The 72,089-nt window shown below is 34.4% G+C and overlaps 3 protein-coding genes across 4 annotated transcripts; all 3 read right to left on the reverse strand.

Moving 5' to 3' along the window:
• Positions 1–27,379: 27,379 nt before the first annotated feature.
• On the reverse strand, positions 27,380–32,664 carry LOC115966751 (G-type lectin S-receptor-like serine/threonine-protein kinase At1g11300). The gene is made up of 7 exons (XM_031085919.1): positions 31,383–32,664; positions 29,766–29,873; positions 29,473–29,681; positions 29,187–29,397; positions 28,704–28,917; positions 27,792–27,942; positions 27,380–27,688 (listed from the first exon to the last, which is right to left on the reverse strand). The coding sequence occupies exons 1-7, from the start codon at positions 32,662–32,664 to the stop codon at positions 27,380–27,382; spliced, it is 2,484 nt and encodes an 827-aa protein (XP_030941779.1).
• Positions 32,665–42,186: 9,522 nt separating this feature from the next.
• Positions 42,187–43,004, reverse strand: LOC115966752. Its single transcript, XM_031085920.1, has 2 exons — positions 42,792–43,004; positions 42,187–42,741 (listed from the first exon to the last, which is right to left on the reverse strand). Exons 1-2 carry the CDS (start codon positions 43,002–43,004, stop codon positions 42,187–42,189), a joined length of 768 nt encoding a protein of 255 aa, XP_030941780.1.
• A 10,425-nt stretch (positions 43,005–53,429) lies between these two features.
• On the reverse strand, positions 53,430–55,500 carry LOC115968234 (G-type lectin S-receptor-like serine/threonine-protein kinase SD1-13). Of its 2 annotated transcripts, XM_031087572.1 has the most exons (7): positions 55,416–55,500; positions 55,148–55,254; positions 54,905–55,068; positions 54,620–54,830; positions 54,193–54,430; positions 53,954–54,104; positions 53,430–53,843 (listed from the first exon to the last, which is right to left on the reverse strand). In XM_031087572.1, exons 2-7 carry the CDS (start codon positions 55,203–55,205, stop codon positions 53,535–53,537), a joined length of 1,131 nt encoding a protein of 376 aa, XP_030943432.1. In that variant the 5' UTR covers positions 55,206–55,254; positions 55,416–55,500; the 3' UTR covers positions 53,430–53,534. The 2 variants fall into 2 exon arrangements, with proteins under 2 accessions (XP_030943432.1, XP_030943433.1); XM_031087573.1 differs by having other exon boundaries at positions 55,148–55,480.
• Between the last annotated feature and the right edge of the window lie 16,589 nt (positions 55,501–72,089).

Genomic DNA, 72,089 nt, shown 5'->3' on the forward strand with positions numbered 1-72,089 from the left:
AGACGACAACAGGACCCAACACGAACCCTTCACTCGGGATGACGACCATCCGTCCCAGCCACCACGCAAGGCGATCGGGGAGATAAACACGATCGCGGGCGGACCATCCTCAGGAGGATCATTTAGATCACTCAGAAAAGCATGCCACAGACAAGTGAACAGTGTCCACGCCATACCTCCGCCCAAGCACCGACGAACATGCCAAGACATATCCTTTAATGAAGGGGACGCCAGGGGAGTAAAGCAGCCTCACAACGATCCCCTGGTCATAGTATTGAATATTGAAGGGTTCAATACCAGAAGAATCCTTATTGATAACGGGAGCTCCGCGGATATCATCTACCTCCCAGCCTTCCAGCAGTTGAGGTTAGATCCACAAAGGCTCCGTCCCTTTGACTCTCCGCTCGTCAGCTTCAGTGGAGACAGGGTCTACCCCAGGGGAATAGTGACTCTAACAGTGACGGCAGGGACCTACCCATTGCAGTTGACCAAACAAGTAGACTTCCTGGTGGTAGACTGCCCCTCGTCGTACAATGTCATCATTGGGAGGCCCACCCTAAACAAGTGGAAAGCGGCGACGTCAACCTACTGTTTGGAGGTGAAATTCCCAACGGACAGCGGCGTGGGTGAAGTGAAGGGCGACCAAGTCCTGGCAAGGGAATGCTATCAGGCTGTACTAGCAAAAAAGGAGAACCACACGTGGACGATTGAAGAAAAAGAAGAGAACAGGATGGAGGCCCTGGAAACGGTAGAGTTGGTAGAAGGAAATGCGGACAAGACGACCAAGATAGGGACGACGCTAAGCCCCGAGATGAGAACGAAGCTCATCAAATTCCTTAAGGGGCATCTAGATGTCTTTGCATGGAGTCACGAGGACATGCCGGGCATATCTCCAGAAGTCATCCAGCATAGGCTGAATGTGGACCCCAGCAGGAAGCCCGTTCAGCAACGACGAAGAACCTTCGCTCCAGAACGAGATCAGGCAGTAGCAGAGGAAGTAACCAAACTCTTGACGGCCGGATTCATCCGGGAGGTATATTATCCAGAATGGCTCGCTAACGTCGTCCTGGTAAAGAAAGCGAACGGAAAGTGGAGGATGTGTGTAGACTTCACTGACCTGAACAAAGCATGCCCAAAGGACAGCTTCCCTCTACCAAGGATAGACCAGCTCGTGGACTCCACCGCCGGACACAAGCTACTGACATTCATGGACGCCTTCTCAGGGTACAATCAGATAAAGATGGCTGAAGAAGACCAGGAGAAGACTGCCTTCGTCACAAGTCAAGGACTCTACTGCTACAAGGTGATGCCTTTTGGGTTGAAAAATGCTGGAGCTACGTACCAAAGATTGGTAAACAAAATGTTCAGCCAACAGATTGGCAGGAACATGGAAGTATACGTAGACGATATGCTCGTCAAGGGCAAGGAGGAGCTCGCTCACCTGGACGACCTGGAGGAGACTTTTGCAACCCTGAGAAAACACCAGATGAAGCTGAATCCAAGCAAATGTATTTTTGGAGTAGCCTCGGGAAAATTCCTGGGATTCATGGTTTCCCAGAGAGGAATTGAAGCAAATCCAGAGAAAGTACAAGCTATCATCGACATGGCTTCACCCAAGACCGTCAAAGACGTACAAAAACTTACAGGCAGGATAGCAGCCCTGAACAGGTTCGTCTCTAGAGCCACAGACAAATGCCTGCCCTTCTTCAAAACCCTCAAGCAGGCTTTTGCCTGGACCGACGAATGCGAAGCTGCGTTCCAAGAACTGAAGCGATACCTGAGCAGTCCACCTCTCTTGAGCCCGTCCAAAGGAGGGGAGAACTTATACTTATACCTGGCAGTGTCAGCCTCGGCGGTAAGCGCAGCCTTGATTAGAGAAGAAGGCAAGAAGCAACTCCCGGTGTACTACGTCAGCCAAGCCTTTCAAGGAGCTGAGTTCAGGTACCCAAGGATCGAAAAGATCGTGTTTGCTCTTATAGTAGCCTCGCGCAAGCTCAGACCGTATTTCCAGTCAAACCCTATCCTCGTGATGACGGATCAACCGATTAAGAAATCAATGAACAAGCCGGAAGCAGCAGGAAGAATGGTCCAATGGGCGGTCGAACTCAGCCAATTTGATATCGAGTACCATCCAAGAGCAGCTATCAAGGCGCAAGCTCTGGCTGACTTCATCGCTGAATTCACTCTGCCAGACGAAGATAGAATTACAGACGAAGTTGATAAATGGACGATACAAACGGATGGTTCGTCAGCCCAAAAGAAAGGGGGAGTAGGGGTTGTCATAACCACCCCAGACGGAGAAGTGATGAAGTATGGGGTTCAACTGAAGTTCCCAGCCACCAATAATGAAGCCGAGTATGAAGGAATATTGACGGGCTTGAGGCTTGGGAAAGCTCTTGGTGCCAAAAAATTGCTGATCCAGAGTGATTCAAGGCTGGTAATCGGACAGGTCAGTGGAGAATACGAGGCAAAGGAAGAAAGGATGCAGAAATACCTCAAATTGACTAGGCAACTAACTCAAGAGTTCGACACAGTGGAGTTCGTCCATATACCAAGAAGCCAGAATGTTGGAGCCGACGAAGTATCAAAACTAGCGTCATCAGAAGAAGGGGAGACGAGCACAGGCATGACAATAGAGATCCAGAAACACCCGAGTATTGAAGAGATGGCAGTGTTCTCCGTCCAAAGCACAGACACCTGGATGACGCCCATAATATCCTTCCTCCGGGACGGGCACCTGCCTCAGAATACTGACGAAGCCAGAAAGGTGAAGAAGCGAGCAGCCAGGTTTACGATCCTGAATGACGTCTTGTACAAAAGAGGCTTCTCAATGCCTTATCTAAAGTGCGTCGACGAGGACGAGGCCAAATACATCCTGGAAGAGGTACATGGAGGAATCTGTGGCGACCATGCCGGTTCCAGATCCCTAGTCAACAAGGTGATAAGAGCGGGGTATTTTTGGCCAACCATGCAGGGAGATGCTGCTGATATCGTCAGAAGGTGCGACAGATGCCAGCGGTATGGGAATGTGCAACGGCTTCCAGCAGAGAAAATGACAACCATAGCCTCCCCATGGCCGTTCGCACAATGGGGAATTGACATCGTCGGTCCTCTGCCCCAAGGTAAAGGTCAGGTAAAATTCCTTCTAGTTGCTATTGATTATTTCACGAAATGGGTTGAAGCAGAAGCCCTAGCAACCATCACTGAGGCTCGGATCCGGAGCTTCGTGTGGAAAAACATAATCTGCAGGTTCGGGATTCCCTTGACGATCATATCTGATAATGGAAGGCAGTTCGACAGCCAAGGCTTCAAAGACTTCTGTTCGGACCTCGGGATCAAGAATCAGTTCTCATCCCCAGGACATCCTCAGGCAAACGGACAGACAGAAGTAACGAACCGGACGTTGCTCAAGATAATCAAAACCAAGCTGGACGAAGCAAAGGGTGCCTGGCCAGAAGAGCTACCTAGTGTCCTGTGGGCATACAGGACTACAGCCAGAACCCCAACAGGAGAGACACCCTTCAGACTTACCTATGGCACAGAGACAGTAATCCTAGTGGAAGTTGGAGTAACAAGCACCAGACGAGGAACTTTCAGAGACGGACTCAATGACGAGGGACTACGGCTCAACCTGGATTGCCTAGATGAAATAAGAGATAGTGCGTCCGATAGAATGACGAAATACCAAAACAAGATGGCCGAGTACTACAACAAAAGGGTCAAACTCAGGCGTCTGGACATAGGGGACCTCGTCCTTCGCAAAGTCACTATAGCAACTAAAGACCCCACTCAAGGGAAGCTGGGCCCCACATGGGAAGGGCCCTATCGCGTAATCCACTACTCAAGGCAAGGGAGTTACCACCTGGAAACTATGGACGGACAAAAGCTCCCTCGTCCCTGGAACATCGAACACTTAAAGAAATACCATGAGTAAATGTAATACACGGGTGCGTTCGTTATTGAAGTTAATAAAAGTATTATTCTTCTGATGTTTTTGCGCAGGTAGCCTTGGTCAACCATAGGGCCAATAAAAAATTGAAGTAACAAGATTCCGCCTTGACGGATGTAAGTTACTAACGACCATAATATGATGGTCAAAAGACTAAGTAACAAGATTCCGCATTGACGGATGTAAGTTACTAACGATCATAATATGATGGTCAAGAAACTAAGTAACAAGATTCCGCGTTGACGGATGTAAGTTACTGACGACCATAAGATGGTCAAGAAACTAAGTAACAAGATTCCGCCTTGACGGATGTAAGTTACTGATAAAAAAAAAAAAAAGGGAATCCGCCTGGACGGACCCAATTTGCCACACAGCGCGCCCTTACAGTCTCAAGTGGCAGGGGTCAATTGACGGAGAAAAGAGTGCAATACGTCAAAACAAAACTGGATACAACAATGCACAAAATTATAGACGAATGTAATTCAGCCAAAGCATCTAGAAGAAAAGTAAGTGAATTTCATTCCAGCCCATAACCACTGGGCCACTACCATTGTTTCCAAAATAAGATTAACTGTTCCGAAATTAGATTTACAAAAAGAAAAGGCCCAAAACAAGATGGGCACCCACCATAAAAAAAAAAAATAATAATAAACAAAAAATTCTTTCTAAGTATCCGAATCAGGCATCGGCTGTGCCTTCACTGGCCGGTACGTCAGTGACGGGTTCAGGCACGTCATCACCCGGAGCAGAAGATGAAACCGCCTCGTCCAGGGCCATTTCCTTGTCAACTTCTTCCAGGTCCAAACTCTCCAAGTTGACTCCAGAAGGATGCTTGATCATGTACCTCCGAAGAAGCTCGAAACCTTTGAAATACCAGCTGAAGAGCACAGTGTTATACTCGTCAGTGGTCTGGAAAGCCTCCACGGACCGAGCAGCAATGGTCACGAGTTTATCCTTGGCTGCAAGAAGTTGCTCATCCTTCTCGTGAGTCAACCCGCGCTCGACTCTGAGGTCGTCCTCCAGCACTTTGACCCTCTCTTTCAAAGTTGTGGCTTCGTCCATGGAGGTGATCAGGTTCGTCCTCAAGTCAGAGTTCTCCTTCTCCAAGGCCTCCATCCGGGTCGTCAGAGACGCCACCTTAGCTCCTTGAGTGAGGTACTCGGCGGTAATATGGAGGCTCTCTCCCAACACCTGTAGGGAATTATGAAGCCGTCTGTAAATAAAAAAAAAAAAAAAAAAAAAAAAAAAAAAAAGGGGGTTTTGAAGAGGGAAGAACCCCATACCTGGACGAGCTTATGGACATGACGAGAGGCCACATCATTTAAGGACAAACTAGAGAGAGCCTTCAAATCTGCTGAAGTGACGACCTCGTGAGCTCTTTCTACAGCCAATGACTCGTCATCCCATATCGTGGATGAACGAGTGTCAGTTTTCTCCTTCCCTTTACCAGCCACACGCGGCCTCTTGGAGCCAGAAGTTGGAATCTCCTCTATTGAAGCGGTCGGGGAGGCAGTCCTCGTCGTTTCGGAAGCTACAGAAGGGACGATGTTAAGAGGAATGGCTGCAGGTCCCTTCCCAGTAACTCGCACAGTTTTCTTCCCCAGATTGGACAGAGGTTCATCCTTCTTTGATCGCATCTTCGCATACATGTCCTTGTTAAATTTTGTCGTCATCTTTGCAAGAAGAAAATGCCTGTCAAAAATTGCTTAAGTGTACAGGGGAGAATCAACGTTGACGAAGTTAAAACTTACTCCTTTTTCCTTCAATGCCGAGCTGACGAAGAACGAAAGGAGACGGGTCAGGACCAAGATTGTAGAAAGCAAGAGACCGGGGGTCAACCAGCTCGTCCCAGCTCTCAATCGTTTCAGCGTACCCGATCGCAGTCTCTATGCGTTCCTTATACCAGCTCTTCAGTCCCGGTCGTCTCTTAACTATACCAAACAAAGAAACAAAGAAATTAGCAAGACCAGAACCTCAAGATTGGCAAAATTGAAACGACGAAGAGAAATACTGACGCACCTAGGGTCGGGGTTCCCCACCGACGGAGCAACCTCGGGATATCACCCCAATCACTGCTGGATTGAGTCTCGAAGTCATCCCCGGACACAAAGAAAAAGCGCGACTTCCAATACCTGAATGACGAGGGCAATCCCCTGACGATCCTAGTCTTTCTTTCCCAGGGGATTAGTTCATAATACCCCCACTCCTTAGACTCTTTCAAACGATACAGGTAGGTGAGCTTACCTATCCTGATCATATCCCCGTTGGAGGCCAACCATATTTGCATACAGTTGATGACGATCCTCCACGAGTTAGGCATGAGCTGCCCGGGAGCTATACCAAAGTGATCTAAAAGTTCCATCAGGAACGGGTGGACGGGGAGCCTAACCCCGCAAGTAAAGGTTGACTCATAAAAGCATACCTCGCCTGGAAAAAAGTGGCAGGCCCTATCTTCTTCCCTAGGCAGACGAACGCGAACCTTAGACGGAAACTGAAACCTATCCTTAAATCTATTTACGGTCTCGGCATCCAGACCACAGACCTCATTAAGAGCATGAAAAGCCCTAACCTCTCGAGGGCCAGAGACGGCCGTATCTCCTTCAGCCGGGCCGCCACTGGATGATAGCCCAGTCTCGAGATCACTAGACCTAACCCCAGACATTAAATCTCTCCCTCCTAAACCCTCGAACCAATTGAGCGATTGACGGAGCAAGGGCAACAGTTCGCCCAAAACCACGCTCAAACTATTGCCCTCGTACACGAAATTCTCTAAAAATGGGTAATTACCCAAAGACCCCCCTAGACGCGCAAAAAGGAAGGAGATCGACGGACAGGCTATCCTAACCTCCAAGCTATCAACCATGGAAAACGCAGAAATTGAAGGGCAGAAAAATAAAGTACGAAACTAAAACCCCAAAAGGAAAAGCAAAGGCCAACAACAGAAGAGAAGGAAAAAGGAAACAGCGAATCAAAAATCACACTACGGTAAAAGAAAAAAAAAAAAGAAGAAAGAAAAAGGGAAAGAGAAACGTACCTCCAATGGCGGAACTGCAGAAGCGCAATGCAAGATAATTTGGAGGAGAGAGGAAGTCCCAAAGAAATACTCAGAGAATCACTAAAAAATGGGTCTGTTTTTGCTATCTGAGAAGTAGAAAAATGAAAGAGCAGAAGTTTTAAACATGGGCCAAAAACGATTGAAAAACCAGCGGGAAACCCAAGGATCAAGCCATTAATTCTACAGATCATCACATGCCACATGGCCACGATTGCCTGTAGCGCCGCCATTAAGCATTAAAAGCGGAACAGAACCCCAAGAGTCACAAGAGAAGCTTTTCATCTTCTGTGATCGTCATGACACGTCACCGACGATCTCAGAACCTGGGGGGCAATTGATGGGAATGACGATGATACATCCCTAGACGAAGGCAGCTACAGTGACGGAGGAAGTGTCCTTGACAAAGCCGTCGGGAAAGACGAGGAAAGCCATCATCACTGACGAAGACAAGAAGTCATTCAATGCAGCTAATCAATGACCAGAGCGGTTACGAAATCAACTCAGCAGGCCGTTGGGAACCTCTTAAAGAACTCATTATTGGACTAGGGGCGTTACTTGAGAAAGCATTAACCATCCCAACGGCTAGTCCACAAGGCCTCAGGTATAAAACTCTCATAGAACCAACAGAAGAGAGAGTTACAAAAAAATACTCAAGAACTACACTTTATTTTCTTACTGTATTTGATTACTATCCTAACTTTGGCATCGGAGACTGTGTGGCAGGCACCACACCGGTGGCCCTCATCAAGCAAGCCTTCACATTCTGCAGGGGACTCCATCTGCTCACTTCTACTGACGGATTTGCGCTCCATCATAGGCAATTAAAAATAGTTAAAATTTATTTCAAAATGAAATTACAAAGTATTTGGGCATTGCGTGGGACATCAGCTATTGATAATGAATGAGGGAATGAGGATAAGAATTTACAAAAGATAAAAAGCTAACATAGAATCTGGGTTCAAATCTCCCCTCCACTTATGTAAATATCAAATTATATTTTTAATTAAAAAAAACCTACTATAGAATTACATTTTAGTTAAATTTTGTAAAATTACTTTACTTATAAACAACATTTACACTCAAATGATTGCATTTTGTCAAAAATTAATATATACACACTTTATTCCCTTTAAAGAGGAGGCTTTTCAACGAAATTTATAATGCTATGTCAGCCTAGAAGTTTTAATAATAAAATGATATTAGAAACAAAGAAATATATACTAGCCTCGTCACACGCACTTCGCGCGTGCAATGAGGCTCTTTTTTTTTTTTTTTTGGATTTAGTATTATAATTTTTCTTTCATCACAATTTGAAAAAATAGATAGGATTTTTTTTTCTAAGAGAATAGGATTCATTTTTCAATTAGAAGCTTTTGCTTGTTTATCCAAATCCAATTGATGATGTAATAGTTATAAAAAAAAAATTGATAATGTAATAAATCCAAAAAAAAAAAATGATAATATAATAGTTTGAAAAAGAAACATGGGATAGTTTAGTCTGACACTTTTTTTTTTTTTTTTTAATCTAATGTGGGATAGTTTTTTCGTATTGTATTGAAGGGGTAGTTATTTTCTTTCAAACGTGAGTAGTGGGAAGTTCTTTTTTTGAGAAGAAAAGTGAGGAAGTTTTATGTTACACGTTGTTTCTTTTTTAAAATGTGGAGAAAATAAATACGTGAGGAGTTTTTTAGAAGTAGGAAGATATTTTAACGTAGAAGTAGGGATTTATTATTTTTGTCAGTTTACTATTTTAACCTCATTTTTAAGTTTTAGGTAGGGGTAGTTTTGACTATAAAAAAAGCAATAATTAACTTTTTGAATTCTCTTAATATATACAGTGTCAGTTTACTATTTTAACCTCATTTTTAAGTTTTAGGTAGGGGTAGTTTTGACTATAAAAAAAGCAATAACTAACTTTCTTTTGTCAATTTACTATTTTAACCCTATTTTAAAATTGTTGGTTAATTAAATTAAGGGTATTTTTGACAGTAAAAAAAAAATAATAACTAACTTTTTGAATCCTCTTAATATATACAGATATATATATATATATATATATATAATATTAATACTTTTATCCCTTTTCATCTGGTTTTTCCTCTTTCTTGTAATATTTGCTTCAATTTAGATTAAAAAAAAAAAAAAATCCTTCACCTCGCAAATTGACGCCACTCTCCCTCCTAAATCTTATTCTTTGAGCCGGTAAAACTCCCCGTTGAGTGGTCACGAAATTATACCGTGGCTCCCCCTAAAAAGTTTAAGGTATTCAATAAAAGTTTTTCCCCCTTTCTATCAATTTGTTTTCTTAAGAAAAGGTTGGTGGTTTTCCACACTAAGTCTAATATTAATGAGTTGTGTGCCTTAGTGGTCTTCAAACACCCAGACAAGTACAAGAGAAGCGGTTTGCAATAAGAGATTATATCGGTAAATTTCAAAGTTGTGACATTACTTACGCAACCACCCCTGCCAACACAACCTTACAAAAATCTTTGTTTGTTTGTTTGTTTTTTTTTTTTAACATTTTATTTATTTATTTTTTAAACACCAATGCTTTAATAGTGAAGGTCTAGCTACATGAATTTTTTTTAGTTCATGAAACCACTTGCCTTCCGCTAGAGTGAACATTTATGTGTAAATCAAATAAAGCGCATATATGGAAAAAAAAATTATTTCTTTTAATATGTACAACAATTTTATGTTTACGGTTATGTTAATGTTTTAATTTTTTTCAACAGATAATTAATAATGCATATTTAGTAAAATATGGTACATATATAATATATTATGCACTCTGATGAATACGATTTGACATATTTCAAGAAAAGTATGTTTCAAATTTTGGAAGAAAAATATGGAAATAGAGGAAGAACCGTAAGGATATAATATGAGTATCATTTATTTATGTTCTAAAAGTTTGCAACAAAAATAATGAAAAAAAATTTCCATTTACTTTTTAATGATAAGTACAATAATCTAACATGCTTGCAACATTGAATTTACTTTCCACCCAATTTTTTTTATATAATAAATAAAAGATAATAGGACCTTCATTATTTCGTAAATATAAAAATATTTTACTTCCATGTCATCCTAGTCCAAATGAGGATTTCATAGGATTGCATGTTGTGACTAGCAAATCTTTAAATGTTAAATATAGGTTAAGTTGAATTTCAGTCTCAAGAATTATATAATAGTTGGTGGTTTTCAATTTTAGGTATTATTGAACTCTAGGGCATGATTAGAGTAAAAGTTGAGATTGATTCCGATGTTCTACAAAAATTTCGATACTCAACTTTAGCTAACTTCTACCATTTTTTCTTGCAATTATTAAGTAGGATAACTTAAAATTAAACACCATTTGTCTCACTTGTTTTTTCATTTTATGATCCATATTGTTTTTCCATTTGAAAATTTATTTTTATATTTTCAATCTCTAATAGATTAGTTGGCATGTTGTGTTGATCTCTATAGCTTTGGCAATCATAGTCCAAGTCACACTTGTTATTTTGCAATATGAGATTATAACACACTTGAAAGTTGTGATATTGCTTGTGTGAGCACCCTTGCATATAAAACATTCTTTTTTAATCAAATTACACTAAAGCTTTATCTTGGAAGATTTAGTCTCATCATTTTGCTCAGTTTCTAAAACCACTTGCCTACCTCTTGAGTGAACATTTATGCATAAAATTAAAAAAATATGCACATATAGAATAAACAAAAAAAGTTATTGAATTGATTTCTAACGTATAACATAGGTTTATGTTTAAGTTAATGTTAATGTTTTTTTTTTTTTTTTTTCGAAAAATAATTATTAGAGCATATTTAGTAAAATATATCATGCGTATAACACAGTAAGTACATAGATGGATATGGTTCCCACAACTTGATCACTCGCCCTCAACGAGGAAGAAGCTTGTCAACACAAATAGAAAAGCTCGATCACTTGACCAAGATTAAAAAGATAAAATTCTTTTCATTTTATTTATTGGGATAAATGCCCTCACAATCCATGATCTTTAAATTATTGGCCTTGACACCCTTTAAACTTTTAATTTAGGCAATTTAGCACTTGAACTTCACCATGTGCTAATGTTTTAGTCACGTGGCACACGTGTGAACAAAAAAATTTCCAAAGCCAATTGCAAAGGATTGAGAGACAATTGAGAGTATAGAGAAAACTGGGTTGAATTTAGAGAGAGAAACCTAGGAGATTGAGGATTGGATTAGATGGCACCATTCATGGTCTTGTAGGAGCCGGAGGCCCGAAGTTCATTGTCCTGCTGACGATCAAGCTGTTCATGGTCTCGCTGGAAGACTAGAGCTAGAGTTGTGGGTTCAGTTTTATCTTTTTCGTACAAGAGAGAGAAACAATTTGATTTCTTGAAGCTTGTGTCTTCATGAGGTGTATGGAGCGGGGATGAACACGGATTTTCAAAAGGTGTTTGATCTTATTTTGCAAGTGGCGTGGATGGGAACTTGAAGGAGTATCAGATGATTAAGATTGTGTTTGTGTTTTGTGACATGGAGTTCAATCAAGTGTCAATGAATAGGTGGGAGAGTGATTACGAAGAGATATAGAGGAAGTTTAGGGAGAAAGGGTATGGGTTTGTGATATGAGAGATTGGGTTTTGGAACTTGAGTTGAGGATTGCGCTTTCTGCTTGGATTTTATCTTTATGAATTAGAAGAGCTGACCAAACATCTATGTAAAGCTTCCAAGTGATCTAGTCACATCCTTTCTTGATATCCATGAAGATCAATTTCCCCAGACCAGGTCAATCATATATTACTCTTTTATCAAACATATAAACAAAAAGGTTTATCCTAGAATAAACTATAAATAAATGAAATTTCTAACTTCTGGTCCTGTTTGGTACACCTACTTAGACACATGTTTTCAGTTTTTAAACAACATTACACGTACTTTTACACATTTTTTCACCTACATGTATTTTCATTCATGTTTTCAGTTTTTAAGTACATGTACCAAACACCTCACAAATTGCAGGACATGCTAATACCAGTAATGGGCTAAAACAAAAGTTTAAGGGAGTGTCAAGACCATTACCCCCAAGTTCAGGGGAGTGTAAGGGCATTTTTTTCCTATTTTATTCGAGCATTCCTAGCTGAAGTGTCCATGTTGATTTACGCCACCACCTTCAGGAGCTGCACCTATTTTATTTAAGCCTTCCTAAAATTATTGTAAAGATCCTAACCATTTAATTATAGTTATTAGCCTTTAAGAAAAATCTTCTCTTAAGGGGTGGGGAAAATTTCTATAAAAAAATGAAGGAAAAAAAAAGATCAAAAAAATTAAAGAGTTTTTACTGTTTCTAGGAAAAAAATATCATTTTTTAAAAGAGAATTAAAATATTTTATTTCAATTCGTTTTCCAAGGATAATAACTATTTTCTCATGTTTTCATCTTTTGTGCTTCATAGTTTTCAAACTAAGTCAAAATTATTACCAAAAAACTGAGTCGTACTGAATCTCAAAGTAGTCAAGTTGCTTCTATAATCGGACGTAGCTTAGTTAATGCAATGACCCTCAATGCACTAGGTAAAAGAAAAGTCCTCTTTGTTGAGGTAGAACGGATTCATAACCTTTGTAGAAATGAAGTCATATCACAACATCGAAAGCATAATGCAAGCAATCGATGTAGCCTGTGATCAAATTAAGACATAATACTAAAATAAGTACAACAATTTTCACTAGTAATCGAACAATTTATGTTCTTATCTGCATCAATGGTTTTTAAAATTCACTCAGTTTTAATAATATTGACAAATGTTTTGAGACTTTTCTTGCATACTACATATTACCAAAAAATGATTATTTAAAAGTACACATAAGCTAACTATAAGCTAGCGACCGTGATGTTACTTGCCTATATCTAACAAATTCTTGGATGGAGCTCTTTTTCCAACAGGATTTTACTTGCCTTTAGATTTCTATGAATAATTCTTAATCTAGAATCCCAATGAAGGTACAAGAGACCTTGACCAGTTCATTCAATAATGTTGAAGCCTTTTCTCCAATCTAGCCATTTTTCTTTGTGTGGATCTAATGAATTTAGAGAAAAGAAACAAAAGAAAGAAAGTGAGGATTAAAATTACAATGTGAATGAACATGAACTTTACAAAAGAAGTTCATTTAGTGGAAGTCATCAAAAAGCTTTGTTTGAATTGAAGTACCAAGACAAAGAAGATTGTTCCATTGTCTCCTAATACACTAATAATATCTCTATGAACAAAATAAAATAAAAAATGTAAAATAATTTTATTATAATTAAGAACTGGGAAGTCTTTTTACTCTAATACTTAGCCCATCTTAAAATTTTCTCTATAAACAAACATCCAATCATTGACTAGATAGATATTCAAATTATTAGACAAGAAACTCTAGAAGAGCAACCATGACTCTGTACACAGGACCAAATCCACCTTCCCCATGCTTGTTAAATTCATGGAAGTTGTTTGTTGCGCTTGCCAGCTTTTGACAATCGAATAGTGGTAGCTCCTAGACCTGGACTTCAACTTGGTTTAGATAGTCTCCAAGCTGGCGGATATACAAAATGGTGACAAGTGTCTCTTTATCAAAGCCCAAAACAATAAAATGTTTGAAAACATCTAATAATTTTCAGACTTAATTAAAAAAAAAAAAAAACGTGAAAATAAAAAGAACTGCCACACGTTTGAAGTAAAAAAAAAAATAGAGGTCAAGAATCTGAACATTAAAAAAAAAAAAAATGCCAAAATTAAACGACTATTTTTGGTTACAAACCTTAATTATATTAGGTTTCTCAAAAAAACCTTAATTATATTATTATTAATTTATTAATTTATTACTATATTATTAATTATTATGTTATAAATGAATATTACAATAGCAAGTCATAAAAAAGCACTTATAACTCACAAAATGATTACCATTTGTATGTTATTAAATTTCCTAACCATTCCCATTCCAATGAGTATTCAATAATTTTGTTAAAAAAGCATTAGTTGACTAATAATTAAAAAAAGGGTAAACTACGTTTTTGGTCCTTATCATATACACCATATTTCAATTTGATCTCTAACCTTTCAATTGTGTCAATTTGGTCTTTACCTTTTCAGTACCATGTCAATTTAGTCCTTGCCGTTATCTTTTGAATGAAAATTGATGACGTGTCTAATAGCTAAAATAAAAAAATGAGCTTCCATTGATGTGAGAATAAGCTAAAATTTTATTTTGGCTATTTGCCATGTCGGCAATTTTCATCTAAGATATAACGGCAGAGACTAAATTGACACGACACTAAAAGGTTAGGGATCAAATTGACACAATTGAAAGGTTATGGGTCAAATTGAAATATAGTGTAAAGGATATGAACCAAATATGTAGTTTACCCTTAAACAAATAATCAAAAGAAGTTTGAACTAATAATTTAAAAACATAAACCAAAAAAATTAGTGTCATTATAATACATAAGTGTTAATTTCCTTCAATAATGCCACTTGGTAATTATCATTAAAAGCATAATAACTAAAATTACAAAATAATAATAATAATACCAAAAACATTCCTTTGAGTCTTTGACAATAGAGTACCTATTAAATACCAAAAAAAAAAAAAAAAAAATCAAAAGGAGAGATGACTCATTACAAGAATAAAAGAAAAGAAAAAACCACAAAAACTATTTAGTCCACATTGGTCCATTTCGGTCTTCTTTGATATATTCAGTCCAATTTGGTCCAATTCAATCCATCTAAGAAAAAGCCCTCACAAAGTGGAGTACTCTTCCGCTCTCCAAAACCCTTTCCTTTCCTCCCTCTTCACTCTTCTCTCCAATTTATGGAAGGGAATGGAAGTGAAAACCTTGAGACAACAAAATGAGCTTTCTCCATTAAAAAACCAATCTCAATTATTACTACATTTCCTCAACACAGATAATGAGTGAGTGAACCATGTTCCCATATTTGTCCATGTGCGTGTTAACTTTTGTTGTTCTTAATTAGCCTTTATTAGTAATAGACTTCAATTTACTACTGATATATACGATTTTTGCTTTTTGTTGTTGTTGTTGTTTTTTTTTGTTTTGTTTTGTTTTGTTTTGTTTTGTTTTGTTTTTTTGTTTTTGGTTTAAAGACTTTTCTATCTAAATACACCTTTGGGATGTACTCGTATTTGGTTTGCAAGTTGTGGTGGGTTATATTTTTCTTAATACACCTTTCTATCTGAATGCTTTTCTATAGATTTTCATAAAAAAAAGAAAAAAGAAAAAAGTTCCACAAGTGCTCCATTAGACGGGTTAAGCCATACCATCGTCTCAAACTCACCCCAACCATCAATGATTCCAAAGATTGGGTGTATATTTAGACACATCTAAGTTTATTGGGGACATGGGTGAGAGAAATAACAGCAAGTAAAAACAAAATCCAATATGAAGGTTCAAAATACAAATTTCCAAATCTAAATAGTAAAAAATAACTCGATCTTAAAGGGTCAAAAGTGTAATTTAGTAATAAATTTAACTATACTTTAAGCACACACTCTCATCAATTTTCTTCTTCTTCTAAAGATCACTACTTTTTTTATTTATCCTAATTCAAGGTTGATGGGCTTTCTAATCACAAAAATACCTAAGGGTGTGATGAGTAGCACACACACAAAAAAAAAAAAAAAAAAAAAAAAAAATCATTGTTGGCTTTATGAGTTTGTTATATTGATTGTACTTATGTCAATGGAGAACAACATGAGTTTCAATTGTGGCTCAAAGTAGATACACAAAAATTAACTAGCCTATGAGCATGCATTCATGTGCATGCTGATAAGGCTCTTTTTTTTTTTTTTTTTGAAAAGGTTAATAGTTTTCCTTCATTATAATTCTAAGTTGCTACAATTTCCAATCACAAAAATATCTAAAGTGTGATCATGGTTTTAGAAACTGGATCGGGGCAAAAACCGATTTTGCCTCCAGTTCCCAGTTTAACTCAGTTTTTGACTGGTTTTGGGGATTTTTACTGGACTGGACTAGTGCTTAGTTCCTGGTTGAACCAATCGGTCCGATCTGATCCAGTTTTTAAACCAAAGGGTGTGATTATTGTTTATGTGAAAAATATATTTCACCCAAAAATGCATAAAACTTATCACACACCTTGGTATTTTTGTGATTGGAAAATATAGCAATTTTAAATTGTGATGAATCAAAACTATTAACCTTTAAAAAGAAAAAAAGAAAAAAGAAGAGCTTCTGAAAAGCTCGTGATAATTACATAATACTAGTCTCTGTGCATATGCTCAGAGGCTCTTCTATTTTTTTTTTGTAAATGTTAATAATTTACTTCCATTATAATTTGGGATTACTACATTTTCCAATCACAAAATGACCTAGGAGTGTGATGAGTGTTATGCGTTTGTGGATGAAATAATTTTTTCATCACAACCCAGGTATTTTTGTGATTGAAAAATGTAGTAATCCCAAATTATAATGGAAGTAAATTATTAACCTTTACCAAAAAAATAAAAGAACCTCTAAAGACGCACTCACGCACGTGCTCAAAGGGTAGTAATTCTTTTAAAGCATATGGATAGGATCTAGGCCAAGAACTGGTCTCAAAATTAGGCACTTTGTTTCCTTCATGAATCTAAATATTGAAGATTTTTTCTGTAATGGAAAAACAATGTAGTAGGCAATATATATTTTTGTAGATGGTTTCAGGTATCATAGGTCTATTCCCTCTATTCTCTCTCCCATGTAATCTGATTGCTGATTGTTAAGGCTATATTATTTATTACGTTCCTCTAGCTATGTAAGAGTAATTTATAGTTAGAGCCTTTCCAAGCTTTTAGGATCCTTTATTTGAATTTTATGAATTTTATCTTGATGCAATCACTTATATGTTTTAACTCCATTACTTTCAGATGAATGCGAGGTTGGTTAATGATCTTTCTCTAATTGTAATTTTTGCATAACTATATATGGTCACCATTATACCTTCAAACAAAATAAATACATGTGATTTTTATTTAACTATCTCGTGCATTGCACAGGTTATCAACTAGTGTATATATAACAATAAAGTCATTATTTCAAGAACACATGCAAGCTATCGACCTTGAACTGTTGTAATAGTAACATTGTTAGCAGAGCTTATACTTTGGCTGAGTTGAGAGGACTTCGTATGTAAGGCAATGTTCCTTTCAGTGAATGCTGATTTCTTTGGAGGGGGCAGATCAACAATCTCACTTTTAAGCATGGAAACAACAACATATATAGTTGGCCTATCTTTAGCAAATTCTTGAACACACAACAACCCGACCTGTATGCATCTCAAAATCTCCATTTCAAAGCAGGGTTCGTATATCATTGGGTCTATTAATGCTACAATGTTGTCTGCATTCCACAGTTTCCAGGCCTTGAAAAATTGAAACATGATTCAAATTGTTAGCATCAATACTAAAACTTATAAATGAAAGGTAATGGAGATTTCAAAATGAGGCAATGAGTGACTTACAATTCCTAAAAGGCTCAAGGACTGCTTATCATTATAAATGCTAGTGTTTCTTCTTCCACTAACTATTTCTAGTAACAACACTCCAAAATTGAAGACATCTGATTTTTCTGAAAATAGTCCTATTTTATCATCTCAAATATTAGTGGTATTGAGGTAAATCAACTGAGTTAGTAATAAATAGTTCATGCATGGCTAAAAGAAAAGTGTTTATATTCATTTATTCGGCAAATGAGTCAAGATCAAGCCTAAGTATAGGTTCGATGATTAAATGATACAAGCTTAAACATAATAATGTGTTCAAGAACAAACTTAGGAGCATAAGAATTGATTTTAGTAAAAAACTATACTAAGTATTGGATTGTACAAATTTGTAAATAAGTTCAAAAGATATCAAATTAATATTTTTAATTTATTGATAAATATAAATATTAAGTTTGTAGTAAAATTATATATAATTTTTTACAATACAACATATGTGAATCTAATTATTAAAAGTTCATAAACGAAAACTATTTTACCTAATTAACTCCAATAATATAATTTCAACTAATTAATTTGTATATGAATTATGTAAAGAGGTAAATTTTTTAGTAGTGGTGTATACTATAAATGAGAACATAATAAGTTAATCAAGTAGTCTGTGGATAAATTTGAGCTTGTTCAACCAAGAAATGAGCTAAGTTTGAACAAGTAATCGTTTGTTGATGAGCTCGAGCTTGGCTTGTGTTGGAATAAATTTGAATAAAACAATCTTGAACTTTTAATACTAAACTTGGCTTGGATTGGCTTGTTTACAACCATACTTCCAATTTAATTTCGCATACCAAGGGTACTTACTATGTTCCAACAACCCTTCTAGTATTCGCCTGGTCTTCATTACCTCGAAAAATCCGAGCCGTACCAAAATCTGATATTTTTGGATGCAGCTCTATGAATTATCCTTAATCTTGAATCCCTATGAAGGTAGAGCAGACCTCGACTAATTCCTTCAATAATGTTGAAGCATTTTCTCCAATCTAGCGATTTTTCTTTTTGTGGATCTAATGAATTTAAACAAAAGAAACAAGAGAAAGAAAGTGAAAGTTAAACTTATAAGGTGAATGAACATGAGGTTTGCAAATGAAGTTCATTCGGTAGAAGTCATTAGAAAACTATGTTCCCAGTGAATTACCACAACAAAGAATATTGTTCCATTGTCTATTAATATACTGGCACTATTTCTAGGCACAAATTTAAAAATTGAAAAATATTTTGGTAACAAGAAATTGTATCAAAATTAACTAACCAAAAAGAAATGCATCCATGCTTTTGTTTGACATGTATTCATAAATCAACATCCTCTCTTCTCCTTCAACACAGCAGCCATGGATCCTAACAAGATTCCGATGTTGGAGTTTAGAAATTACTACCACCTCATTCATAAATTCTTCCAACCCTTGTCCAGAGGTTTTGGAAAGTCTTTTTACTGCAATTTCTTGTTCATCTGACAATATTCCCTATAAGAAAACATCAAATCATTAATTAGATATTCAAATTACTACACAAAAAAGGTCTAGGAGAACAACCATTACCCTGTATATAGGACCAAATCCACCCTGCCCAAGCTTGTTAGATTGATGGAAGTTGTTTGTTGGTTCAGGTTGTCTCCAAGCATGTTTTAACTTTGAAATTTTTTATGTGCTTCCCCTATGTTCAACAATTAGATTCCCTTTCCTTTTTTTTTTCCTGGCTGATTTCAACTAAAATTGTCAGTAATCTCTAATATGTAGCAACACTTCCTAGTCCATTGTATTAATTTTAGTCAGAATATTACCTTTATGTTTAGCTATCTAACTCCACAATATGAAAGTACAGATTGAAATCGAAACTGTTCCTATTACCACTGTGATTGTAACAATTTTTTTTACATCTCCCTCTGTATCTGTAACTGAAAAAAAAAGTATCATACTTATTTTTTGGGCATTGTATATCGGAAAAAAGTCTTGCAATAAGGATTTATTAACTTATTTCTTGGACCAAGTTCTCAAGGCTTTATAAACTAGGCTGCCGGAATGTTTTCTATGTAACTAAGAAAACACACAATGGTCAGAGACAAGGGTTAATGAAGCAAGCATCTCAAAATTATTTGGGGTCAGAGACAAGGGTTAATTATAGCTCTCCACCTTTATAACAAAGAGATTAATTTATGATGTTTTTCCGGATTAATGGATAGCTATCCACCATAAACTATAAGAGTGTTGGTGGTGTACATACTAAACTACAAAAAAATTATAAGATTGACATTGATTTAAGATTAATTTGATCATGTATTATAATTTTAACACTAATTTGGAAGGTAGGTGGATATTGTAAAGAAAGAAAGCAAGTATTAGAGGATGATGTGGTGGAAGTTGGATTTGGGTTCAGGATGGAAATCTTAGGGGCCGAACCAAAGTGTGCACTTTGTGTAGAAGACTACTGTAACTTGTTGATCATTATAGTGGATTATTCAAAGCTCGACCTGTGGATGTACCATCAATGTGTTTAATGATTTGTCTCTTAAATTTTATATTACATATCTTTCTTACTTAATCTTGGTATTTGTTGGATTCAATCACCTTTCCCCACCTTATCCCCCAATAAAAAAAAAAAAGTTCCACTTGTTAGACCCCTATTAAGGTGCAGATAAGGTGACCCACACTTGAAGGGGTAGTGTTAGATTCAAGGATTAAACTTCAACACCATCACAGCACCACCACTACCACCATGACCCAAAATCAACCACAGCACAAACCGGCACGTACCCTTCGTCGTCCACCTCCAGCAAAAAACCCATGCCAAATCAAGTAGGCTCTAGCGTGGTCCCGCAAGATTGAACCTAAAACTGAAAACCCATGCCAAATCAAGTGATTATCATGGAAAAAAGAACTATCCAATACTGAAACAAATCAAGGAAAAATCAAACCTTATGGAGAAAGGTTGGTGAAACAACACAGGGAAAGAAAGAAGAAAAAGAGAGAAAAAAGTGAGTTGGTGAGAGAAAAAGAAATAGGAAAAGTGAGAATAGTCAAAGTACTAATAAAAAACGTTAAAAAAAAAAAAAAAGATTTGAGCTAGTAGACTATTATAAATGACAGTCTACTGTAGTTGAGATGCTAAATATTTTGAGTATAGCAGATTTGATGTGGTGTGATTTTTGTGGAACGAGATGCTAAAATTAGCTTTTAGCAATTCACATCTTTGATGTGAATGCTCTTAGGGTTTAATTTTAATTGTTTCAAAATGTGAAATATTTGGGATCATTGTTGTCACGTGACAACATCATTTTAAGCCTTGTGTTCTGTTTTTTTTTTTAACCATTGGGTCCATAGGCCTACTTTGAACACCCTTGAACCCAGCATGCTCAAGGCTCAACCCACTTCTCCCATCGTGACTTGAGACTACAAGCCTAACCGATAATTGTTCATATTACTATCATGGTATGGGCCTTAGACCCATCCAAATATGGACCCTATATATCCAGGCTCTCGAACAATCAAAACACCAAACTGATACAAAATGATGTTGCTAAGAAATTTAGTCCATTGTACTTGTTATTATTTAATCAATACATTGTCTTGTTAATTGTTATCAAAGTATGTTATGGGATGCTTAATTCCTTTACCATTAGTAAATGAACACTCAAACCTCCTTTAATATGAGTTCCAATTAGCTTAACTAATAAAGTCTCTTGTCATGGCATAAGAGATTTGGAGTTTGATATACGCTATCCCTATGAAGGTACAGTAGACCTTGACCAATTTGTTCAATAATATTGAAGTGTTTTTTCCCATCGAGGAGTTTTTGATTGAGTGGATCTAAATGAATAGTGAAAAAAATTAGTAAAGGAAGCATAATCTGTACGGAGAAAAAAAGAAATATGGAGGCCAATAGTTCAACATATTAAGGATATAGAAACTTTTTTTTTTTTTTGAGAAGGAAGTTTTTTTTTTTTTTTTTTTTTTTTTTTTTTGAGAAGAAAAAAAGGAAGGGAGTTTAAATGTACTAACCAAAAACAAATGTGTCCAAACTTTTGTTTGCCATGTATTCGTATAGATCAACATCTTTTCTTCTCCCTCAGAGAAGTAGCTAAGAAGTCTAACAAGATTTCGATGTTGGAGTTTAGAAATCACCATCACCTCATTCATAAATTCTTCAAGCTCTTGTCCAGATGATTTAGATAGTCTTTTCATTGCTATTTTCTGTCCATCTTCTAATTTGCCCTAGCCAATGAAACAAATGAATACAAGTACTTATATGTTTTTTTTTTTAATTATTTTTTTAGAATACTAAATATTTTTACACACACACAAGGAGAGCGGGGAAAAGATTTTAAAGAAACTTATAGTGGTGTATATCCAAAAGGGCCTAACTCTTGGATACACAACACTTATATGTTTGATTTGAAGAGGAACTAATCAAGTACACAAAAGGCAGCTATTACCTTATATAGACTGGACCAAACCCACCTCGCCCAAGCATATTATCTACATGAAGGTTTGTTGCAGTCGCCACTTCTTCCGAACTGAAAATGGGTAGCTCGTGGAGTTTAACATCGTCCAGGCAGTCAAACAGTAAGCTGTCCCTGCTTTTATTATTCCTTTCTGATGCAAATTCTAGTAGTCAAAAGTAAATTTGTTGAGATAACTGAAGCTTTGATAACTATTTGTTATGTGTGTTTCCAATAATAGTGGAACAAAATAGAAATAGAAATAGAAATAGAAATTCAGAAGAAACAATCATATAAGAAATATATAAAGATTTAAGTGGTTGGACTTAGGTTTACATTCATGAGCATTGCCTAAGAGAAAGTTTAACTTTTTTTTTGGAGAAGAAGGGAAAGTTTAAATATGAAAATAGGGAGACTACAAAAGTGGCACAAAAAAATTGTCACAAAATCCGAACCCCACTATCTTCTCAAAAATAAAAAAAATACGAATCCCACAAGGAAACCTTGGTGCAAATAATTCAAGTGGTTGTTCTTCAAGATAGGACAGTTTTGTTAGTGTGTACTCACAAACAGGGCTTCAAACTCGTCACAAGATGGCCAATGAAAATTTCATGATAGAAAATAAAGAAAGGAAATTATGGGAGTATTATGTTTTTCATCTTTTGGGATTGATCTTATATAGAAAAACCATTGGACATAGAAAAGAAAAGGCTAGGCTTACAATTTTGGCCAGCTTGATTCACGATAAACTTGCAAAAGTATTTGAACATTTCAATCTTCTCTATAATTTCAATCTTATTATAAAGGAAAATAAAGAAGAAGAGAGTTAAGAAGTGGTTGAGTGTTGTAAGAAAAGATTTGAAGGATTTTCCCATCCCAGATAGGTCGCTAATTGCCAAAGAGGCAATATGAAATCAAGAGTAAACGAGATTATGGGCTCGTCTCCACCTACGCGAGAAGAAGGAAGGTTATAGAATAAGGGCTTCGGCCTTTTTCCAATTTAAAGCTATTGGGCTTAAAGTTTAAAACATATCCAACATATAAATTGTAAAAATTGGCAACTTGATAGTCCAAATACCAATTCAATTGCGAGTGTTTCACTGAGTTTTAAAGGAATGTCAAGCCAACCTTAACTTAAATTGATTGAAACCTCATTAATAGTAATAATAATTAGGGGTGTCAATGTTCAACCCAACCCGCGAATACGACACGAACCCGACACGGGCTTTTGCGGGTTATGGTTAGGCCTTAGTGGGTTTGGGTCATAAACGGGTCAACCCGAAATGTGTCATAAGCAGGTCAACCCGCCATAGACACATTTGACACACTAATTTATTTCTATCAACCCGAAATGACCCATTTAACACAACCTGTTTAACTCATATAACAAATAAATATTCATTTTATTTTAGATTTGTCAAATACCTTTTATGTCCACCCTATTTTTTAAATTAAAAGAAAAGTAAGTAATTACAAAAATTTACAAGGGATATAATTGGTAATTGAAGCTTTACAAACCCTAGGGATATTGTATTTTTGTTGAACTATATTATTTTGAATTTGAGTTGAAATGTTTGCACTTCTTTTGGAGTGTAAAGAACTTATTTCTAGATAAATGTTATATTTTTGTTGAACTATATTATTTTATATGTGGGTTGAAGGCTTGAAGTGTATGTACTACTTTAGGGATTTAAAAAAAAAAAAAAAAAAAAATTCTAGATAGATGTTATATTTAATATTATGCAAGTTGAAATGGGTTGTATTACATTCATGTCAACTCAACACGACCCGTTTATTAAGCATGTCAAGTGGGTTGGGTTAGGTCAACCCGCCTTATTAACAGGTCGGGTTAGGGTTGAAGGATCGTGAAACGATTATTAAATGGGTTAGGTTCGGGTTGAGCAATTTAGTCGAATACCTCTACCTCGACACGACACGAACCCAACACGTTAACTCGAATTGACACACCTAATAATAATAAAAAAATTTTCCTTCACCTCTACCAAAGCCCCTAAGGGCATTTGGTCCACTTCATCAATTCGGTCCAATTCAGTCTACTTTAATCCACTTTGGTCAATTTTGGTCCAATTCGGTCTACTTTAATCCACTTTGGTCAATTTTGGTCCATTTCGGTCTACTTCAGTCCACCTAAATTCAATTAGGTCAATTCAGTCTATTTGGTCCAGTTAGGTCCATTCAATCCTATTCGGTCCATTTGGTCAATTCAGTCATGTTCGGTCCATTCGGTCCAAGTCGGTCCATACGGTCCATTCAGTCCACTTCGATCTATTCGGTCCAATTTGTAATTTTTTTTCTCTATTTTAATGATATAACAAATATACTTGTAGTTAATTCATAATTAAAATTATGGAAAATCGTGAGCATGATAATGAGTCAGTATCAAATTCTAAACAAACATTTATTGAGATAGATTTGCAAATCTTGCCCCCCTAAACTAAAATCCTAGCTTTGCCACTAATTACCTGATCCGTGCACCCCGCCAGAAAATGCATTTAAAGTCATAAAAATTCAAAGGATTTCATTCCCCCTGCCAGAAGTTGTTTATATCTCATTGACTAACTCATTGCCCCCAGTCAAGAATTAGTAGTAGACTAGTCTTGAAGTAGTAGTAGACTAGTAGTTGTTGTTCTTTTTTGGCTAGGTCTTGAAGTTGTTAATATCTCATTTGACCCCAGTCTAGAAGTTGCTCAATAGTCTCTTCTTTTGAAGAAAAAGATAGGTAAAATGTCAGATCATGGAGCAATGTTGAAACTAAGGAGGGAATAGGATACTTCAATTAATTTTCTTGAATTGTCCTTATTATAGGATACCTTCTTAGTTATATTCACACGATCTAAGTCTTAATTATAATCATATTTTTTTTTTAAACTTGATTTCCAGAAGTATCCTTACTTTGTAATTATATTCTTGAACATCATGGAGACTCAAACATATTATCTTAGCTCCCATTGAATATCTTAATACACCAATCGTCGAGCTATTTATTTTTCACTCAATTCTCACAACCCCCACCCTCATTTTTGTTGCTTTCCTTTTCTAATACTAACAATAACAACATGGGAGCGCAATATTTATTTATGCTTATTATGCTTTAATTTTTTCTATTGATCTTATAAAAGTTGTGGATACTGTTACTTTTTATAAATTTAATCCACCTATTTTTATTTTTATTAATTTCTAAAATAAAAATGACATCACCAATATCGATATTTGATCCCAGGCCAATGCTGAGTGAGTCTCAAGTTTGAAGGGATGAATGGAATCGCCACCAATAATAGGATTTTTCCAATGTGATTTGCTAACGTGTAATTCATCTTAATATCAGCCTAAGGCCTCATTTTATCCCAAATTGGGTAATAAAGATTTGAAGAATTATTGAAGTAGAGTTTTTTTCCCCTTTTTTTTAGAGATATTCATAGAGATCTAAAGGCAAGTAATATCTTGTTAGATGAAGAACTAAATCCGAAAATATCAGACTTTGGAATTGCTAAAATTTTCAGAGAACGGGAAAATCAAGCTAATACTAAAAGGGTTGTTAGGACATATTAAGTGCTTTTGTCGAAATATAATTTAAGCTATTCCCCCCCCCCCCCCCTTCAAAACAAAAAAACGGGGGAAAAAAACTATTTATGCTTAAAGTAGTCAAATGATAAGGATGTGTTTTAGTGATTCGTTTTGATAATTTGGATATTTAGTTTTTATTCCTCTAGTTTCTGTAGGCTAGATTTGCATGTGCTCTCTCTTTTTGAAAAATGCTTATAGGAATTGCAATTGGGTTATCAGCTTCACAACCACATTTTCATCTTTTATTTTTTTTTTTTTTTGATGACTATATGTTTTGCTGTCAAAGATTGATTTTTTTAAAATATTTTTTGATTTAATAATTTTTGGGTTGGCAGAGTTGAACATGAATTGTTTTTGCAGAGTTGGTATAGAATTACTGTTAAGGTGAGATTCAAAAATCTACATGTGGAGGCAGTGTGTGAGGTTGTTCATGGCAAGCCCCTACCAACACTATGGAATTCTCTTCTGTAGCTCTCTATAAGTACTTTTATTTTCTTAACAAGAAATGACTGGAACAACCTAAAGATAAATTTTTTAAATTTATTAGTGTAAAGCATGCTAGGTGTTTGTTTGACTGGATAAATCTTTTATTTCCTGTATTGCTTCAAATATCTAATATGGATGGGCTTGCTTGGTGTAAAAGATAGTAAGTCTTGATGAAACTTCTTTGTGGATGTTCCTACCATTGTCCTGACATTATGGAATTTGTGAAATACAAAATTGATCTCTTGGTCCAACAGAATCACTAATGGAAGTGCTTTGTCGGGACTTGGGCTTTTCTTGACCATTGGTCTGTTGCTTTTGCTTTTGTAATAAAAATAATTTCATTTTCTTGATGTTCTCTTTGTTTGGTTAATTGGTACTGTTTTTTCTTTATGAAATTCTGAAAATCTTGAGACCAGGATGTGCGGTAAATTTCAATTTCAATTGGAAGTTGAGTATAATATTAATGCAAAAAACGTATTCTTGCTTAATACCAGGGGACCTTGGAGCAGACCTTAATAATATTTTTCAATCTGTCATTTGCAGCCCCAAGGGCAATGGAGAAGTGTAAAACTGTAATTAGTGCAATGCTTCCACTGTGGATGGATATAATATTCTATTGACGCATATGAATGGGGTCTAAGCGGGTCTCAAAATGGGGCCCTATGTTTCCTTTTTATAGATATTGAAGATTCTGTAATGGAAAAACAATGTAGTAGGCCAGATATATAAATGTAGACGGTTCCAGGAATCTTAGGTCTATTCCCTTTATTTACTCTCTCCCATGTAGGTGGAGTTTGGAAAGCGTCTGCGTTGCGCGTTTGCATTGCTTTTCTGTGAGTTCCGTACACTGTTCACGGGACTCACAAGTACTTTTTTTTAGAAAAACAACTTTAAAACTGGGTCTCATGATGCTATTTACACATTTAAAAATTATTTTGCTATAGTTTTTTCAGTTTTCAATTTTCAGCAATAAGCGGTATCCAAACAGACCCGTAATCTGATTGCTGATTGTTAAGGCTATATTATTTATTACGTTCCTCGAGCTATGTAAGAGTAATTTATAGTTAGCCTTTCCAAGCTTTTAGGTTCCTTTATACATGTGTTATCTTTAAGTGCAATCACTTATTTGTTTTAACTCCATTACTTTCACATGAAGGTGAGGTTGGTTTATGATCTTTCTCTAATTGCAAATTTTGCATAACTATATATGGTCACCATTATACCTTCAAACAAAATAAATATATGTGATTTTTATTTACCTGTCCCATGCTTTGCATGGGTTAGCAACTAATGTATATATAATAACAAAGTCATTATTTCAAGAACACTTGCAAGCTATCGACCTTGAACCATTGTAATAGTAACATTGTTAGCAGAGCATTTACTTTGGCTGAGTTGAGAGGACTCTGTATCCAAGCCAATGTTCCTTTTAGTGAATGCTGATTTCTTTGGAGGGGGTAGATTGACAATCTCACTTTTAAGCATAGAAACAACAACGGATACAGTTGGCCTATCTTTAGCAAATTCTTGGACGCATAACATCCCAACTTGTATGCACCTCAAAATCTCCATTTCAAAGCAGGGTTCATATATCATCGGGTCTATTAATGTGACAATGTTGTCTGCATTCCACAATTTCCAGGCCTTGAAAAATGAAAACATGATTCAAATTGTTAGTATCAATACTGAAACTTATCAATGAAAGAAGAAAATAGAGATTTTCAAAATGAGGCAATGAGTGACTTACAAGTCCTAAAAGGCTCAAGGACTGCTCATCATTATAAAAGCTAGTGTTTTTTCTTCCACTAACTATCTCTAGTAACACCACTCCAAAACTGAAGACATCTGATTTTTCTGAAAATAGTCCTTCTATTGCATATTCAGGAGACATATAGCCACTGAATTTCAACAATAGAACACATTGTAGATTTTATCATCTCAAATATTAGTGTTATTGATATAAATCAACTGAGTTAGTAATAAATAGTTCATGCACGGCTAAAACAAAGTGTTTATATTCATTTATTTGGCAAATGAGTCAAGATCAAGCCTAAGTATAAGTTTGATGATTAAATGAGACAAGCTTAGGCATAATAATGTGTTCAAGAACAAACTTAGGAGCATAAGAATTGATTTAAGTAATAATATACTTGTTTATACTTAATATTGGATTGTGTAAATTTGTAAATAAGTTCATAAGATATCAATTAATATTTGTATTTTATTGATAAATATATATAATCAATTTTATAGTAGAAATTATATAAAAATTTTTAACAATACAACATATGTGAATCTAATTATTAAAAGTTAATAAATGAAAACCATTTTACCTAATTAACTCCAATAATATAATTTCAACTACATAATTTATGTATGAATTATTTGCATAGATTTGTAAAGAGGTAAAATTTTTAGTAGTGGGGTAAACTATAAATGAGAACATAATAAGTTATCAACTAGTTGTGAATCAATTTGAGCTTGTTCAACCAAAAAATGAGCTAAGTTTGACCAAGTAATCTAGTGTGTTGTTGAGCTTGAGCTCGACTTGTATTGGAACAAATTTTTATAAAACAATCTTGATCTTTTAATACTCAACTTGGCTTGGCTTGTTTACAACCATACTTTCAATTGAATTTGACAAACTAAGAGTACTTACTATGTTCCAACAACCCTTCTAGTATTCGCCTGGTCTTCATTACCTTGAAAAATCCGAGCCGTACCAAAATCTGATATTTTTGGATGTAGCTCTTTATCCAACAAGATGTTACTTGCCTTTAGATCTCTATGAATAATCCTTAATCTAGAATCCCTATGTAGGTAGAGCAGACCTCGACCAATTCCTTCAATAATGTTGAAACATTTTCTCCAATCTAGCGGATTTTCTTTTTGTGGATCTAATGAATTTAAACAAAAGAAACAAGAGAAAGAAAATGAGGGTTAAACTTATAAGGTGAATGAACATGAGGTTTGCAAAATAAGTTCATTTGGTGGAAGTCAATAGAAAACTATGTTCCAAGTGAATTACCACAACAAAGAATATTGTTCCATCGTCTCCTAATATACTGACACTATTTCTAGGCACAAATTTAAAAATTTAAAAATATTTTGGTAACAAGAAATTGTATCAAAATTAACTAACCGAAGAGAAATGCATCCAAACTTTTGTTTGGCATGTATTCATAAATCAACATCCTCTCTTCTCCTTCAACACAGCAGCCGTGGAGCCTAACAAGATTCCGATGTTGGAGTCTAGAAATTACTACCACCTCATTCATAAATTCTTCTAACCCTTGTCCAGAGGTTTTGGAAAGTCTTTTTACTGCAATTTCTTGCCCATTTGACAATATTCCCTATAAACAAACATCAAATCATTAACTAGATATTCAAATTACAACACAAAAAACCTCTAGTAGAACAACCATTACCCTGTATACAGGACCAAATCCACCCTGCCCAAGCTTGTTAGATTGATGGAAGTTGTTTGTTGCACTCGCCAGCTTCTCAAAATTGAATAGCGGCAGCTCCTGGACTTTAACTTGGTTCAGGTTTTCTCCAAGCATGTTTTCATTTGGAAATGTTTTATGTGCTTCCCCTCTCTTCAACAATAAGATTCCCTTTGCTTTCTTTTTCCTTGCTGATTTCCACTGAAGTTGTCAATAATCTCTAATATTTAGCAACACTACCTAGTCCACTGTATTAATTTTAGTCGGAATATTACCTTTATGTTTAGCTATCCACCTCCACAATACGAAAGTGCAGATTGAAATGAAAACTGTTCCTATTACCACTGTGATTGTGACAATTTTTTTCAAATCTCCCTCTGTATCTGTTAACAGAAAAAAAGTATTATACTAATTTTGTGGGCATTGTTTATCGGGAAAAAAAAATCTTACAATAGGGGCTTATTAACTTATTTCTTGGCCCAAATTCTCAAGGCTTTATAAACTAAGTTGCTGGAATGTTTTCTAAGTAACTAAGAAAATACATAAAGTTGAGAGACGGGTTATTGAAGCAAGCATCTCAAAATTATTTGGGGTTTCTTTCAAGAAGTTGTTTGGTAGATTTCATTGCCGGGAAGGCGAGTTTTGTAAAACTCTCGGAGGAAATCTTATAAGTTGCGTGATAAAACTATTAGGGTTAATTACAGCTCTCCACCCTTATAACCCAAGATATTAATTTATGATGTCCTTCAGAATTAATGGATAGCTATCCACAATAAACTATTGGAGTATAGGTAATGGACATACAAAACTACAAAAAAATTATAAGATTGATTAAGATTAATTTGATCATATATGGTACTTTCAACACTAATTTGTAAGGTAGGTGGATATTATAAAGAAGGAAAGAAAGAAAGCAAGTATAAGAGGATGATGTGGTGGAAGTTGGATTTGGGTTCACGATGGAAATCTTAGGGGCCAAACCAAAGAGTGCGCGTTGTGTAGAAGACCTTTGTAACTTGTTGATTACAGTGGATTATTTGAAGCTCGATCTATTGATGTACCTTCCATGTGTTTGATGGTTTGTCTCTTTAATATTATATATCTTGCTTGCTTAACCTTGGTATTTGTTGGGTTCAATCCCCCGTCTCCACCCTATCTCACAATTTAAAAAAAAAAAAAAAAAAAATTCACATGTTGGACCCCAATTAAAGGGCAGCTCAGGTAGCTCTCATGTGAAGAGAGTGTATGATTAAATGATTAAATTCATTATTTCTTAACAACTTAAGTTTTTGGGAGAATCAATAATTTATCAATCTCTATATTGGAAAATTTACACATGATTAAAGATATCTGTTGAGATTTTTCTCACACCATGAGGTGGTTTTTTTCCCAATATAATTTATACAAAATAGATTACTGATATGTTTTCTTTTCTTTTCTTTTCTTGGACAAATAAATTGGCTTTAACTAGGATTTCATTATCTAGGGGAACTAGGGGGTGGGTGGGTTGAAGTCGGAAGAAAAGGTAACCTAACAAACTGGACCAGCAGTGTATGATTTGAATCACCAAGGGTGGTGGTCTAGAAGTTAATGAGCATACTCCTAAGTGGTTTGGGAGGTCGAGGTTCCAAGTTTGAATCTTGTAATGGGAAGCGCTCATAATAAACCTCATGCCCCCTTTGTTGCCCACTAGTGCCCTTGTGGGGTTAGGATAGCATCATCTATTGCTCATTAAATCCCCTATTTGCAGGTTGAGATGGTCACGCCCAGCGGCCCAGGTAGGAATGCTACTTTGGTCACTCCTTCCTATCCTTTTTTCAATAATTAAAAAAAAGAAGCAGTGCATGATTTGAAGCTTAAGATAAATTTAGACAGAAAACTAAATAACTCACCAAGTTCTAAACAGGCAAGACGAATGTAAAGATCAACTCCGCTGCTGGACAATTGGTTTGTGTCAATTAAGTTTCTAGTCCATGACATACACCCTATGCCAATATCATATGCATAAGCTATACATGAACAATTCTGTAAACACTGCTGCCTGCAGTCATCTTCAAGAGCAGCTGACCATTCTGCAAAGTCTGGCACCTTCATCATCTTCAGTTTCAAAAACCCATCCATTTTGCCGGCTTCACTGCCAGTACTGTTCACCCTCCCACACTGCAACGGTGTCCTCCTCACACATCCACTAGTCCAATTTCCTCTATTCCATTCTTTTGTGTCATTTGGCTTAAACCCCCGTAAACAGCTGCAAATTGGTGAGTTCCGTGAATAACAGCTTCCAAATTCACCACACTTACCATAAAAATGGCACTCACTCTTCAAAGCTTTCCACAAGACCTTCCAATCTTCCTTCTCATTATCCCAATATCTTAGCTCCATATCTCCTTGCGTAGTCAGGACAATATGTGACAAATACATGTTCACATAAAAGAAACTTAAAACAAATGTTCCGTCTTGATCCTCTACGAAACTAAATCCATTTTGAAATACATGATACATTTCTTGCATTCCACTAAAGGTCCGACCACTCCATGGGCCACTGCGCCAAAATGGGCTCCCGTCTTTCCAAACCAATGCTTGAGGAGGATGTTGAGGTTGAGCACCACCCAAGAAGCTTCCGATGGATGGATCAGAAGGGCTTTTCCATGATGTACACTGAACTTTCTTACCTGTTCTTGCATTACTACTAATTTTCATATTGGGCAACATTGTATTAGTAGGAAATTGGAAACTCTCCCATATGATTGTCCCTGTAGTGTCTTGTAAGACAAGGTTCCCTGAATCTAAAAGCTGGGCTTTTGAATTGAAAACAGAGTTTGTGACTTCTGATGACCAAAGAATCTTTTTTTGTCCATCTAATACGACAAGATTTCCATCCTTAAATATAGTAAGAACCCCAGAAGCATCTTTGAGGGGTTTTTGTCTGTTAGCTACCCATACCCATTGGGCAGGGGAAACAGAATTTTTATTATACCATATTCCGACATAGCGATTGGTTGAATTTACTGGGCTGAAGAATCCCAGTTTGAACGTACTACCATTGGAGATTATGTAATCAGAGTCTTTGTCTTTGATGGATTGAGAAGATCTAATGGTGTCTATGGCAAGGACTAAGTTTAAACAAAGGCAACAAAGGACAAACAAGAAGTTTATCATACCAACAGGCCCCATAGCTTGTTCGAACAAACTTGGTGTGAGAATGCAGAACAGGGGGCCATGTTTATATAACAATTTATGGTTGGTTGGTCTCTAGGATAAATCTCCAGACTTTCGTGAGTCTAACAACCCATAAAATATATCAAGCAATAAAAATTCAACAAAGACCTAAAAGTCTCCATTTGCTCTTTTCAATAACATTGTGTCACTTACCAAGAGTTTGTAGCTCAACTGATGTTTTCTTATGTTTCTAATACAGATGTTCAAATTCTCCCTCCCCAATTGTAACTATTAAATTATCAAAAAAAATATGGATTAATATTCACAGGGACACTATAACACCCCATAATTTTATTACTAATTTCTTTTTTATACATAATTTAAAAAGGGGGCCCACAATTAAATGGATTCAATTGATTTGAACCTAAGATATTTAAATTAGATTATTATTATGGTATAAGAGGCCCAAGTGAGATGGCATAAGTGTGTGTATATATATATATATATATATAGGCCTTGATAAGCTTTAAAAACCCTAACCTTTTTCCTCTTAAGCTACATGTGTATATATATAGGAGGATTCCTTTTGTTTCAACCGCAACACACTGTTAAGCTTTTCTTTTCTTCTATGCGATACGGGTTTGTGCATGAATTTATTTTAGTACCTATAAGCGTCGCTCCATGAACCTAATCTATCATTATATTAATGGTAAAAGAAATCCTATGATTGTTACCACACTTAGACTAGGCAAGTACATATAGGCATGTGTCATGGAATGGAGCTAGGAGGCGTTGGTCTCATGATTCTCCACCTATCCTTATATTAATGGAAAAGATGTCCTATAATTGTTATTATATTATATTAAGAATGATGTATATAGCTTTTTGTTTTTCCCCTATTTTCATCCTCAAATATAAACATGACCCTTTCAGCAACTAGCAGGTTGAGATGACTTCTTAAAACTAGAAATTTTCAACAAAGAAAAATATCTAGATATTTCTTATACCCTTTCAGCAACTAGCAGGTTGAGATGACTTCTTAAAACTAGAAATTTTCAACAAAGAAAAATATCTAGATATTTCTTATACCCTTTCCCATGACATCAAAATAATGCCTTCATTGTTTTTCTATATTAGCAAAGAAAATGTCCACTAACTAGGGATGAAATTGGGCAGTAGAGAGGAAAAGAAATTTGAGCAGAACTAGGCCCTACATATAGTTTGAACTTATAAGGCAACCTTCAGTGACTGCAATCAGAGTGGCGCAGTGGAAGTGTATCTCAAAGAATCTAACATCTCTGTAGGCTTTAGTATTGATAGATAAAACTATTTAAGTGTGAAAATAGATTTTTAAGTGAGAAATTCGTGTATTGATGGACCTATTTTTGGTGTTGCTAGGTTCTAATTCTACTGATTATTATGACTCAAGGGTGAATGATTTCATTTTTGCAAATAAGAGATATGTGGTGTTTACTAATTTTGGGGGATTTTCCCAAAACAATTTTGATTATGAAACTATCCTTATATCAAAGAAATATGTTGATATTCTATTAATATATTGATATCCTATAAATGTTTGATGTGCACATTGTATGGAGACGTTGACTATTTGTTATATGAAAAACTTGTGGGACAATGTAAACTTATTTAAATTTGTATGTGTGTAGAAATCTTTGTATTTTTGAGTATTATGACAGGATTATTTGTTGTGAGCATCTTGAATTTGTTTTGAATCCTATGACAAGTCATGATTAAAAGCTCAGTGTTGTATTAGTCCTTAGTAAGGGACAATCATACTATAGCTAGTCCTTAACAAGGGACGGTCCTAGAAAATGGGACAATGCACATTTGGTAGCTCCTTTAGTAAGAGAGTATACCATTTAGGATCCGAAAAGGGAGCTCCTTAGCAAGGGAGTGCACCTTCAGGTTCCAAGGGCGCCACCCTAAAGTAAAGGGATGAAAAAGGGGTTCCAATCCCAAAAAGGAGACAGCATAATCCTGTCAACGAGGCGTAAACATTAACCACAAGAAAAGTCGAGGAAATTTTTTATATGATGGTGTTGTTATATTACGATGACTCACAATATAATTATATTTTTTTTATATGAAATATTTGATGTTAAAAATATAGATGATTTGAAAGTTATAAATTTGTTGTATGGATTATTCATTTAAAAGGTTTGTTCCAAAACCCCAATGTTAGTGAATTCCACTTATTGAGTTATCTCACCCCCCCCCCCCCCCCTTTTTTTTTCCCCTTACAGATACATTAGAGGGATCATTGGAGTAGAGATTCTTGAAACACAACAGTTACAAATTATATTGTAGAACTAAGGATTTTATTATTATTGTTTATGATTTGGGGGCATTACACACACTCTCACTAAGGATATATAAGATATATCTTTTGTTAATCTCCTTTTGTTCCACAGCAATAGCATTTCTTGAATCTTCTTCTTCCCATCATTTCTCACCTTACCATTATTCTTCTTCCAAGCCTTCCTCCACATTATTCCTCACATATCCGTTACTCTTCCTACAACTCTTCATTTTCCTTTTTTGACTCATTTTCTTCTTATCTTATTTCATATAAACTAGTAAGTTGCCCATGTGATACACAGATAATGTTGTAATATTTTATGTAAAATGGTTTTGAAAAATGTTGTACATATATTATAGCATAATTGTTATAGAATTTTGTTAGTAATGAGTTCATCATAAAAGAGGATACAATTATAATTGCTCATACATATCCATTATAATTATTTAGTTCAAGTAATGAGAAAAAAAAAAAAAAAAAAAAACTTTGGAGGAACACTGTAGAATAAAAGTTGATATAAAATGCGTTTTTCTATTTCTCCTTAATTCCTAAATATATATATATATATATGCATCCCAAACACCCACAATCAATCACATCATTTACAAAACCCACAAATCTACAACGTTTCACCTTAACATTTGAATGCTCGAAAATGTGTTAAAAACACAAGAGCTGTTTAGACCCCCAAATTAAAAATTACGACTCGATTGATTTTACTCTAACTTATACTAAGTGCAGAATAGAGTAAATGCGAGCGGATAAACAATATAACTACTCTACACCATATTCATTAAAACACAGCAGTAAAATGAAAGCTAAAAGAGTAGGGAAGAAGAATGCAAACACAAGATAACACGCCGATGTGTTATCGAAGAGGAAACCGAAGAACTTGGCGAAAAACCTCTCCACCGCCCTCTAAGCGGTAATCGATCCACTAGACAATCAGTTGGGATACACGAATAGCAAGAGACCCTCCAAGCCTAATCTACCTAATGCACCTAAGCCCCCCAAGCTCCTACTCCAATAAGGCTTCTCAGAACTGTGTCTTGTCTAGCTCTCCGGATCCCGTAATACGCCCGATTGCATCCGCCAAAGCTTGGCTTCTTCCAATGCTTCTCAGCAGCACCGAAACATCACTTGACACTCTAAAAGGATGTGATAAGTTTTTGGGTTATCAACCTCTCAAGGGTATGGAAATAGAGAGGTAGAAGTTGAGGAAAATCCACAATGAATTGTGTAGAGAATCGTGGGTATAATTGTAATGCCCCCAAAATCATAAGCAATAAAAGTCTATTTAATCTGAATAATCCATAAAAATATTAAATGAAAGAAACCAGCAACGTTAAATCTCATCACAAATGTCAGAGCTCTAATTCACCAAAGACAAAACATCCTCAAAATAATTCTCCAATACAATGTTTAATGCCATAAAAATAATAATAACATCCTTAGTTCCACAAAATAGTTCGTAACTGCTGTCTCCCAAGAATCTCTACTCCAATAATCCCTCTAATGTATCTGTAATGGGAAATAGAGGGGGGGTGAGATAACTCAATAAGTGCAATTCACTAACATTGGGGTGTGGGAACAAACCATTTAAATGAATATTCCATACAACAAAGTTATAAGTTGCAAAATTATCTATACTTTAACATCAAATATTTCATATAAAAATATCATTATATTATGAGCCATCATAATGTACCAATGCCATCATATAAACAATTTTCTAGGCTTTTCTCGTGATCAACGTTTACACCCCATTGATAGGGTTGTGTTGTCCCCTTTTTGGGACTGGAACCTCCTTTTCGTCCCCTTTCTTAAGGATGACTCCTTTCAAATCTAAAGGTGCACTTCCTTGCTAAGCAGCTTCCTTTTCGGATCCTCAATAGTATACTCCCTTGCTAAGGAGCTATCAAATGTGCACTGTCCCTTTTTCTGGGATCGTCCCTTGCTAAGGACTAGTTGCAGTATGATGGTCCCTTGCTAAGGACTAAATACAATACTGAGCTTTTAATCACGACTTGTCATAGGTTTTCAAAACACATTTCAAGATGCTCACAAAAATAATCCATTCATAGTTCTTAAAAATATAAGGATATATTCACACATACAAGTTTAAATAAATTTAGGTTGTCCCACAAGTTTTCATAAAACGAATAGTCAATTTACACATCAAACATTTATAAAATATCAATTTATATATAGAATATCAACATATTTATTTGATATAGAATAATTTAATAATCAACACTGTTTTGGGAAAACCCCCAAAATTAGTAAACACCACTTACCTCTTAGTTTCAAAAATAAAGGAAATCAACCTCCCTTGAATCACAACAATTCAGTAAAATTAGAACCTAGCAACACCAAAAATAGGTTCATCAATACACAGTTTCTCACTTAAAAAAAAAAAAAAAAAAAAAATCTATTTTCACACTTAAACGATTTTATCAAGACAATACTGATATATCCAAATTCTCTATTTATTCACTTAACTATCTAATTCACCCTAATATTATATATATATTCAATCTAAGTCCTATTCCCACAAATGCTCTGGCAAAGCAATTCATCAAGTTGAGGCAACTTGGGAAATTCTCCATCACACAATTTACAATTGTATGGGTGTAATAGAAGATCATAACACCAACTTCATTGTTAGATTCCCAGATTGGGATCCATCAAATACCAGCCCTTCTTTTAAAAGCTTTAGATCTTCATAGTAAAAAATTATTATATATATTCAATCAAATATAGGAAGCCACGTACTAGACTTACTATCAATCTTGTTCCCTATTGTCCCTTTAATACTGCTGGACTAGTTTTAGACAATAATAAAAGGTGATGGTTAATCGGTCAACAATTGAGGCTATGTGTGAATATTAACCACAAGCACTCTTTTCCCTTTAACATGGTGACAAAGTCCAAGCCTATTACTCGATTTGGTTCAATTTCAAAGTCTGTGGCCCTTTCCTGACATATTGACCATTCCTTATCTAACATAATACAATTATAGGAGCCCTTTTCTATTAGTATAATGATAGTCTAGGTTCGTAACAATTGCTGGGTATTGACTATTCAAACTTCTTAAATCTAGAGCATGAGAAAATCATACCTTTAGACTCCAACTCAATGTCACAGTGAAGAAAGGCAAAGTTCAATAGTCGGCTGAAGCAAAAGGAAGCCCCTTCAGTAAAATACATGTGTGACAAAAGAGGAAGAAGGCTAGGGTTTTATTTTTATTTTTTTAAAGCTTATCAAGGCCTATATATTTACTTATGCCACCTCACTTGGGCTTTATATCCCATAGTATTTATCTTATTTTTAATATCTTAGGCCCAAGTCAATTTAATCCATTTAATTGTAGGCCTCCTTTATAATTTACGCATAATAATTAAATTGATATCAAAATTATGGGGTGTTACATCCTTCCCCCCTAAAAAAAAAAAATTCGTCTTCGAAATTGTACATACCTTCGTTAACTAATAACTTTGGATACTTTAATTTCATCTCATCTTCTCACTCCCAAGATGCCTCCTCCACTGTGTGATTCTTCCAAAGGACCTTAACCAATGATATGGTCTTGGTGCATAGCACTTGATCCTTGCGGTCAAGAATTTGGATTGGAACTTCCTTATAAGTCAAGTTGTCTTTGATCTTAAGTGGCTTATAGTTCAAGACATGTGAAGGATTCGGGATGTACGTCCGTAGCATGTTTCACATTATGTAATCCTGCAAGTGTAGGTGGTAAGGCTAACTCGTAGGCAACTTTACCAATGCGTTTTAGGATCTCAAATGGATCAACAAATCTAGGACTCAACTTCCCCTTCTTCCGAAATCTCATCACACCCTTCATTAGGGCGACTTTCAAAAATACCATATCTCCAACTTCAAATTCTACTTTCCTTCTCAAGTTGTCATAATAACTCTTCTGTCGACTTTGTGCTGTTTGCAATCTTTTACGAATCAGATTAATCTTCTCAGATGTCATTTGAATGATTTCTGGCCCCAACAATTTCCTCTCACCAACCTCTTCCCAACACAATGGGGACCTGCATTTTCTACCATACAAAGCCTCATAGGGAGCCATCTCAATACTAGAGTGGTAGCTATTATTATAGGCAAATTCCACTAAAGACAAGTATTTTTCCCAACTTCCTTTGAAATCCAATATACAAGCCCTTAACATATCCTCTAAAGTATGAATAGTCCTTTCTGATAGACCATTTTTTTGCGGGTGGAAGGCTATACTAAAACTAAGATTAGTAGCCAAAGCTTTATGTAGGCTTTCCCAAAACTTTGAGGTGAATTTTGGGTCTCAATCTGACACAATTGATGCTGGAACTCCATGAAGACTCACAATCTCATCAATATATATATCTGTGCTAGCTGATCAAGTGAGTAATTCATCTTAACTGAAATAAAATGTGTTGTTTTCATCATCCTATCCACAATTACCCAAATGGCCTCATGTCCCTTAGGAGATCTTGGCAAACGAGTCACAAAATCCATACATATATGCTCCCACTTCCACTCAGGAATGGGAAGTGTCAATCCTGAAGGTTTCTGGTGTAGTGCCTTAATTTTTTGACAAGTCAAGTATTGCTCCACAAACTAAGCTATCTCTCTCTTCATGTTATTCCACCAATAAGTTTCTCGAATGTCACAATACATTTTAGTGCTACCAGGGTACACTGAGTATGGGGTACGATGGGCTTCTTCCATAATCTCTTCTTTAATGCAACATCATTTGGCACGCAAATTATTTTTCCAAACCTTAAGACACCATCATTAGACACATTAAATCCTGGTCTCTTCCCTTCTTGTACTTCTTCTATGATCTTTATAGTTTATGCATCATCAACCTGTGTACTCTAAATCTTCTTAATCAAACTGGGTTGTATTGTCAAACTGGCCATAAAGACTTGGGAATCACCCATGACAATTTCAATTCCCATCCTCTCCAAGTCCTTAATAATCTCCTTTTGAGTAGTTAACAAGGCAGCTGAGAAACCGGAAGACTTCCAACTAAGTGCATCAACTACCACATTAGCCTTGCCTGGATGGTAATTGATTGAGAAATCATAATCTTTAATCAACTCAAGCCACCTTTGTTGTCTCATATTCAATTCTTTCTGAGTAAAGAAGTACTTCAAGCTCTTATGATCTGTATAAATCTCACACCTTTCACCATACAGATAATGTCTCCAAATCTTCAATGCAAACACCATTGCAACTAACTACAAGTCATGAGTGGGATAATTTTGTTCATAACTCTTTAATTGTCGGGAAGCATATGCTATGACTTTACCATGCTGCATCAACACACAACCCAGACCTTTTCTTGAAGCATCATTATAAATGACAAAGCCTCCCAAGTTGCTAGGGAAGCCTCCCAAGTTGCTAGGGATGGTTAGTACTGGTGCAGTGACCAACCTTTGCTTAAGTTCTTGAAAACTCTTCTCACATTCTTCTATCCACACAAACTTGGCATTCTTACGAGTTAGTTGAGTCAATGGGGCAGCAATACGGGAAAATCCCTCCACAAACCTCCTATAATAGCCAGCAAGGCCCAAAAAGCTTCTAATCTCACTCACACTCGTCAGTCTTGCCCAATCAACCACAGCTTCAACCTTACTAGGGTCTACAGAAATCCCTGCCTCAAATATCACATGCCCTAGGAACACCACTTGATCAAGCCAAAATTCACACTTTTTAAACTTTGCATGTAGCTTCTTCTCCCTCAAAATTTGAAAAACAATTCTCAAGTGCTCTTCATGTTCTTCCATGCTTTTAGAGAAGATTAGAATGTCATCAATAAAGACAAGAACAAAGCGGTCTAGGTACTCATGAAATACCCTATTCATCAAGTCCATAAATGCAGCAGGAGCATTGGTCAATCCAAAAGGCATTACCAAGAATTCATAGTGCCCATACCTAGTCCTGAAAGTTGTCTTAGATATGTCTTCACCCTTGATTTTCAACTGGTGATACCCAAAACGAAGGTCAATCTTAGAGAAGACTTGTGCCCCTTGCAATTGATCAAACATGTCACTAATACGAGGGAGAGGGTATTTGTTTCCCACAGTAATCCGGCTTAACTCACAGTAGTCAATACACAACCTCATAATCCCATCCTTCTTTTTCACAAATAAAACTGGTGCACCCCAAGGAGATGCACTTGGTCTGATGATCCCTTTGTCAAGGAGTTCTTGTAACTACTCCTTGAGTTCCTTAAGTTCATTTGGTGTCATTCGATATGGTGCTTTCGATATAGGAGAAGTTCTAGGGAGCAAATCAATGGAGAATTCAATCTCCCTATCTATAGGTATCCCTGGTAGGTCTTCAGGGAAGACATCAGGAAACTCCTTCACAACAGGGATATCATCCAACTTCAATATCTCCTTCCTAGTGTCCACCACATGAGCTAGGTAACCTTGGCATCCTTTCCATAATAGATTCTTAGCTCGAAGGGCTGATATCACCCTAGGTAAAGCATGCATCCTAGAGCCCTTAAACCAAAATTCAGGTTCTCGTAGAGGCCGAAACACCACTTCTTTTCTAAAACAATCTACACTAGCATGATAAGCCGCCATCCAGCCCATTCACAAAATTACATCATAGTCATACATGTCCATCAAAATCAAGTCTGCTAACATTTCCCTATCCTCAATTTGGATGACACAAGACTTAAGCATAGAATTACACACCAAAGAATCACCCATAGGTATGGCCACAGACAAGTCATAATCCATAAGTCTCGGTTTCTTATCACATAACTTAGCATATCGAGAGGAGATAAAAGAGTGTGTAGATCCAGAATCAAATAGAATTTTAGCAAAGTTTGAGAATAATGGGAGGATACCTGTAACCACAGTATCTGAAGCTTGAACGTCTTGTGGTGTAAGTGCAAACACTCTCCCTTGTGCCTTCCTCCTCTGATCATCCTTTCTAGGTTGTGCCATTGAGTTTTGTTGAGGAGATGTACAGCTTCTAGCTAGGTGTCCTGTCTTCCCACAATTATAGCAAGCCTTTCCTTCAAAGAAACATGGCTTATCTCCATGAAACCTTCCACACGTAGGGCAAGCATTCGAACTTCTACCTTGAGCATTCTGGGGTGGATTCTTATTTTCCGGCTTATTTGATGATGAATTACTCCCAGGCCTCCCAACAGATCCTTTCTTGTTCCAATGACTTTGAGCATTGCCTTGTCAAAAGCCTATCTGTCCAGTGTTTCTAGGTGGGTTCTCATTCTTAACATTGTTCTTGAAATCTTCCTCCAGTCTCATAGCTCTCTTAACTGACTCTCCATAATTATCAATCCCTGATGCAATCAGATGGTGTCGAAGTCTCTCATTCAAGCCCTTTTGAAATCTGCTTGCTTTCTTCGCCTCAGTAAAGATTAAGTGTGGTCCAAAGTGAGATAACTCGATGAATTTAGTTGCATATTGCTCAACAGTCATACTTCCTTGCACTAAATCAGCAAATTCCCTCTCTTTTCGTTCTCGAACCACCTCAGCAAAGTAGTTATCATAGAAAACCCCTTTAAATTTCTCCCAAGTGATGGGGTTTCTCTCAATGTCCATTCCCTCCAAAATGGCCATAGTGGATCTCCACCAACGCTCAGCTTCCCCAATTAACTTGAAAGTTGCAAACCACAACTTCTGAGAGTCAGTGCAATCTAAAGCTTCTAACAACTTCTCCATCTGCAAGAACCAGTTCTTAGCTTCCGTGGGATTTGGCTTCCCATCAAAAGAAAGGGGATTCTACTTCATAAAAGTTTCAAAAGAGCAACCAACCCTTGCCTTTACTCTACCTGCGCCTCTACTAGCAACATGGGCCAACCTGTCCAAAATCGGGCAACAGCTTCATACAAAGGATCAGTGCATGTCACCCTAGGACGTTCATTATTTCTCATGTCTTGAGTGACTTCAGCCTCAGTATCAACCCTTGCTTTGGTTGGCCTACGCAAATTAACAATAGGTTCCTCGCTATTGGAATTAGCTACTCTCTTCTTTTTGGGTGGCATGGTACCTAGTTAACAAAGAAATCAAGAAATATAGATGGTGCAACAATTATTACTACTAAACATAAGAAGTAATATTGCCAAAATTATTTAAAATGTCTCATCAAACATAACCTAAATACCAAATGCCCTGACAAGAAAATCAAGATCATAACCCAGTTTTCATGTGTCTACAAAATCATAACCTAGTTTTCAAGTGTCTACAGAATCATAACCTGGCTCTGATACCACAACTGTAATGCCCCAAAATCATAAGCAATAAAAGTCTATTTAATCTGAATAATCCATAAAAATATTAAATAAAAGAAACCAGTAACCTTAAATCTCATCACAAATGTTAGAGTTCTAATTCACCAAAGACAAAACATCTTCAAAATAATTCTCCAATACAATGTTTAATGCCATAAAAATAATAATAAAATCCTTAGTTCCACAAAATAGTTCGTAACTGCTGTCTCCCAAGAATCTCTACTCCAATAATCCCTCTAATGTATCTGTGAAATAAATGGGTGGGGGGGGGCTAATAAGTGGAATTCACTAACATTGGGGTGTGGGAACAAACCCTTTAAATGAATATTCCATACAACAAAGTTATAAGTTGCAAAATTATTTGTGCTTTAACATCAAATATTTCATATAAAAATATCATTATATTGTGAGCCATCATAATGTACCAATGCCATCATATAAACAATTTCCTAGGCTTTTCTCGTGGTCAACGTTTACACTCCGTTGACAGGGTTGTGTTATCCCCTTTTTGGGACTGGAACCTCCTTTTCATCGCCTTTCTTAAGGATGGCTCCTTTCGAATCTAAAGGTGCACTCCCTTGCTAAGGAGCTTCCTTTTTGGATCCTTAATAATATACTCCCATGCTAAGGAGCTATCAAATGTGCACCGCCCCTTTTTCTGGGACCGTCCCTTGCTAAGGACTAGCTGCAGTATGATGGTCCCTTGCTAAGAACAAAATACAATACTGAACTTTTAATCACGACCTGCCATAGGTTTTCAAAACACATTTCAAGATGCTCACAAAAATAATCCATTCATAATTCTTAAAAATATAAGGATATATTCACACATACAAGTTTAAATAAATTTAGGTTGTCCCACAAGTTTTTCATAAAACGAATAGTCAATGTGCACATCAAACATTTATAAAATATCAATTTAAATATAGAATATCAACATATTTCTTTGATATAGAATAGTTTAATAATCAACACTGTTTTGGGAAAACCCCCAAAATTAGTAAACACCACTTACCTCTTTGTTGCAAAAATAAAGGAGATCAACCTCTCTTGAATCACAACAATTCAGTAGAATTAGAACCTAGCAACACCAAAAATAGGTTCATCAACATACAATTTCTCACTTAAAAAAAAAAAAATCTATTTTCACACTTAAACGGTTTTATCCTAGACAATACTGATATATCCAAATTCTCTATTTATTCACTTAACTATCTAATTCACCCTAATATTATATATATTCAATCCAAGTCCTATTCCCACAAATGCTATGGCAAAGCAATTCATCAAGTTGAGGCAGCTTGGGAAATTCTCCATCACACAATTTACAATTGTATGGGTGTAATAGAAGATCATAACACCAACTTCATCGTTAGACTCCCAGGTTGGGATCCATCAAATACCAGCCCTCCTTTTAAAAGCTTTAGATCTTCATAATAAAAAATTATTATATATATTTAATCAAATATAGGAAGCCACGTACTAGCTTTACTATCAATCTAGTTGCCTATTCTCCCTTTAATGCCGCTGGACTAGTTTTAGTCAATAATAAAAGGTGATGGTTATTCGGTCAACAATTGAGGCTATGTGTGAATGCATATTAACCACAAACACTCTTTTCCCTTTAGCGTGGTGACAAAGTCCAAGCCTATTACTCGATTTGGTTCAATTTATTGACCATTCCTTATCTAATATAATACCATTATAGGAGCCCTTTTCTATTAGTATAATGATAGTCTAGGTTCATTACAATTGCTAGGTATTGACTATTCAAACTTCTTAAATCTAGAGCATGAGAAAATCATACCTATAGACTCCAACTCAATGCCACTGTGAAGAAAGGCAAAATTTAATAGTCGGCTAAAGGAAAAGGAAGCCCCCATCAGTAAAATACACGTGTGACTAAAGACGAAGAAGGCTAGGGTTTTTTTTTCTTTATTTATTTTTTTAAAACTTATCAAGGCCCATATATTTACTTATGCCACCTCACTTAGGCTTCATATCCCATAGTATTTATCTTATTTTTAATATCTTAAGCCCAAGTCAATTTAATCCATTTAATTGTTAGCCTCCTTTATAATTTACGCATAATAATTAAATTGATATCAAAATTGTGGGGTGTTACAATAACAATCTCTAACTCTCAAGGTTTGTGGCTAGGGTTTTCTCTTAGAAGCACTCCTCAACATTTGTGGGTAATGGGGGTATATATAGTGTGGGTACAGATAGTGTGTATTAGATATGACAGTTCAGCAAAACGGAATGTTTCGCAGGTATCTCACGGGAAGGCCTTACCCGCGAGACACTCGTGAAAACCAGCTGTCTCCATCCTGTCCTGACTATTCGCATTCCAGTAATGTGCAGGGCACATGCTTCACTTCGTGGGAAGCCTACTTGCGAGCTACCCACGAAAATAGCTTTAGTCTTCAATTGCCTTGAGTCTTCACACACTCTCTCTCTCTCACAACCCTTACAAATAAATCTCACATGAAATACAGGGTACATAAGATTAAACAAAATTACAATCAAATTTGGCACAGAATTAAAGCCAACATAAACTAGTTGTAAATTACAACTTTACAACATTAAAATTACAATTGCCACTGTCACTCAATATAAATTGCATGCCTCCCTTCTTTAGTTGTAGCCAACGCATATGAGTTAGGATTAGATGAGACAACAATGTTAGAGCTAGGTAGGTGTCATCGAAAAATTGAAGGTAAATGAAATCATTTTTGATCCATTGTATTTAACATGGGATGGCATGAAGGGTTAAGGGTAGGTATATATATAAATGAGTAGAAGTGCAAGAGGTGAAAATTGTGAATTGAAATGTAAAGAATTTTGTCTGTATGTGTGAGGGAGAAAAAGTCTTGAAACATTGAACAAAAAGATACAAAGAATATTTACTTTTTAATTAGAAATATCTAAAAACATTGAACCAAATGAAACAAATTTTAATATTTAATTTGTTCTTATCTCTAATATGGCACTTAAGAATATATCATTTTTTTTCCCCAAGATTGTGCCACTTGGTAAAACCTTATGTTTTCCCACATGAGGTCTTTGCTTTTATATATATACTAGTACGTTGCCTATGCGATGCACGGATAGTGTTGTCATGTTTTATGTAATTTTTTTTTGGGAGAATGTTGTACATATATTATAGTATTTGTTATAAATCTTTGTTGCCCGTGCGATGCACGGATAATGTTATAATGTTTTATGTAAATGTTTTTTGGAGAATGTTGTACATATATTATAGCATATTTGTTATAAAACTTTATTAGTAATGAGTTCATCATAAGAAGGAACAGTTATAAATTGCACACACATATCCATTATAATTATTCAGTTATAGTAATGAGCAATTAAAAAAAAAAAAAAACTTTGGAGTAATTTTGTATAATAAAAGTTGATAAAATCATATTAATTCATTCCATATTATTTATTTTTATTATGTGATGTAATAAAGAACTTCATTATGAAATCTTTTCTTTTATTTTTTCTTCAATGCTTTGTTATTGTAGTATGGCAACGCTTGTAAAGATTGTTGAGGGGTATGTTATCATCATATGTTTCTTCATCTTCAACATTTGAAGTTCGGTCCACCCATATTTGTTCATTTTTAACTTTCATCACTTTTCATTTTGTTGCATCATTTGTGTTAATCATTAAAGAATTTTTTGAATTATGCTTTAACTAATATTTATATATCAAAGGATTTGATTGCATTTTCTATAAAATTATTATTTTATAGAACTATCTGTTAATTATGAATTTTGAAAAACGTATATAAAAAGTTTAGGTAAGTTTTAGAATATGTTTTAGCTAAATGATGATTATATCAATAAATCACTAGCAACAGACAAAAAAAAAAAAAAAATACAAAATTCCCATGTGGTTTCTTTGTAAAACATGTAACTCCCTAAAATTTTGAATGTAACACTTAGCCTCTTTATGGCAATCTTATATATACAAACCATTAATTGTATAAGAGTTAATCACTTTTGGCTTTTAAATGTAATACAAATTGGACAAAGTTTGGTTACAAACTTGGTTGTAGCCAATTACTACAACTTCCACTTAAAAAATTAACATGGGTACATATTTTGAAAATCTAATCATTTGATTATATATATATATATATATATATATATATATATATATATATATGTCCTTAACACATGTAAAATTTTGTGTCAATCGGATGTTATTTACTATTCGATCTATAAACTTCCTTATTATGCATAATGTCAGACTTCAAAATTTTGAAATTTAAACATTTAATTGATGACATAGTTATTGATCTTTGATTTTCTAGAAACTTTTTTATCATGAAGGATATAAGGAGAAAATGTAATCTAATGGCAGATTTATCAATGTTCACATTCAATAACAATATATTTGTTAGGTTCTAAATATTTGGATATAAATGTTTAGATTTTAGATACTTTATGTGTTGACAAACCGAGTACATAAAATTGTCTAGGAATAGATCTTATTGTCTATGAAGTGTTTTAGACACTGCTAAAAGTGCTACAAGTTAGAATTCAAGAATACACAAGCAGCAGAAAGAAGTGTTGAAAATCTGAAGAGCTCAATCGATCGAGAGAAAGGCTCGACTAATCACGCAAAATGTTTAGGGTTACAATCCAAAACTACATGGTATATAAGGAAAACTCTAAAGCACGTTTTTTAAGTCTTGGAGAGATACTCTTTTGAGATCTAAGCGGTTATTGTACTTTCTACTCTTTCAAGCATCTACTAGAGATCTCACTCATATTGCTAGAATTGGAGGAATAAAGTTGCAGCAAAGCTTCAACTATCAAGTGCACAAAAGATCAAAGATGTCAACTAGAGGTTCATATTGGAGCAAATCTACATCAAAGAAGTCTGAGGGGTTCAGAGCTAGACTTGATAATCTTAGTTAAGTTTACTACGAATGGTATATTTTTAACTGTAAACTTCTATTTGATATAGTGGATTGTTCTTTTGGGATTGTTTCCCCCATGTTTTTTACCTTGAAACTGGTTTGTTTCATTGGTTTTCCTGGGTCATCATATCTTGTGTTATTTGTATTTTCTGCTGCATAATATGTGTGATCAATGTTTAACCTAGATCTACATAATTGACCTAAGTAACAACTTGACTATTAAATTAGGTTAAACACCGTGTTTTCAAGGGTCTAAAAACTAACAATATTGAATGGAGTTGTAGCCATTGACTACAACTAAGTTTGTAGTCAAACTGTGTCCATACAAAATCCTTATAGTAGATTAAATATTACATTCAAAACTTTATGTTGGGTTTTGTCATTTCAAGGAGAAACTACACTGGGGGGTTTTTGTATACTTCTCCCGAAAATTAATTTTTTTGATTTGATATTATCCAGAATTTGATATCCCACTGTCTCTCATATTGACAAAAAGACCTTTGAATAATGAATGTTAGATCAAGGACTAATAGGGATGTCATTGGAAACGTGCTGTTTTAGGTTTGACTGTGAGAGATCATGGCTCATTCATCATGACTGTGTTCGTGCAATGTCCATGTCCAGGCCCGGCGGCCTGGCCGAGCTCCACACATTCATTCTTCATGACTGTGAGAGATCGTGACTCATGAGAGATCTGGTCATTGCAATTTATAGCTGGAACTCATGTCAAATATATTAGGTTTGAGGACAGTTGAATGAAAGGAATGTAATATACATTTATTGAACCTTATGGCATATTTTCTCCATGAAGTTGATATGAGGATTCAATCCTCATCTTACTCATTAAGTCATAACCAAAAAAAAAAAAAAAGAACATTTATTTTCAATTCAAATGTTCACTTTCATTGACGAATGATTAGTCAGGGACAAAATGTCAAAAACTCTATTTGTTGTTATTATTATTATAATTTGATTTTTTTTTTTTCCCTTTAAAATTTCAAATATTTGTCCCTTTCGTTTAAAGTCTCCATTCTCCTTTCCTTCGAAGGCCAGCATTGGTTGCGTGTGTGTGTGTTTTTTTTGGGGATAAATCACTAAGCTTTCATGGATAAGAAACCAACAATACAAAACAAAGGCCAATACAGGCCCAGAAAACAAAACCAGGGGAAAAGAGAGACTCCAAAGAATACAAACAGAGTCATTGAAGGCCCAAACCACTGATGTAGCCTATACCTATGAATTATGGCCACTCTCATTGATGATTCATTCTGAAACTTTCTTAAGAGCTACAACGACTTTTTAAGTCCTTTTCAATGGAGTTGAAGAGCTCCATTGGCCTCAACTTTGTACATTTTTTTTTTTTCATTGCCTTACAATTTTTATAATAGTTCGATATATACGTTTAGTTTACTAAATCATTCAAATTCCACCAATGGTGTTTATATATAAAAATCCTTTTAATTGATATACATGAAATTTTGTAATTGATACTAACGTAAAATCATGAAAGAGTGATAAATAAGGGAACTTTTGGCCTCAACTTTTTTTCCCCACCAAATATCACATTTCTAAATTGACCTTTGTTGTGTGTACGTGTTATAATATTCATGGGACAAAGTTTAACTACAAAATTGGTTAATAAATATTACTACATATTTTGAAAATTTAACCGTTAAATTACATGTTTTTTATGCTTTTAATACACATGTCAAATTTTGTGTTGTTCGGATATTTTTTTTAAAAAAAATATGAACTATAAGCTTATGTTTTATGTATAATTTTAAATTATAAAAACATGTAATTTAAACAATTTATTGATAACATAACTATTGATCTTTAATTTTCTAGAAATTTTGCAACCATGGAGGATATATGAAAAAGATACAACTAGTTTTGTAGCTTAAGGCTACAACTAGTTTTGTAACATATGATGAATACAATATTGGAATTAGTTTGGAGTTTGGTGTTGATTACTTAGGCAAATGCATATGATGAATGCAATACTGGAATTAGTTTGGCGTTTGGACAAAACGAAAAAGGTAATGCTATATTTTTTATAAAATAAAAAATACTACTTTTTTAAGGCTAAATTATAAGTTGCACTCTTTAAGTTTGACTGACATTCATTTCAGTCCTTTAACTTTAATTCAATTGAGTTTTTTAAGTTTCAAATTTGTTCAACTAATGCATTTTTTCCTAATCGTTTAAAAAAATTACCATCAAGTATGCAATTAACTAATGAAAAAATTTATTTTGAAAAAAAATTCTCATATAAATAATCTATAAAATATTATTATTAATTTTATATTTTTTTTAATATGAAAATAATATATTTTTTTTAATATGAAAATAATATATTTTTTTTAATGGCAAATTTTTAACAAAATTAGATAGAAGGCTTAAATTGAATAAATTTGAAACTTAGAGGACTCAGTTGAATAAAAGTAAAGTTAGATGACTAAAATAATTTTTAGACAAACTTAGAGAGTGTGATTTGCATTTTAGCCAATAGATGTTTATTCATATATAGAAGATTTGGTAATTGAAGTCTCAAAAAATAAGAAATTGTAGAAATTATCATCAAATATAGAATTTTTAACGTAAAAACATCATACAAGGAATTCAAATTTTACCTCAATTTAAGGCAATCTTTATGTTGATTTATTGATATAGATAGACACCTCATTTTGTACTTTGTACAACTTAATTCCTAGCCCTGAATAAGGAAGAATACCTAATATGAAAAACCTCGATCATTTAACCAAGAATTTAAAAAAAAAAAAAAAAAAAAAAAAACAATTTTATTTCATTTAAAGGTTCCCAACTGAAGTGTCCATGTTGGTGTATACCACATCTTGAAAGGAAGTTTTAATTTCCTAAAATTATTTTGAAGATCTTAGTCATTATTTAATTTGAGTCTTAAAAAAATTTATTTCTATGCGAAAATTTTTTTTCCTTAAAAAAAAAAAAAAGAAATTTCTTAAACAAAAACTATCCCTGAGAATAAAATCATTTTATTTCAATCATTTTTTCAAGGATGATGATAAAATTTGATTAATATCACAATGTGAATAAGAGTTCATTAGTCCATATTCTTTCTCTATCAATAGATTTAATATAAAACCATATCTATCTAACACATAGGCATCTGTGCTGGAAGTCTTTGAGGCTATCCAAATACCCATAACTTTCAAAAGTCTTCCTTCATATAATTTAAGAGGAAAAAAACAAAAGACCTTTCAAAAGTCTTACTTGTAGGAAAATTAGTAATCAAAGGGGTACAGTATTAAACAAGGTTTATCTGTCATTGTCTCAAGTGTATTAATCAAAGGGGTAAATATGAATTTTTAAAGCCATATGGTTACCACTATAATTCTATTTAAATAAAATTGTACATGTTTAAGGCTAGGTGACTCAATATTGTATCTATGAAAGAAATCTGAATTGACGCAAGACTGAATGGGGTCCCGTTCCATGTGTTGGGTCACCACCATCAACCATCACCATATTCACCCTTGATTGGCATCAGCAAGCAGCCAAGCACCAAAGGTCAATTTGTTTTTGCAGATATGAAATTGTTTGTTGAAATAATATTTGCAGACACGTGCCATGTTAGATTTATCAAGTTAATATCAATTCTCCAATCTTATACTAATTCTTGATGCGTTTTTTTATTTTTATTTTTATTTTATTTTTTATTGTACAATGAGTAAATTGATCTTAACACAAGAAAAATTTTCAAGGAATATAGAAATAACACTATAGGTTGCCGGTTCATGTACTCCATAATTAACCCAAATAAAGAACAATTACCATGTGATATCACCATGACCGATCTTGGATTATTGCATCCATGGCGTTCCCTTTCTTCTTCAATGCAAGCTTCAAATCCTCGATTGTTGTGATTCAACGATGTCATATCTTCACACACAAATAGAAAGAAAGAAGGAAAACAACTATTTTCTTGTCAAAATGAGTATTAGCTTTCAAAATAATTTTAGTTATAGCCATATGCTTGTCAACATCTAGAGAAAGAGAGTACTAGAGGAAGTGCCATCCAGCAAATTGAGGATAGCGATACGAATAGTGATTCCTAACATTGATCACAACCCACAAGGTTCAATATAGTTTTAACTTTGCCTTCTTCACATTAATGCTTTTGCATTTGTATTCTAGTTCTAGTACTTATATAAGAAGATTAGGAATAGGAGAAGTTAGGCAATGCAAGAGTTACGTGTGAAGGTGGAGACAAAAAGCCCAAATCTGATATCAAGGCGTGGTAAATAAAAAGCATTCTAATTCCTTTTAAGACAAGGATATTCACCCTTTTAAATATGAGAGAGAGAGAGAGAGAGAGAGAGAGAGAGATGACCACATGGTAGTCATTAAAAATTTAGGTAATTAAGGTGGAATGTCAAACAGAAAAATATTCTAAGGCAGCTGTTTGGGTATGCTAAAAGACATGAAGAGAAGAGAGATATGGAGGGAGTAAACTCTTCAAAGAGAGCACCACATGACAGAACCTCATACTCTCCCGCATGAGGTCTCTGCTTTTATATATATATATATATATATTTATTTATTGATCCGCATGAGGTCTCTGCTTTTATATATATATATATATATTTATTTATTGATTGCATCCACCATAAATTGGCATGACAACTCAAAAACATCCACCACAAATGCTTCCCAAGAACTCAAAAACAACTCACAACACTTAGAATGGGTGAGTTTTGTGTTTGGGTTAAGAACCTCTCAAAGGATATGGAATTAGAGAGGGAAGCGTACGAGGAAAACTAAGAGAAATGTGTAGAGGATTGTAGGTAAGCAATCTCTAACTCTCAAATGAATTTCTAGGGTTTTCTCTCTAAAACTCTCCTTACAATTTTGTGGATAATGTGGGCTTTTATAGTATACGTAAAGAAATGAGGAAAGGCACACAAAACAGCTGGCAGTGCATCTTGCGAGTCAAGTCGCAAGTTGGCCAAGTCCCGAGCCACTCGCGAGATGCCATCCATCACTTAAACCTTTAGACTTCCAGCATTTGCTCATCACGTGACCTTTCATGAGTTGCACCACTCGCGAGCTAGTTGTGAGCCAAATTGCGAGATGCTCAGTCTTCACAGTTCTTCACCAATTTCACACATTGAACCCATTACATTGAATCCCAAAAAAATATAGGGAAATGATTGAAGAATTACAATCAAATTTGACACGAAATTAATGCCAATAAACGTAACTAAAAATCACAACTTTAGAAATACAAACAAAAGTTTAAGATTCTTTAAAAAGTGTTCAAAATGAATAAATAACTACAACATGATCATGTGAATAATACATGCCAACTATCGACCTTGAACCATTGTAACAGTAACATTGTTAACAGAGCATTTTGTTTGGGGGCATTTAGAGGGATTTGTATCTAATGCAATCAACTTTTCAGTGAATGCTGGTTTCGTTGGAGGAGGCAAATTACCAATCTCACTTTTAAGCATGGAAACAACAACAGATACAGTTGGCCTATCTTGAGCAAATTCTTGCACACACAACAACCCAACTTGTATGCATCTCAAAATCTCTATTTCAAAGCAGGGCTCATATATCATTGGGTTTATTAATGCTATAGCATTGTCTGCACTCCACAATTTCCATGCCTGAAAAAGTGAAAACATGATTGAAATTATCACCACCAATACTAAAAATTATTAAAGAACAAAAAGCAATGGACATTTTAAAAAAACAATGAGGCAATGAAATGACTTACAAGTCCTAAAAGGCTTTGGGACTGCTCATCATTATAAAAGCTAGTGTTTCTTCTTCCATTAACTATCTCTAGTAACAACACTCCAAAGCTGAAGACATCCGATTTCTCTGAAAATCGGCCTTCCATTGCATATTCAGGAGACATATAGCCACTATATTTTAACAAAAAATACATCCAAAACTTGTCATCAACAATATTAGTAGTATGTAATTGAAATGGTCAAACCAAAAGTTACTTACTAAGTTCCAACGACCTTATTAGTATTGGCCTGGTCTTCATTACTTCCAAAAATCCTGGCCATACCAAAATCTGATATTTTTGGATTTAGCTCTTTATCCAACAGGATGTTACTTGCCTTTAGATCTCTATGAATAATCCGTAATCTAGAATCCCTATGAAGGTAGAGTAGACCTCGACCAATTCCCTCAATAACGTTAAAGCGTTTTTTCCAATCTAGTAGTCTTTCTTTGTGTGGATCTAATGAATTTAAACAAAAGACAAAAGAGAAAGAAAGTGCTGATTAAATCTACAAGGTGAATGAACATGAACTTTACAAAATTTCTTTTGGTGGAAGTCATCAGAAAACTTTTTCAAGTGAAGTACGTCCACAAAATTAAAAGAGGTAAAATATTTTTGTAATAAAAAATGGTATCAAAATTAACTAACCGAAGAGAAATGCATCAAGACTTTTGTTTGGCATGTATTCATATAACAACATCCTTTCTTCTCCTTCAACACAGCAGCCAAGAAGCCTAACAAGATTCCGATGTTGGAGTTTAGAAATTACCACCACCTCATTCATAAATTCTTTTAACCCTTGGGCAGAGGTTCTGGAAAGTCTTTTCACTGCAATTTCTTGTCCATCTGACAGTTTTCCCTGTTAAAAAACCCAAATCATAAACTATATATTCATAGTATTTGAAAATAAAACTTTAGAACAGCAACCATTACCTTGTATACAGGACCAAATCCACCTTGACCAAGCTTGTTAGATAGATGGAAGTCGTTTGTTGCGCTCACCAGCATCTCAAAATTGAATAGTGGGAGCTCCTGGACTTGGTTCAGGTTGTCACTAGGGAAAGGTGTATATTCCTCATTTCCTTTTAATCTCCTTGCTGAATTCGACTACAGTTGTGATCAATCTGTAATATATACAAAAATTTCCTAGCGGTGTTATTTTAGTTGAAATATTACCTCTTTGTTTAGCCAGGATCCACTTCCACAATCTCTTAACGCAGATTGAAATGGTCATTCCTATGATCAGTGATTGTGACCAATTTTTTTCACTTCTCACTTTGTATCTGTAAATCAGAAAAATACTATTACATTAATTCAAATAAAACAGCTAACTATATATGTTTTCTTGGGGTCAAATATATTGCATTTTACAAGGATTTCATCAGCTTGGGAAGCTGAGGAATTTTGTGGGATTGGGTTAAAGATGGAAGAAAAAACAACACACCAAGTTCTAGTAGGCAGCACGAATGTAAAGATCAACTCTGCCGCTAGATAATGTCTATGGGTCAATTAAGCTTCCTGGGTGGAAAAATAATGCAGTTGATATACAACCTGTCCCAGTATCAAATGCATAAGCTATAAAAGAACTGTTACGTGTGGCTTTAACTTGTGGAAAAATAATGCAGTTGACTAGAATTAATAACCTTTCATTACGTATGTGATAGACCAAACTCTTTCAGACCAAACTCTTTCAACTCTCTCTGTCTTTTTTAATTTAATTAATTTTTAGATTTATTATAATTTAATTCTTCATATCTCTGTTTTAAGCCTATTTGTCTAACTCTGTGACAAACACTGCAGTTGGCATAAGAGAATCTCTTAATAATTGGACTAAAATCAAGGACCATCACTATGGGCTAAATGTCGTATGGATGATACACTAATAGAGAAATAGGTTTGAATAATTTGATATCTTGGTTTGGTAAATTTGTTAAAAGTATTTTTGGGATTGCTTAAAATTATTCAATTGATTATGTTTATCTTAATTCATGTAAAGCAGATTGTAACCCAACAGATTAGAGCTTGGACTATTACGAAGTTGTAACCCAACAACTTTCAAGTGCATTTTTTTCAAATTACATAAGAAACTAAGAAACAAGAAAATAATAATAATAATAATAATAATAATAATAATATTAAACTTATAAATAATCCATCAAATACAAAGCATGGTAATATAAATATACAAATTGTTGGTCTATTTTTAGTGTAGTTGTAGGGAGTCAAATTGTGGTCACCCTGACAATCCCTCGCTCACAATGATGCTCATGTGACTTAAACCCATGACTTGGCTCTGATATCATTTGTCAAACCGTGTGCCACTCCACCTTAAAATATATTAGTGATGTGGAAGACACTCAAGCCTTTTATGGCATTCAACAATGCGTCCTACAGGCCTTTTTTAGAGTAGTTGTAGGGAATTAAATTGTGATCTCTCAACACAAATAGTTTCCAAATTTCACATTGTAACACCACAAAGATAAGAATTCTTCAATAAATAAAATATACACTCATAATCTATAAACATTAATTTTTATCTTGTTGAGTATATAAATTCATAATGAATGACATAATAAAAAACTATAAGTTGGTTATAATTGAAAAAATATGTGCGTTAATTTGTTATTGGTTATTCGTAGGTGCCATATTAATACGAAAATTTTGGAATTAACCTTAAACCCCTAATATACCAAAAATTTTGTGTTTTTCTTAATATCATTTATTTATGAGACCTAAAATTTTGTGTTAAAGAGAGGTAAATCATCCTCAAGTGTCCCAAGAAGGGTATGGTTTAACGGTTTACTTCTTGGATTAGACAAATATGGTGGACTTTAAAGAAAGAATAGAGGGATTTTTTTTTTTCGTTGAATAGAGAGGAATTAGTATTAATATCATATATAATGTGAGAGTATAATCATATTTCAGTTAAATTATGTAAACATATAAAATTACCTAAATTCTTTAGTTTCACCTCTGATCACCAAAAAAAAAAAAAAAAAGTTAAAAAGATGCTACTAATACCTTGGCATGTATTTAGAACCTGTGAACCATTTTACCGGCTTAATCACTTTTAATCTAAAACTACCAATTAGTCCAATGTACGTGATGAACCAAGTTCCATATAGCAAGCATGATCAATTAATAGCTAAAGCAAATAAATAAGTAATATAGAAATGCGGAAATAAAAACAAACCAAAGCTAAAAACAAGAAAGTATTTAGGAAGAGGAAAACCTGAGCCTCCGAGGGAAAAAACCTCTCCCCCACCACATCATTGGAAAATTTCCACAAGATGAATAGTTGCAATACAAGAAAAACAATGGACCCTCCAAGCCCATATCCTCCAATATACTTAAACCCTCTAAGCTCTTGCTAGCAATTGACTTCCCTGAGTCCTTTCTTCAACTAGCTTGTTGGAGACACCACCATTAAGCCACCAACGAAAAGCCACCAAAAGTATTGTATTTCAGAGGACATCGTAAGTTTCCAAACTTTCACTCATATCGGACAAAGTTAGCTATACGTGAATGAGATGAAGGGAATACAAGTTCAATCAAGAGCAGGACAATGGTGAAAGAAATAGAGAAGAGAGATTGAGAGTATTTAAATCTCAAAGGCAAAGAATCTCTCTCTACAAGGTGGGAAGATGAAAATGAGCTCCAGCAATAGGCTTATTCTTAGATCCCACTCTCTAGGAACGTCCAGCTTGCACATGGTGTGTGTTGGACTATATGGAAAAAGCATATCAGGATGAAATAGGACAATCTATCTGCATGCTGTTCGTGATATAGTCGCAACCTAGCTAGGTCGTAAAGACGTCGTAACATGCCTTGTCACAAGCCATCTTGATCTTCTGCAACGTGTCACTTGCAAGCTATGAAGATCGCATGAAGGCCATGAGGTCTCAGGTACTTTTTACCCCAAATACAATTAAGCCTAGGAAAAAAAAGAAAAAGAAAAAGGTACATAAAACGTTGTCACTGAATAAAGCCAATAAAAACATAAACTTAACAGTAGTGTCTATTATTTGTACCAATGGTTTTGAAATATTCATTCAATTCGATATAGCAAAAATTTTAAGATTCTTCTAAAAGTATTCAAAATGACTACACAACAAGAACATGATTATGTCAACAAGACATGCTAGCTATCAACCTTGAACCATTGTAACAGTAACATTGTTAACAAAGCATTTTGTTTGGCTGCGTTGAGAGGAATCTGTAATCTGCCTTTCGGTGAATGCTAGTTTCTTTGGATGAGGCATATCAACAATCTCACTTTTAAGCATGGATACAACAATGGATACAGTCGGCCTATCTTGGGCAAATTCTTGCACACACAACAGCCCGACCTGTATGCATCTCAAAATCTCCATTTGAAAGCTGGGTTCAAATATCATTGAGTCTATTAATGTTAAAGTGTTGTCTGCCTTACACATTTTCCATGCCGTGAAAAATGAAAATAAGAATGAAATTATTATTATCAATACCAAAACTTATTAAAGAACTAAAGGCAGTTGAGGTTTTAAAAAATGAGGCATGCTTGTGCGTTAATTTGTTGATATCCCCATATGCTATCATTTTGACAAAAAAGTCCGTTTAATCATGAATGTTAGATCATACTTGTGCGTTAATTTTTTGGATCATCCATGATCAATTGTTAAACTTAGATGGCGAAATGATGTTGTGTTTGAGCAATGTCCATGTCCAGGCCTGGCGGCCTGGCCAAGCTCCATATATCCATTCTTCATGACCATGGGAGATATTGATTCATGAGAGAACAGGTCATTGCAATTTATAGCTGGGACTTATGTCCTAGAAACCACAGGTGCGGCTCCAGCGCCGCCGCACTCGCACCTGATGTGCACTGATGCGACGTGTGGTGCGTGACGCCGCTGACCGTGTGTCCGTGCCGTGTTAGTTTTTTTTGTGTTTTTTTCTTCACTGATTCCAGTCAAAACAGGTGTCGAAACAGCCAATACGGCCCTATTCCGACCGAAACGGGCGCTGAAACCGCTAAAACGACCCAATTCTGCTCAAAACGGGTGTCGATATGGTTGAAACGGATGCTAAAACGAGCTGCCACCACGTCGCTGGCCTCCATTTTTCTGCTTCATGTGGCCTTGTGAGAGAAGAAGAAAAAAAAAAAGAGAAGGAAGAAGAGAAAGGTCGATTGATGTGCATTGGTATAAGAGAGAAGGATAGATTTTTGAATATGTGTATTGCTATAAGAGATAAGGACTTGAAAAGTCAAAAAGATAGAAAAGGTTGGAACTTGTGAAAACAGTAAAAATATTCTTTGATTTTATTACCTTTAGAGCATTCACATCAGCTCATCTAAAAGATTCCGTCTATTTTACACCAAAAACCTACTTTTTCTATTTTACACTATCACTTTTACAAAACACCCATATCAGTTCATCAATTCTATCATCTCTCTTATTTAAATAATATATTTTCTTAATTATTTTATTATTTCTCTCACCTAAACCGTTTTTATACGCGCTCTCTCTCTCCCTCTTTCATATTTTCTGATTTCTTTCTCTCTCTCTTCTATCTCTCCATACCCAGTCTCTCCCTCTCGGTCTATCTCTCTATCTCATCTCTCTCCCTCTCGGTCACAAACCAATCCACATCATCACAGCTCCGATCACTGATCCACAGCTCCGATCACCAATCCACAGCTCTGATCACAGCTCCGATCACAAGCATCAATCCACAACTCCGATCACCGATCCACAGCTCTGATCACAGCTTCGATCGCAAGCATTGATCCACAGCTCCGATCACCGATCCACAGCTCTGATCATAGCTCCGATCACAAGCATCGATCCACAACAGCACCGATCCACAGCTCCAATCCACAGTTGCACTGATCCATAGCTTCGATCACAAGCACCGATCCACAGCTCAGTTCTCCCTAGCTCCGATCAACAAGCACCGATCTCCCTAACTCCGATTAGGCAAGGCCCATACCCACGAGCTCCGATCAAGCGAGACCCACAAGCTCCGATCGTTCCGATAAGCACCGATCTATCTCTTTTTTGTTTTTCCGTTTGGGTTTGTTTGTGTGTGGGTGTGTTTGTGTATCTCTTTTTTTTTTTTTTTTTTTTTTTTTTTTAGCAAGTATATCTATGTTGATTTTTTTTGTGAGGATGTGTTTGTGTGCATCTGAGGAAAAGATTTTTTTTTTAGCAAGTATATCTCTGTGTTGATTTTTCTGTGAGGATGCATTTGTGTGCATCTAAGGAAAAGAACATGAGGAGTTGAGGTCGTTGTGCACGGAGAAGAGAGAGAAAAATTGGTGCGAATGGAAATTAATAAAAAACTAAATACACATGCTACAGTGCCCGTGTAAATTTACATGGGTACTGTAACTCGTTGAAAATTTTAGATGATTATGCATGATTTTAAATGGACTGATGTGGTGTGATTTTTGCTTCAAAATGTGTCAAAATGGTCAAAATGTGTATTTTACACATTTATACACAATTATCCAAGAGCTGATGTGAATGCTCTTACACATCAATTTTGTTATTCTTTAATACTTTGATTTTTTCACCTCAATAATTTAATATTATAAATATGTTATATATTGGCCTAAAATTGGAGTTGTGTAAACACTATTATAATATATAAAAGTATGCTTTTAAATTTATTAATATATGTTTACCATTACTCTTAAATTGGTATATGTTTACCATATATAAAAAAACATGCATAGTAATATATAGAAAAAAAAATATATATATATATATATATATATAATAATTTTTTAATTGCTGCACACCGTTGCATCCGCACCCTACTTTTTAAAAAATTGTCGAGTCCCGCATCCGCATCTATATCCGCACTTGAATCTGAATCCGCACTCATCCTTCATAGCTTATATCAAATATATTAGGTTCCAGGACAGTTGAAGGAAAGGAATGTAACATACATTCATTGGACCTAATGGCATATTTTCTCCATGCAGTTGATACGAGAATTCAATCCTCATCTTACTCATAAGTCATAACAAAAAAGAAGAGTACATTTATTTCCAATTCAAATGTTCACTTTCATTGACGAATTATTAGTCAGAATTACTTGTATACCTTGAAGAAGTAAGAAAAAGAAAAAGAAAAAAAAATTGGCGTTTTTAAAAACAGTATATTAAAGCTAAAGAAACAAAAAAGAAAAAAAAGTAACTTATAATGTAGTCCCAAATCTCTATTTGTTGTTATTATTATTATTTTTTCCCTTTAGACTTGCAAATATTTGTCCCTTTCGTTTACAGTTGACATTCTCCTTTGCCTTTGAAGGCCAGCCATTTGGTTGTTTTTTTTGTTTTTTGTTTTTTTTTTTTTTGTTTTTTGTTTTTTTTTTTGTTTTGTGGATAAATCACTAAACTTTTTTTTTTTTTTTTTTTTTTTGAGAATAAATCACTAAACTTTTATTGATAAAAAACCAACAATACGAAACAAAGGCAAATACAGGCCCAGACAACAAAACCAGGGGAAAACAGAGACTCCAAGGAATACAAACAGTCATTGAAGGTCCAAACCACAGATGTAGCCTATACTATATATTATGGCCACTCTCATTGATGATTCATTCTGAAACTTTCTTAAGAGCTACAACGATTTATGTGCCACCATGGAAGCCCTTTTCAACAGTGTTGAACAGCTCTACATTGGTATCGACTTCGTACTTTTTTTTTTCATAGCCTTGCAATTTTTATAAGGCAATAGTTTGGTATATATTTTTAGTTTACTAAATCATTCAAATTCCACCAATGATGTTTATATATAAACATCCTTGTAATTGATGTACATGAACTTTTGTAATTGATAAAATCATGAAAGACTGATAAAGCTAACCAGAGGAGAGTTGTGTATACGTGTTATAATATGCTGAAGGTAATTTGGTGTTAATTACTTGGGCATATGCACATGATGAATGCGATAATGGAATTAGTTTGGAGTTTGGACAATATGAAAAGGGTATTGCAATTTTTTTTATTAAAAAAAAAACTACTACTTTTTTTAGGCTAAATTGATCCTATCTAGAGGTCAAACTCAACAAAAATTTCCAAAGTTAAGGTCTAGGCTTCAGATGATGTTAGGTGCCTGGTGCCCCACATGATCAAATGGATTGTGTTGGGCTTCCTATTTTAATAAAATATTTATTGTGTTAAAGGGGATACCCACAAGGAAACCTTTTTTTTTTTTTTGGTTAACAACAAGGAAACCTTTTCAACAGTTAAGAAAATACATGTTGAATTAAATTCAAAACTAGATAGACAATCTTCTCCCAAAAAAAAAAAAAAAAGGATAAACAAATCAAATCAACATTTAAAAAGGAATAAGACCAAAACAACAAGAAAGTGCGTGTGCATCCATGAAGGGTGCGTATGCAGCCTAAAAGGCTATAAACGCAAAGCCTTGAGGTTGAGGACAACGAGGAGGCTTATGCATGCTTGGATAGAAACTCACAACAAAGACGCAAACTTGTGAAAATTACAATTTAGAGGTCAATGTTGATGCATACTTAATCTAGATGACTTAGGCAGCATGTGAGGGTGTCACGCATGGCTAAGGAATAAGATTTCTTGACAGAATAGGCACCAAGATAGATTAAACAAGTAACTTTATTAAGAACATCAGAAGAACCTTGAAAACATAGTTTTCCTAATTAAACACTTAAAATTTAAGCACATATATCATGAATCCCGATTCACATGATTGTCACAAAAGCTATAAGAATCAGAATGCCACTAAGTTAAAATTTAAGATCAAATAAGATATCACATAATATAATGAAGTATATCATAAGAGATCAAACATTTAAGAAAGCTCGAGTTTTGGCCATAACAGAGATGTTCACCATGGCACTCATGATATTACCTCAATTTAAGGCAATCTTCATGTTGATTTATCGATATAGTTAGACACCTCATTTTGTAATTTCTACAACTTGATTCCTAGCCCTGAATGAGGAAGAGCACCTAAAATGAAAAAGCTCGATCATTTGACCAACAATTAAAAAAAATATACAAATTTTATTTCATTTAAAGTTTCCCAACTGAAGTGTCCATGTTGGTGTATACCACATCCTGAAAGGAAGTTTTAATTTCCTAAAACTATTTTGAAGATCTTAGTCCTTATTTAATTTGAGTCTCAAAAAAAATTTATTTCTATGCAAAAATATTTTTTTTCATAAAAAAGAAAAAGAGATTTCTTAAACAAAAACTATCCCTGAGAATAAAATCGTTTTATTTTATTATATATATATATATATATATTTTAAATATTAAGTATTTTTAACACAAGCACACAAGGAGAGGGGAAAAAGTCTTAAAGAAACTGATAGTGGTGTATATTCAAAAGGGTCTTAAAATCATTTTATTTCAATCATTTTTCTAAGGATAATGATAGAATCTGATTAATATCACAATGTGAATATGAGTTCATTAGTCCATATTCTTTCTCTATCAATAGATTTAATATAAAACCATATCTATCTAACACATAGGCATCTGTGCTGGAAGTCTTTAAGGCTATCCAAGTACCCATAACTTTCAAAAGTCTTACTTCATATAATTTAAGAGGAAAAAAAAAATGACCTTTCAAAAGTCTTACCGGTAGGAAAATTAGTAATCAAAGGGATGCAGTATTAAACAAGGTTTATCTGTCATTGTCTCAAGTGTAAAAGCTTTATTTTATTTTATTTTATTATTATTTTTTTTTTTCAGTTCAGGTAGGTCAAACAAGGAATGAGTTGAAGCATCTTATATTGGTTAAGCAAAAAATGATTCTGTTCCAATCGATTGAGAATTTGGGATATCATTATCACTGCAAAAAAATAATTTAGTATACCAAAATAACGGTAGGTGACACAATATGTAGATGGAAAATGAATGGTTGGTCCCACTAATTAAATTCATGGTGGGACCCACCATTCATGTGAGAGGAGGGAGTACGCATTTATTGTACTCCGGGAGTACTTAATAATTTTCCATTTGTAGATATAGCACTTAACACTCCCAAATACAATGAAACTTGAAAGCGTGTGTGTATCGCGTTGTGCAAAAAAAAAATAATGCACTAGAATAGGATTAATAAACTTTTAATATGTATCTGACAAACACAGCTTTTTTAGGGGTTTAAATTTTAAGTACTTCATGCAATCGATGTTTATAATTTATTGAATTTGTGTAAATCAAAGTTCAAATTGATAGGGCTTTGTCTATGCGAGCTTCCTTCTGAAAGATTGCCTTTAAGGTGTTTGTGAAAATGCCTGTTTGCTTGACATTTTTCTATTGGCTTTATGATTTTACTTCTGGTGGGTGGGTAGTGGGTTCGAATGAAAAAAAAAAAAATGAAGATCAATAAAACATGGTGTTTTTATTTTAGTTGATGTCACTGAGCCAAGTAGTACTAATTTAGTTTTTATTTTCCACCTATTGCTCTCATAGTTTCTTCAAAAGAAGATCAATACAACATGGTGTTTTTAGCTCTTATTTATTCAATATTTTGTAATTTGAGTGTTTTGTCATATGAACTTCTTGAACTCCAACCAAAAAAAATAAAGGTTCTTGGTTCTTTGAGCAATTTGCTTTGGCACCCATTAATTGTTAATAGTTATATTGTTTTTGCTAACTTCAATTTATCGTGAAGATGTGAAACTCCCATGCCCCATTGTTTCTTTTAGTATTGGCTTAAATTTGCTGCCCACTTTTTTTCCTTTAGGTATTAGCTTGAGAATCCCCTTTTCTTTTCTTTTTTGGCACATGTTTACAAATACTTAGGCCTGAAGACATTAGAGTGTAAGAGTATGCTTCACCAGTTTTAGTTTTTGGCAAATTTACAAGCATAGGCAGTCACAGCGTTTATGCTTTGCAACTATTTTCAAGGAATGTGCTTTTAAACTTATTGCTTATTATTTGGCTTCTCTAATTCAAGTTTCAATCAAATTGCTGGTTTATTTCACTTGAAACCAAATAAACAGATAGAATCTTTGCAAGTATATAGAGGTTCGGCTTCTTGGATAATATTGTACTAATTGAAATTTTTTTTTCAAAGTTGTAGGATGATAAAGCTCCAGCTAAGCCACATTGCTAATAAAAGGTTTTGAAGCATTCACTATGGATTGAAGTCATGTTTCTTGAAGTTACAGAGACAAATTTTTAGTTTTACTGAAGTTTTAGATTTGATACATGTTAACTTCTTTTTAGTTTGAAACAAGTGACATGTCATGTACATACTTTTGGAATTTGGCTTATAGAGATCATAATAGCTCATTGTTGTGCTTGAGAAAACAGTTCTTCCCTAACCCTCTTTTTTTTTTTAGGTGACTAGAATCCAAGTTTTAAACCATTTGTTGAATAAACAAAATTTTTCATCTAAGATTTTTCTTTTCAAATAATGATGCCTAGAGAAACCAAGCACTAAATGCCATATACTTCCATTTTTACTAGAGAAATCAGGAAAGAAATGCAGCAAAGTTGCTCCATGAGTTCCAAATAATAGAAACTTTAATGAGGGCTTCATCAATCTCTTCCCCACTTTTCTCAAGTTAGTCACATAATATGGTCCCAAAGCAAAAGATGACATAAAAAGATATATCATCCTCTTAATGCTAGTCTTGAATGGAAACCATAGAGGTGTTTACTACCAAAAATCTTGTTAGCTAATCATATAAGAGCCTCTTACCTTTTTCCTTTTCTTTTTTGATAATCAAAGAACCTCTTATCACTCATACAAAAGTTGCAAAAGAATCTCAAAATGAGTCCATTCAAGGTTCATTTTTGTAACAAAGAAAGCAATCTCCAAATAAGATACTAGTTCTATAAAAACTTTAAGCAAATAAAATCTTTGTTCAATTTGTCATGGCAACATGCACAACTATACCGTATACAACCTCTCCTTTCTTGACTTTTCAATTTGGATGGGCTTCCTTGATTGACACAACTATTATGTCTCCCAATCTTGCACCTTTCTTCTCCTTTAAAGCTTATATGCACATCACCTTTGTTGCCCCCAAGTTTTCCACAACTTTGAGAATGGTCCTCATTTGAATGAAAGACCTTTGTTGTTGTAGAATTGCAAAGAACAAACCGAGGCAAAATCCGGAGGAGATAAAATCAGTGTACCTTTAAATATTGATTTGGCAAAATGGATTCAACCTTGGAAAAAATAAAATGCCTTGTTTTACAATGAGGTATCAGATTATTAGGGGTTCTTTTAATCTTTCAAATAAAATGTAGGCACTAGGTAATTTTTATAACATCATTATAGCCTTCTAAGGGAGATGGCTAAATCAACTCTTCCTTTCAAGACAGAGTAGATGTTTAGATACAGCCTAACATTATTTAGCTACACTTGGGGCAGATGTAATAGGAAACAAATGTTCATTGCCATTCTCATTGTGTAGGTGTGGAGACTTCAACATCATATGCATGCTCTTAAGCAAAAAAACTAGACTTGTTTTATAACCAGAACTTCTACATATAATAGAGGCAGATGTCATCTTAATCAATTGGCGTCCTCTAAATTAATCAACTAGAAACTTTTAAAGTAAATCATTTCTTCTGCACCTCATTTTAAATTATGATGAAATCCTAAATAAATGAGCCATTTTTTTAGAAAGCATGTTAGGTTATAGCCATTTCTGAATTCTTGCTTAAGGTTATAACAGTAACTTAGATATTTACCTCTAATTCTCGCCAACTTCAAAGTTGCTTGGATACTAATTCCTTCCATTGAAGCCAATTCAATTAAGCATAATTAGTTTCAAAAGCATACAATTGAGTCCCATGAATGGAATTTAGTTTTGGCTAAATCACTGAGTCTATTCAACCTAATCTTGAATGAGGCAAACCAATCATGTGTAAGATTCAGCTCTCTTATTGGTGTTGAGTAATATAAATAATGCAAGCACAAAGACTAGAACTTGATATTACCTGGCTTTGAGCCACAGTACTCACATTCTCAATCTCACTAAAAAATTTAACAACATCAAGACTCGACACCCATTTCTGAACTCAAACTCATTTACACACCAAATTCAAACAAAGTTCACTAAAACCTCACATTTATCTAGAAAATATCTATCAGCCTAATAATGTCAGTACCACTGAAAAAATTCTTAAGGTAAATTCACACAAATAATACTTTAACAACAAGCTCTTAGTTCTTCCGAAACATTAAATCAAGAACTACTACTAGGAAAAAGAAGGGCTTAACAACTTGTGAAGAAGCATTTCAATCAATTGCACTCACATATATCATATCAATAAAACCCATATGAATTGGATGACTAAAATCAACATTAAAACAAACCAAAGCATCAAAAGGCACAATATAAGTAACTATGGGCCAAAAATTGAAGCTTTTAGGAAGCAATAGAAGTAGAATCACATACCTTTAGACCATTTCGAAGCAAACCTAGGAGCCATCTTCGTGCTTATCTATTGTTCCCTGTGAATATGAGATTTATAACTATCAAAAGCATTCAATTAAATGATGGCTCATTGAAAGAAAAAAAAATGACAGATTAACAATGACTCAAGTGACCAAACAACCATAAGAACAAATTCAAAGAGAATAAGGAGATGGGACACCCACTTCCAGTAGATTGAATTGAAACAAAGCAGACCCTTTTGCTACACAAGAGTGAAAGAGGGGGGAAATTCTTAGCTTGTTGACCTTGGAGATCTCATTGAGCTTGGGTTTGAAGCAAGCGATTTGGGAGCTGAAGGAGAAGAGGTGGACTAGAGATACAGAGCAAGTTCTTGGAGTTTTGATGCACAATGAAAAGTGAAATTCGAAAGCTTTGAGTTTTGAGTTTTGAGACTAAAAATTTTCACTAACGTGCCCAATTAATTCCTTTCTAAAAATTTTGAATTTTTTCTTCAGATTTCGATGGGTTAACAAACATTAAGGTGGGTGAAGTTTATTTAGCTGATGTGGCATAAAAGTTTATGTAAGCAAATTTTAGTGAGGTGTCTTAAATCTATTGGTTGGGACTACAAGGTTAGCTTGCTAACCTTGTAGTCCTAGACCACCCAATAATTTCCTGAAGTGGACATAGAAGAATCCCCAAATTAGACTAAAATCAAGGACAATTAATGTTCCTTGATTTTAGTCGATCAAGGAGATCAAAATATGTTAAATTGTGGATTGGTTAATACTTTTTTTTTTTTTTGATACAAGATAGAATTTATACTCTAGCCTAATCTAAGTGTATATGTGTGTGAAGCTCCCTTCTAGAGACTTGAACTCCGGCCCTTGCCCCTCACACCCCACAAGCATTTATACTAGTGACCACTACACCAAAGGTGTGCGGTGGTTGGATTGGTTAATACTTAATACACTAATCGGTTTGAATTGTTTGATATCTTAGTTTGGTAAATTTTGTTGAAAGTATTATTGAGATTGCATAAAATTATTTGATTGCGCCCTAATAGATTAGAGCTTGGACCATTATGAAGTCATAATTAATTTAGTAATAAAGTAAAATATAAATAAATATAACAAGTCTGTAAGAATTAGCAACATTGACTAAAAAATATAAAAAGAAAGTTAAACAATTTTCAAGTGCAATTTTTCAAATTACCAAAAAAAAAAAAAAAAAAAAAAAAAAAAAAAAAAAAAAATAAAAAAAATTAATATTAAATTTATAATTATTCCATCAAATACAAGGCATGATAATAACATAAATAAACAAAGAATTTCCAAGTTTCACATTGTAACACCACAAAGATAAGAACCATTCAATAAAAATATATACCGCCATAATCTATAAACATAAATTTTAAACTTGTCAAGTACATAAAGTCATAATGAATGACATAATAAAAGAACTATAAATAGTTTAGTTATAATCTATATATCTATATAATATCCAAAAGTACAATATTTATTGTTATTATGCTTTTATTGAGCCACATTAACATAACATTTCGGTTAATTTAGTCCACTTGATCCATTTTAGTCCCATTATGTCCACTTCAGTCAAGTCGGCCCACTCCAGTCCATTCGGTCCACTTCAGTCTATTCTGTCTACTTCAGTACACTTTGGTTTGCTTTTTGGTGTAGTTCGGTCCATTCAATCCTTTTAGTCCATTCAGTTCACTTATGTCAGATTCTCAACATAATGTTTGTAGGATCTTTATAAAATTACATTTTTCTTATATGTTATTAAAGTCTTGTATTTTTTTTTTTCTAATGTTAGTGATGAATTTACTTATATATGTTTCATCTTTAGGTAGGGGTGTCAATGTTTGACCCAACCCGCGAACACAACACGAACCCAACACGGGTTTTTTCGGGTTAGGGTTGGGCCTTAATGGGTTTGGGTCATAAACGGGTCAACCCGAAAGCGACACGATAAGAAACATGTCATAAGCGGGTCAACCCGTGTAACCCGCAATAGACACGTTTGACACGCCAATTTATTTGTGTCAACCCAAAATGACCCACTTAACACAACCCGTTTAACTCGTATAATAAATAAATATTTATTTTATTTTAAATTTATTAAATACCTTTTATATCCAACATATATTTTAAATTTAAAAAGCAAAGTGAGTAATTACAAAAATTTACAAGGAATATAATTAGAAATTGAAACTTTCAGATCCTAGAACTACTAATACTTTTTTTTTTTTTTGGCATAGAACTTGCACAAATAAAATTGGATGAGCTTGTGGAAGATGTTATGAATTTTGACATCAACAAAGAATCTATGGATGATAATCGTGATCATAGTCAGGATTAGTCTACTGTTTGCTTAAATTCTTTCAATATTGATACTTGCATCTGGCGAGTTCCAAGGATATTATATTTTTGTTGAACTATGTTATTTTATTTTTGTTAAACTTTGTTGTTTTGAATTTGGGTTGAAGTGTATGCACTTCTTTTGGAGTGTAAAGAACTTATTTCTAGATGAATGTTATATTTTTATTGAACTATATTATTTTGAATGTGGGTTGAAGACTTGAGGTGTATGCACTGCTTTTTGGGACGTTAAAAAAAAATATTTATAGATGGATGTTATATTTAATATTATGCAAGTTAAAATGAGTTGTGTTAAATTCGTGTCAACCCAACACGACTCGTTTATTAAGCGTATCAAATGGGTTGGGTCAGGTCAACCTGCTTTATTAACAGGTCGGGTTAGGGTTGAAGGATCATGACACGATTATTAAATGGGTCGAGTTAGGATTGAGTCATTTAGTCGAATACCCCTACGTCGACACGACATGAACCCGACACGCTAACCCGAATTGATACCCCTATCTTTAGGCCATTCTAGATGTGTAGAGGATGAATTTTTTGTAAATAATACTAGAAAAAAATTCCAACCACACATTATATTATTTAAAAAAAAATCTCATCTTATATTATAATTGAATATAAAATGTATTATGTTTCCTTGTAAAAAATCTTACAAAATATAAAACACATTCAATTAACAAATACACTTAATTTATAAAATCTAATATATTGTATCAACTATAATTTGTTAGAAAATAATCACACCATTTTAAGAAGATTTTGGGACTAATACTTATAAGTTGTCAAATTTTTTCTGCACATCACTCAGGTCTCTGACTAGTACTATATATATAAGGTGAAACGTAACATCTATTTTTGTTGTACTTCTGTTAAGCCACATCATCATTTATTTTCTCCTTATTAATTTATCTCCTTTTTTTAGGGAGATTTTTAATTTATAACCTTAAAATTACATTTCGCCCTCACTTCCATCTTTTATCTTCCATTTCCATTATATCCTAATGACTAATTTTACAATTCCTCCATCCATTTATTTTCCTTTTATTTTGACTCTTCTTCTCGTCATTTTATTTACTACAAAAATGTATTATTCTCTCTTTTTGTTTCAATCCATATTTTTCCCACAAAAAGGTGAATACTCGCTCTCTCTCTACTTTAGGTTGATGAATTTTTGTGTTGAAGTCTACTTTGGGTTGATGTGATTTGATTGAGTTTTAATTTTTTTTTTTAATCTTTTTCTCTTTATCTTTTTTTTTTATTTTTATAGAATCATCTTTGTTTTGATTGTTAAATGTTATCTTCTGAAATTATATAGTATAAAATGTTATAATGTTATTCTACTATGTAGCATTACTCGGATAATTTAGCATTTACAATTATACATTTTTTCTTTCAGTATTCTTCATTTCTTCTACTCATCTTTTTTTTATTATTATAAAAATTTGCTATTTCTATCACATTATCTCCGAAAAAGGTAATTATTCTCTCTCTCTCTCTCTCTCTCTCTCTCTCTCTCTCTCTCTCTCTCTCTCTCTCTCTCATTTATTCTTTATTGCAACCCTACTTAGAGTGATGAATTTTTGTGGTTTTGTATGACTACTTTGGGTTAATACATTTTGGCGGTGTGCCTTTTGAGTTCTTCATCACATGTACTTTCTCTTGCTCTTGTAGCTTTGTTTGAATTAATTCTTAGATATTTTGAAAGTGAGAATTTGAATTTATGTCAAAATACACGGTACATGGCTAAGTATTTGAATGTGCCTATCAATTATAAATTTATGATGAGGTTTGATTATCATGATAATCTCCTTAAGAAAATGAGAAATTTGAATAATTAATTTGAAACTTAAAGTAGGTTAATTGCACTAAAAAGAACAAAACACACTATAACAAAATTTTGAAGAATATAGACCACTTCAAAAAAGAATAATATTAATCAAATGCACCCAAGTTTCTCAAAAAAAAAAAAAAAACTGAAAATTATAGAATGATATATTTGTAAAGAATCTAGAGATAATAAGATGAAAACTAATTTTAGAAATAGTTTAATTTTTAAGGAAAATAAATTATCTTTAATACATTTTAGAAAATAAATTGTACATTATATCACGTTACAAAATAATTACATATTTCCACATATTACGTGGGACTATGACTAGTGTATATATATATACACACACACACACATATATGTATTAAAAGCAAACAACTTTCATTAGAAAAACAACAACAACAGAAACACAGTATATTTTCGATTAAAAAATTGGTAAACCTAAAATGTGAATCAAGCAAATCACAAGGGGTAAATAATTTATCTACTAATTGAAAAATCAATT

This window comes from Quercus lobata, chromosome 11, assembly GCF_001633185.2.
Source record: "Quercus lobata isolate SW786 chromosome 11, ValleyOak3.0 Primary Assembly, whole genome shotgun sequence".
In the NCBI taxonomy this organism is placed as follows: domain Eukaryota; kingdom Viridiplantae; phylum Streptophyta; class Magnoliopsida; order Fagales; family Fagaceae; genus Quercus; species Quercus lobata.

Excerpts from the sequence above, each read along its gene's own strand:
- LOC115966751 (XM_031085919.1), bottom strand. The coding sequence starts at position 32,664 with ATGGGGCCTGTTGGTATGATAAACTTCTTGTTTGTCCTTTGTTGCCTT. Across the intron at positions 29,682-29,765 it reads GTGGATAGCTAAACATAAAG|CAAGGAAAAAGAAAGCAAAG; the intron begins GTAATATTCCGA and ends AGTGGAAATCAG. Across the intron at positions 27,943-28,703 it reads AGAAGGGTTGTTGGAACATA|TGGCTATATGTCTCCTGAAT; the intron begins GTAAGTACTCTT and ends GTTGAAATTCAG.
- LOC115966752 (XM_031085920.1), bottom strand. The coding sequence starts at position 43,004 with ATGCCACCCAAAAAGAAGAGAGTAGCTAATTCCAATAGCGAGGAACCT. Across the intron at positions 42,742-42,791 it reads TGTTGCTAGTAGAGGCGCAG|AATCCCCTTTCTTTTGATGG; the intron begins GTAGAGTAAAGG and ends TTTATGAAGTAG.
- LOC115968234 (XM_031087572.1), bottom strand. The coding sequence starts at position 55,205 with ATGACCATTTCAATCTGCGTTAAGAGATTGTGGAAGTGGATCCTGGCT. Across the intron at positions 55,069-55,147 it reads GATCCTGGCTAAACAAAGAG|CAAGGAGATTAAAAGGAAAT; the intron begins GTAATATTTCAA and ends AGTCGAATTCAG. Across the intron at positions 54,431-54,619 it reads TCTTGATGCATTTCTCTTCG|ATCCACACAAAGAAAGACTA; the intron begins GTTAGTTAATTT and ends TAAATTCATTAG.